The sequence below is a fragment of the Castanea sativa genome, chromosome 2 (genome assembly GCF_040712315.1).
Source record: "Castanea sativa cultivar Marrone di Chiusa Pesio chromosome 2, ASM4071231v1".
Classification (NCBI taxonomy): Eukaryota; Viridiplantae; Streptophyta; class Magnoliopsida; order Fagales; family Fagaceae; genus Castanea; species Castanea sativa.
This window is the reverse complement of record NC_134014.1, coordinates 42,022,929-42,091,306: the sequence shown is the minus strand read 5'-3', so window position 1 is coordinate 42,091,306 and position 68,378 is coordinate 42,022,929. Positions and strand designations below refer to the sequence as shown.

The 68,378-nt window shown below is 40.3% G+C and overlaps 1 protein-coding gene and 1 pseudogene across 1 annotated transcript; both read right to left on the bottom strand.

Annotated features, from left to right (window-relative positions):
• Positions 1–22,397: 22,397 nt before the first annotated feature.
• LOC142625359 (putative esterase KAI2) lies at positions 22,398–52,989 on the bottom strand (annotated as a pseudogene).
• Positions 52,633–54,239, bottom strand: LOC142624701 (karrikin insensitive 2 receptor CA). Its single transcript, XM_075798412.1, has 2 exons — positions 53,624–54,239; positions 52,633–53,474 (listed from the first exon to the last, which is right to left on the bottom strand). Exons 1-2 carry the CDS (start codon positions 53,989–53,991, stop codon positions 53,030–53,032), a joined length of 813 nt encoding a protein of 270 aa, XP_075654527.1. The 5' UTR covers positions 53,992–54,239; the 3' UTR covers positions 52,633–53,029.
• Between the last annotated feature and the right edge of the window lie 14,139 nt (positions 54,240–68,378).

Here is a 68,378-nt window from a genome sequence, read left to right as displayed (position 1 = left end):
CCAGCCAGGGTCTTTCACACTAATATAGAAGTTTAAATAACTCAGGAAGTCAAGAAACTGCTAGCAGTAGGGTTCATCAAGCCAATTCAGCATCCCAAATGGCTTTCCAACATAATACCCATGAAGAAAAAGAATGGCCACATTCGGTGTTGTGTGGACTTTTGCAATCTGAACAAGGCATGTCCAAAAGATAAGTTTTCCCTACCTAATATAGATCTCCTTGTAGATTCAGTCGCAGGAAACTCTATGTTTTCATTTATGGATAGATACAATGGGTATAACCAAATCTCCATGGTTGCCAAAGATGTAGAAAAGATAGCATTTAGGACACCAATCGAAAACTGTTATTACACTGTGATGCCTTTTGGCCTTAAAAGTGCAGGGGCCACATACCAGCGAACCATGACAGCTATCTTCCATGATATGATGCATAAGGAAATGGAAGACTATATGGATGATATTGTGGTAAAGTCAAAGACCAGGGCAGGACACTTCCAGATACCTGAATAAGTTTTTGAAGGGTGCAAGAAATACAAGCTATGCATGAACCCCATGAAGTGTGCCTTCGGGGTATTTGCGGGAAAATTCCTTGGGTTCCTAATACATCACAGAGGCATAAATGTAGATCCAGCCAAAGCCACAGCGATCCCAACAATAAAAAGGCCTACAACGGTTAGAAAGTTCAAAAGTTTCCTAGGGAGGGTCTCCTACATCAGGAGGTTTGTGCCGAGACTAGCTTCGGTCACAAATGGTTTATCTAAACTGTTGAAAAATGGGGCTAATTTCACTTAGGGAACTGAACATCAGGAAGCCTTTCAGAGGATTCAGCAGATCATGAATCATCTTCCCACCCTACAGGCACCAGTACGTGGGCGGCCCATGTTGTTGTATTTAGCATCAAACTTTCAGACTATAGGAGCCCTGCTTGCACAAGAAAAGGATGATGGGAATGAACAACCCATTTATTATGTGAGCAGGACACTTAAGGATACCGAGACTAGGTACCCTAAGATAGAAAGAGCATGTCTAGTGGTTATCTACGCATCTTAAAGGTTAAAGTGATACTTCTCAGCCCACCAGATTCTCTTGGTAACCAAGTCACATCCCATAAAAGTACTTCTTCATCAGCCTTTCCTAATGGGAAGGATAGCACTGTGGATGGTATTGCTCTTTCAATATGACATCGGCTTCAAAACCCCCAAGGTTGTTAAAAGCCAAGCCATAGTAGATTTGTTAGCCCAGTTCAAAGGGAAAGAAGAATGTTTACTGAGCAAAGAGATCTCCGGGGAGATAGCAATGGCAGAGCTCCCAAGAAAGAAGTGGACAATGAGGTTTGATGGGTCAACAACGAAAACTTCAAACGATTTAGGAATTGTGCTAAGTTGCGAAGATAGGGATACCATGCCATTATCTTTCAAGCTTGGATTTTCCTGCTCAAATAATGTTGTTAGTACGAGGCTTACTTGACTAGGTTGGCCATAACACTTAGCATGGGGATAAAACATATAAGGGTTTTAGAAGACTCCAATCTTGTGGTCTCTCAGGTAAAGGGTGACTTTGCGCTAAGAGAGCAAAGTTTGGTAGCCTACAGAACTTGGGCGCAAAAGCTGGAGCAAGAATTCCAGACCTTTAGTGTGGAGTACGCCCAAAGGAGTGAGAATAGGTTCGCTGATGCACTAGCCACCCTAGGATCCCAAGTACCATTCAAAGGAAGAGGTACTTTGATAAAAGTAAGTAAGCTGGAACATTTCATCATAGGCACCCTCAAAAAGATGTTCCCTAAAGAACCAAAGCAACAAGATTGGAGAAATGAGGTAAAATGAAAGATGAAAAAGTCAGGACATGGAGGAAGTATCAAGGAGCTAAAGGATTACACTTTGATAGAAGGAGAGCTGTATAGGAGGCTGCCCGGAGGGATCCTATCTAGATGTATCAACGAGAAAGAAGGAAAGCTAAAATTGGAAGAATTACACAGCCAGATTTGTGAGATTGCAGAAAAAATCAGCCTATACAGAAGGATGCAGCGCATGGGGTACTATTGGTCAAGTATGAGCAAAGAGGCTGCAACTGTACAAGAGGAATGTTAAAAGTGTCGACTTTCAGTAGACAAGGAAGAAAGTTATGCTGTATTTGTTACAGAAGACTAGAGGACCCCACTCATGGAATACTTGGCTCAATGGACCTTACCAACTAACAAGACATTGGCCCGCCAGCTCAAGAAACTCGCAGTCAGATACTTTTTGCAAAATGGAATCTTGTTCAAAAAGGGGTACAGTGGGGATCCCCTAAGATGCCCAGGACCTAGGGAAGCCAAAGAAGTAGTCAGGAAAGTTCATTTCAATGACTGTGGAAGTCACCAAGGGAGCTATTGCAGTTCGAATACTATTGGCTAACAATGAAAAAGGACTCTAGGGAGCTAGTTATGACGTGTCATGCATGCCTAGTACTTGGAGATGCAGTCCATACTCATCCAAATGTGTTGCAAGATATGACAATACCATGACCTTTCCACACTTGGGGGCTTGATCTTATAGGGCCTATAAACCCTCCTTCTAATGGCTATATATGGATCTTGACAGCCATTGAGTATTTTACAAAATAGGTAGAGACAATCCCTTTGAAAAAGGCCACTAAAGTAGCCGTGGCAAACTTCATTTAAGAACACATCATTACAAGGTTTGAGATCCCCAAGAGACTAATCAGTGACAATGGGACCCCGTTCATAAACAAAGATATGAAGAACCTGACTGAGACATATTACATCAAACATGGAAGGCCTACACCGTACTACCCACAAGGAAATAGTCAGGCTGAGGCTACTAACAAGGTGATATTGAAAATCCTCAAAAAAATGAAACATAAGTATGGGAGAAAATGCAGTGACCACTTGGCAGATGTACTCTGGGCATGTAGGAGCTCTATGAAAATAGCCACAGGATTTTCACCATTTTTCCTAATTTATGGGACAAAAGCCATCAGCCCAGTAGAGCTAGTTGTCCCTACGCCAATAGTAGTGCTTAAAGAAAACTAGGAAGGCACAGAGGACATAAATAGTGAAAGAAGGTTGGCGGATTTGAAGGGGTTAGAAGAAGAAAGAGAAGTGGCCAAAAGAAGAAGCCAGAGGTACCAGTAGAGGATGGCTAAGGCATATGCACAGATAGTACACCCAAGAGCCTTCACAGAGGGGCAGCTGGTGTTAAGAAGGGCAAAGCATGTAAGAAAGAATGTCCTAAGACCCTCTGAATTTGCCCCGAAATGGGAAGGAGCCTACATCATCAGGAAAGTCCATGGTAGCAGATATTATTACCTCATAAAGGAAGATGGGACGGCCTTGACAGATTCTATAAATGGGAAGTGGCTGAAGCAGTACTACGCATGAAAAGAGAGAGATTTTAGCACACCGAGACCTTTTTTTTTCCAACTCTCCAATTTGCTAAGTGTTTCATCGTTCTCTAATTTTTTTATGTCATGAATTTTGTTTAAGTCCCCTTTTGTTTAGGAACCCATGGTAGAAGGACATTCTGTGATCCTTACTATCTTTGTCAATCCTTTTGTTTTCCTTAGACGGTAATTATGTTGTGTTTCAATGAAATCTATTTTTCTTATTTTTTTTCTTTAAGCTATAGCTGTACAATTGCGAAGCATTACGTAACCTGAATATGGGCAGATTTGTGGGGAGTACCTTAGCCAGTGAAAAAAAAAAAAAAACCCTTAGCACATGACCCAAGACTCATACCACAATTAGTTCAAGTATATGACCAAGGACCACGGGTAGAAGTAAGCACCCAAGATACCTAGCCCGGTACTTGACCAAAAGAGTCTGCCTCGTTCATGACCAAGGACTTCAAGATAAAAAAAAAAAAAAAAAAAAAATCCAATGTACCCAGTTCAGTACCTACGCAGCAACACAACCACCAGGGTACCTAGTCCAGGACCTATTGCAAAACTTGCAGGGACCATGGCCCAGGACTCAATTCAAAAGAAAAAAGAGAGAAGCAACAAAATAAGAAGAACAGATCCACATGCTATTAAAAATTAGAAGTAGCCTTAAAAAAAAAGATCCACATTACCATAAAAAGAAAAAGAGGGAAAAGTCAGAAGAAGTGTTCAAAAGGGAGAGATAGAACTTCTACAACCCGAATTGTCTAAAAAGGAAACTTATACATTTGAATTGTCTTAAAAAAAGGGTACAAAGCTAAGGTATAAGGCCGGCTAGCAAAAAGATTTCTGGGGAGATGGCGGGAATAGTTGAGGAAGAAAGAACCCACTGTCTTTTAACTTTTAAGTCCAGCAACGCCTTGTGAACATGAGCTAAAGCCTCCTCAGTAGCAGCAATTTCAGTATCAAGATTCTTGGAGGCCTGTCTCTGGAATAGCAGGAGGGCCAAGGAATGCAGATGCTCTAGCAAGAAGGATAGATTGAATTTGGCTTCTATGAGATCTTGCACCACTCCCCTCCACTCCAAAATCTTCTTCTCGGATAAGGAGTTAAGAGAGAATACCTCAAGAAGATCAGCACAACACATAACAACTCTATCAGGATGTTGCCCAGAAAAACACATCCCCTAAACCCACTAGTGAAGTCCCCATAGGTTTTGAATAGCCCTTCCAGCAATGGCAGGCCCTTAACGGGCATAAATAATCTCAGGAAATTACCAAAGGGAGGCCCAAAACTGTGAAAATGGCTCGTAGGGAGGCTGTTGACCTCCAAGGAATCAAAACGGGACAAGAAAGCAAGGAGCCCTGGGCTAGGATCTAAGATAGTCACCCTTGGAGCCTCCTCCATTGTTGCGTCTCCGCTCTTAGGAATTGAAGAACCTTCGACCCTCTGGATGGTTTGAGGGATCCCTGCCTGAGCTTCAACGACTTGGGCACTGGGAGTAGTTTCCCTAACTACCTCAGTAACTATGGGCTCAAGATCCTTATCACCTGTGACAAAGTCAAAAAGGGGAAGGAAGAAAAAAATTGGGAGAGTTTAAGAAAGATAAAGAACTAGTATCAGCTTCCTATAGCTGAATCTCCTCCTTTTGCTCCTTTGACTTCCTGGAGGACTCTGTGAAGGAGCACACAACACGATGAAGAAAAGGTGAGGAAACTTTGGCAAAACAGCTAAAGGAAGGGAAGGATACCAGGGGCTTCACCATAGAAAAAAAGGGCAGGGGAGAAGTACGAAAGAAAGGGAGGAAGGAGGAAATATAATGATAATGAGCAATTCGCACCTTCAAAACTTTCTAACTCTAAAGAAAGGGCAGCCTCAAGAACAAATTGGGCTCTGGTTTGACCTAAAAAAAAAGAGGAAGAAGGAAAAGAAAACAAGGACTCTCAGGACGAAAGGATAAGAGAGATTAGAATAAGTATTAATAAAAGATGGATAAAGCTCACTTGCTTGTATGGATGAAGACACACCTACCAAGGACTTTTTGCCTAAAGCAAGCTCGGTTATGGGCTCAAGAGGCACAGTTTTCATAGGACTGGGAGTCTGCATGGGCTTGGGATCTTAGTGAACAGAGGGCTGAAAAGCTTCGGGGTCCTAAATAGCCAGGGGAGCAGAAGGCAGAGTAGGCCAGGCATCTTTCACTGCCTGCTCGACTTCCTTGGTCACGTTCACTAGGAGGCTCCTCTTCCATGCCTAAGGGAACAACAGATTGAGCTGTCATCACTTTTTTCACCTGAGTCCCACCAATTATGGGAGGAGGTACCTCAACCTGCAAAAGAAGATGAAGAGTATGTGGCAAAATGTCACAAAATGCATACGTACATAGCACTGGAAAAGAATGAAAACAAGCAGTAAAAGGCACAAATGGAAGGAGGTCGTACCACATCATCCCCAGATGATTGACTCTTGCCTTTCTTAGGGTGTGACTTGCGTTTGGCCTGCAAGAAAGAAATGACCACTCATCAGTTAAAAAAAAAGAAAGGGGGAGTCACAACAAGAACAATTGACTAGTACAAAGAAAAGAGAAGAAGGAAAGAAGCCTTGCCCTTCTCTCTCTCTCTCTCTCTCTCTCTCTCTCTCTCTCTACAGATTCTCCAATGGTCTTTTGTCTACTACCGGTACGCCTAAAGGGTCCTAAGGGATACTGGGGTATGAAATCAAAGGGCCCCGAAGAAACCTGGGTTGAGGAACTCACAGGAACCTGAGAGAGAGAAGACTCTACCTTAATCTTCACTTAGATCTTTGGGATTAAGGGGTGGCCAACTTCCTTGCTAACTATAGAGGGGTCCACTCTCTCGGGGTCCTCAGAAATGACTAACTATTTCTGGGATTTGGCAGTCTTTCTCTTCTTAGTCTTAGGGCCAGCCTTAGTACCCTCTTCACTTTCTTCAAGCTTAGCTCTTCTGACAGCTTCATGCTTCATCTTTTTCTCTTTACCTTTGCCTATAAGAATGGCAGCACTAATTGCCTCTACTACCCCTCTCTTGATTGGCACACCAGAGGAGGTACCAACAATGAGGTCACACTCTTACCAAGCCTCAAGAAAATCATGTGCATAACATACCCAACTGCCCCTAGAAGCATGCCACTCCACAAATCTTATCTTGCTACTTATGGCAATAGACGCAATACTAGTAGTAGGGAGAGACAGGCATTTGTTAGAGGCAAGAGTAGAGAGAATACTAGGATCGGGAATCCTCCCAATCTTACCAGAACCAACGTAATCCGAGAAGGACTTCTGAACTCTTCTCTAGTAACCAGCAAAGCCACTGGAAGCAAAAACTTCTCTCTGGAAGTTTGGCACCACAAACTGGGAGCTCCTCCACGACCAATAAGAAAAGGCCTGAAGCCTCAAGAATGGATCCAGAGAAGGGAGAGAATGTACTATATCTTTAAACACCATTGGGATGTCCTGATCAAAACCAAATTGCTGGAGTACTCGGTGTGTCGAGTAGTGGGTATACCTGGGACCACTTGATGAGAGCACTGGAAGCTATGAGGGAATGATGCAAGTCAAGTATGCCAAACTACTTTCATCCCCATGACGCAGATCAAAGGTATTCCTTAGAGAGTTAAGAAAAGAGGCCAGCACGGAATCATAGGCGAACCCAGGGTTGAACTCCCGGGGAGAACGCCAACTCAAGTGCCCTGCTTGATCAAAAAACTCAACCAAATTGAGGCTGCCACCCTTCAAGTTGCCCCAACGAAAAATTTTGGGGTGGTTATTAGTAGAACTACCACACAGACCCTTGATCACATCTGGGGATCCTTGGAACTTATCTTTTACAAATTTCAAACTCCTACACTTCGCCAAAATAACAGAAGAGCGGTCCCACATGAATACCTGGAGAATGACACAATGAAGGGACGAAGTAATGGCATAGCAAGAATCGCCCTCAACTTCATCTCCATGAAGCAAATCTAATTGAGAGTAAACATGGCCTAAGAACATAGGGGCTAAAGGATACTGAGCACCTCAGGCCAGTCTAATTGCTGCTGAGGTCTAAAATATATATATATATATATATATATATATATATATATATATATATATATATATATAATAAGAAAACATGATAAAAGGCCCAAGGAAATGGTACATTGGGCCAATCCATGGGAAAAAAATGAAAAGGAAGAGAAAGATTAGGGCTACAAAAGAAAGAGGGATGATGGACCTAAGGCCCAAAAAAAGGGTAAGGAGTCCATAGGAAAAATGGAGAGGGGAAAGAAAAGAATTCAGCCCACCAAGACCAGAGAAAGAAAAGGAGTTAAGGAAGGACGTCGAGGGGCTGCTTGGGACCTCTGGATGTACAGCACGGCTAAAGGAGGATTAAGACAATTCAAAATGTACCAGGAACAAGATACAGATAGGCCTTTTCTCGAAACAACTTGCAATACAGCACAAGGCCTGAGGATTTGGAAAGCAACGGCTCAGGGGTAGGAAGTCGGTGCCTCGGGGAACCTGTGATAAGAGATCCACGAAAGGAAATGGTTGGGGAAACCTTTGGTTTCACAGAAGAAGACTCCACTTACTGGGAAAAATGATAAAAAGAATGGGCGGCTAAAAGGGGGTAAGCCTGAAAAGAGAAGATAGACTAAAAAGGGGACTTGGAAGGCAAAGACATCTTAAAATAGAAGGTCAGTAAGACACTTTCAAGGAAAAAAAACATCAAAAGAAGGGAGCTATGGAAAATAAGGAAATGAGCAGTTGTTAGAAGAGTTGAGACAAACAGGGGGCTCTAGTACCCAGGGGGTCAAAGGGGGAAGAATCAATGGTACCCCGAAACCCTAATGTGACACTATAAAAGGGGGGTGGAAGCAGCCAACGTTGGGGGCATTGAACAAGGAAAAGAATAGATAGAATCATTAAGAAGAAGCTTTGTAAAACTCAAAGAAAACAGGAAAATACCTCCCGGTATCCTAAGAACAGCCACTATAACACATGCTTGGATTCAAAAGGGATTCAAATTTTGCAAGTTTTAAAGACCTAAAAGAGTCATCTAAGTCTGTAATTTTTGAGCTTATTTGAACCTTGCATTAAGTCTTGGTGAGCTCATCGTAATCCATAACTAAGAAAATTAATGAAATATTTCCCCATTGATTTGAGGATCCCGAGCAATTATTTCATTTTTTCCCTTATTACATTTGTCTGCCCTGTTGTTTTCTTGTTGATCAATACGTATATTCTCAATTGCTAGTGTATGTGTATTACATGAGTCTCGCCCTGTGCACCACTTGGTCTTTAAACAGCCCATTTAGTTGTGGTAGACCAAGCCCAATCCCTTCAAACTACAATTAGGGAGTCTGGGGTCCTTGTTAAACTTGGGCCTAGGCACTGTTCGAAAAAGGACTCTCACAATTGCTAAAGGAAAGAAAATAGACTTAACCCTATACCCGGGGAACTCACTAAATAAAACTAACTAAGCCAAAGTGCCAAGAACTCGGCTCCTCTAACTGCTTTGTCTTTCTCTCGAGAAAGGTTCATGACCCACTTGCCCTTTTTGGCCAATTTCCTACTAGGAGAAGCAGTACGCCCTCCAAAGCGACTGAATAATTTGTCTTCCACTGCGAGATCCTAGCTGGAAAGACTGATGTCGAAAGGATTCTCATCACCAAACACCGAGAGAAGGAAGTTGTTGACCACATCCTCCAAGGTGCTAGTAAGCTCACCAACGGAAAAGAGGAAGGTGTAAAGAGAAAGGCACCAACGGTGTAACAAGTGTCTAAGGCTCTTGGCGTCTCTAAAACCTTCAAGGTTCCTGAAAATTACTATTGATTTCAGGATCCTGGCGCACTCTAGAAAACTAACAAATTCACCATCCGAAAGTTCCCTGTCCACCCAAATGGGCCAATCGGTGATCTTCCCTAGAAAGAAGTCAAAGAAAATGGGAACCGCCACTCGAGATCCTCGCCTAATCTGGATATCTAAAATCTCTTTTGGATCTGAAACCTGGGTGGAACTGGCAAAACCCGACTGGCCGGAGAACACCCAAGTGTGTAGGGAAGGCGGGGCCTCACCATGAGACACCTGAGGAAAAAACAGGTTGGGGGTGTACCAGGGGTCTTGTAAAGGGAAAGTTGGGCGCTCCGTGACCTCCTGCGTCTCACCCAATGTAGACTCAGAGGAGCTTTCACCCTCAAAAGGACTAGGAGTACGCTCCCTCCTTTTTCGTGAGGAAGAAGAAGCCATAGAATGGCAAATGCACTAGGAAATAAGGAAGTCAAAAGAATGAAGAACACAGAAGAAGAAATAGAGAAACAGAATAATTGGAAGGAAGAAGATAAGCTTCGAAATAGAGTTCTTTAGGAAGTGACAAGAAAGTTTGAAATGACTACAATAATGGCACAAAGAGCAGTTGGAGAAGACGATGTATAGAAAGGCATGCCAGTTGCCAATATTTAATATTTAAGAAAGAGGGAGTTATTAGCAGTTATTAATGAGGGTTACAGGGAACGTGAAAAGTGAATGGGGAAGTTTTCACTCAAACACTCAACTGCCACGTTTCGTGCGAAAGGGGGAGTTACAAAAAAAAGCATAACACATGAAGAAAACTAGGATACTTGAGGATAGCGAGAAAAGCAGGACCCTAAAGGAAGAAGAAAAGAGACCCTGAGGTTAATTAAAATAGTAGAAGAGGGGCTCCTACAGAAATTAAGGATCTGGTTTACTCATGCGTGGGCTGCAAGCAACCCACGAGCTCGAGGGGCTAAATGTTGAGGTCTAAAAAGTCATGAAGTTGTATCAAGGCCCAAAATGACACAGAAGATTGAACTCTATAAAAAATACTTGAGCCCGCAATAAAGGAAAAGGATGATAGGCCCAAAAATCCATTAAGGTTTTAAAGAGGAACCCAAACCCGTAAATGGATGAGCTTTGGAACCCATGAAACGAAGGGAAGAAGAAAAGCCCAGCCCTCCAAAGTCAAAAAATCGCTAGGGAGCCTAGTGGTGAGAACTGGGCCAGGATACCTGGGGACTGCCAGGAGCTTGGGATCATTGGGACGTGCAGCAAACCCAGAGTTGGATTAAGATAATTCAAAGGGGATGCCAAGAATCACAAGGAATGAGAACAAATATGTCTCTATCAGCCACCCAATGATGTAGAAAGGAATTAGAAAGCTTGAAGAACTAGCAATTCATGAACAAGGGGTTGGTATCTCGAGGAACTCAGAAAAAAGAACCATGAAGGGAAGTGGTTGGGAAAATTACAACCTGGCAAGAAGGAATCAGCTCACCTGGGAAAAATGACAAGGGGAAAGGCAGCCAAAAGGTGAGTTTGAAAAAGGTGGGAACTAGAAGCCTTGAAAGGAGAAAAACCCAAGGTCAGCTTTTCAAGACATACTGGGACGAAAAGGTAGCAAGAGACTTTTGAGAAAGAAACACCAAAAGAAGAAAATTATGAGAAATAAGGAAAGGACCAGCCACCAATGTTGCTGGCACAACATTGGTTCTGGTACCTAGGGATATAAAAGGGGGGAATCAGTGGTACCCCGGAAACCCTAAGGTGACACTATAAAAGGGGGAAGAAGCTAACAGTGAGGGATCATTTAGCAACAGTGAATTAGAGTAGAATCATTGAGAAAACTCTGTTAGAATTCAAAGAAAGTAAGAAAAGAGAGGGAAATATTTTCCGGTATCCTCAAACAGCCACTAGAAAACGCACTTGGATTCAAAAGAATTCAAACTTTGCAAGTCGTAAAGGCCTGAAGAGCCATCTAAGTCTATGATTTTTGAACTTATTTGGACATTATGATACATCCTAGTGAGCATGATGTATTACTCAATTGAAAATTTAATGAAATATTGCACAGCATCTTGAGGACCTCTAGCGTTTACTTTGTGTCTTTCTTTACCACATTGCCCCTTCATTGTTTCTTGTTGTTCAATGCATATATTTCCTGTTTGTTAGCATGTATATGTTGTAGGATTCCTGCTATGTGCACTACTTGGTTCGTAATCAGCCTATTTAGCTGCGGTGAACCAAGCTCAGTCTCTTAAAACAACAACTAAAAAGCCCAGGGTCTTTACTTTTACTTGGGCCTGGATACCGTCCAAAAAAGACCCACACACAAGCATATATATTATACAACAAAATAAGTATTATATATGATGATGCCGAAGAAAACACCAGTAAGCTGCGAACACTCTCCAGATCGAAGCAACACCTGCGAAGAGAAAATAGAAGACCGAACAGAGAGCACCGGTGTGGTGCCGGCCAAAAACCCTCCGACGATCAAGTTAGAGTCTTTTAAACAACCTTAGAGTGCCAGAGTTGAGATAACTGTGCGTACCTTTAGGTCATGAGGGTTTTGAGGGTATATATAGTGGTATGGATCCGAAATAAGCGCCTTAGTGAGGAAGTACTTTCCTTCTAGGAGAGTAGTTTATGGATTTTGCATATCATATAGAGCCATTTTCCTTATAGAAATCTTCTTGACTAAGGTCGAACATGTAGCACAAGAACTTTCCTTATATTCACGTATGTAGAGGTCAAGACAGGTCAAAAATGAAGGTTGGATTACTTCTTCAGCTTTTACCTGCTAAGGTCGTCAGCCCACGTGTGCCTCCTACACTGTCGTCAGCCTACATATGTCTCCGAAAAGGCCATCAGCTAAGGACCTTCACTATCAAAGTCGTCAGCCTTTACTCCGTCAGCTTGATACTTCAGCCTAACTCCGCCACGTAAAGGGTGTGGCCTCGAGCGTCAAAAGAAGGCGTCCTAATGATAATGGCTGACGGGTTCTATATTCCCTTCAACTTTCTTAATGTACTGACAACTTGTAAAAAACATCACTATCAACTGCCCCCCACTCCATTACCCCGTCAGCTGTGGGTGACGGGTCATGGAGTTGTCGTTATTGGGGAAATGGTTCTTGCATGGTAATTCGCGCCATCTTCATTAAATGGTGGGACACATGGCTTAGACTGATTGGCTCCGTGTCTGGACGAGCGTGTCACTTCGTCTTTCGCTCCTCCTCTCTCCTATATATATTTCATTTTTTCACCTTTTTTTCACTTTTCACATCCTGTTCATTCCGAGAGAAAGAGAACGTCACTGCTGATTTCATCGCGCCGTCAACCAGATTGTCGTCAACTTCTCAAAGCCGTCCTTTTACTTGTAAATTCCCTTCACTTTACCTTTTTATTTTTCTAGTAATGCCCTTTAGTGAAGTCGTCTGCCTAGGATCTTAGCATAAAAACCCATCGCTTGTAGGTAGTCAGATGTCTAGAGAGACGACGAGTGATCAATCGTCGATCCGCGACGGAGCGGGTTATGACGAGGTTTTCCAATCAGGCCGTGAGCCCGCGGAGGGCCTATCCTGGTCGTCAGAAAGGGAAACATCAACTCCTTCTGACGGGGAAGTAGAGAGTTCTAGAGAAAGTGAGGTGAGCGAGGACGGTGGAGAAGTGAGGATAGTTGACGGAGACCAGAGGATCAACGAAAAAGGCAGTACCAGTGACGAGGGTCAGAGTGACGACGAGGAAGCCTTAGAGAGTACCTCGGGGGCTTCTAGCGATGATCGTCCCTTCGTACTACCTCCAGAATGGTCCGTCAACAAGTTCCTTCCAACGATGTCGGAAAATGTTTTTAAAAGTTTGCGATCCCATTACCAAATACCAGACGACATTCCCATTCGCCTTCTTGAGGAAGGTGAGAGGTGTTATTCGGGATGAACCACGGACGTAGGCATGTATGATGCCATGTTTTCCGCCGGACTAAGGCTGCCACTGACGGCGTTGCATCGTCAGCTGGCTATTTTTCTAAGGATATCCGTTAGCCAGATTGCCCCTAACGCTTGGCAAACCTTTATTGGTGCCGAGATCCTGTAGGGTCATCTGAGTGGTGGGAATCCTCAGTTAACCCTGGATGAGTTCTTTTGGTGCTACCGTCCGCAACACATCTCGTCCAAGGGGGTGTATCATTTTACAGTGAGGGAAAAAGAGTTGAAATTGGTGTCAGACATGCCCGATTCCAATAGGAAGTGGAAGGGCAGATATTTCTTTGTAGAAGGGATGAACTGGGTATGCCGTCAGGAGGAATGGGAGTCAATGCCCAACGGTTTTGATAACACATAGGCACATGTTAGAAATTCAAGTTAACCCCGTCAGCCTTCTCGCTTCGTCTACCTATTTGGTATTCTAACCCGTCATCTTTTATTGCAGCTAACAATCGTCCACACATTACCGCGGAGCAAGAGGATTTTATTCCTCGAGTGACGGCCATCCCTTTGGACGAGAGAAAGTGTCGGGACTTGATCACATTAGATACTCTTCATTTATATTGTGGTAGTCCCGAACCGACGGAGGAAGCTTGCAAATTAAACGCTTATTCCCGTCGACGTGAGTATCTTTCAACTTCTTGTCTTAATCCTGACGCCGTCTCTTTCTAACCTTTATTTTTGCAGAAATGGAGTCAGCTAAGCAACGGGCTCGAGCTGCCGCTGCGGTTAAGAGAAAAGAGCAAGAGAAGGCTAGGGGCGAGTTGACCCCACCGTCTGCCCCAAAGCCTGTCGGGAAGGCCGTTGCCAAGAGGAAACCTGACGGCAGGGATGACCGTCCAGGGTTGCCCCAACTCCTGGGGACAAGTCTTCAAAGAGGCTATCACCTCCCAGGTCCATCCACAGGGCAGGTAAGGGGCCAATGATCTCGTCAGGCCCCATTACCCAAGGATCTGTACGCCACCTGTTGACACACAAAGACTATGCTGTAGAGGTGACGGAGTCCATCTTGAAAGATGAAGAAATGGACCGTTGTGCTGAGCAGGCTACTGACGAGATAGGGGCGTCAGGCCTTTTCGACCTTACTAGGGTACGCCTCACTCTCTACTTTGGTGCCCGACCAATCTTAACATCCTGACGTTGTTTTATCTTTTTCCATGTAGGCTATGGTTCACATGAAGGCTTTGTCAGACAGGTGCTCTGCCAAGGAAGGGGTGATTGCTCGTCTGCATGAGCGCATCAAGTATCTGGCTGACGGTCAAGCGCAATACAAGGATGCGAACCGTATCTTGGGCACGGAGCTGAAGGATTTCAAGGAGAAACTGGCGGAGGAAAGCCGTCGACGGAAACTGGAAGAAGAGGCTAAGCTGACAACGGAGAAAGAGCTGAAGTCCATCCTAGTCCAGGTGGAAACGGCTAGGAATGACGCGGTGACGGAGTTTAAGGACTCGTCATCTTTCATTGACGCTTGTGCTGCCTACTACGGGGATGGGTTTGAGGATTGCTTGAAGCAAGTGAAATCCATTTATCCTGACTTGGATTTATCAAAGGTTTCCATGGACGAGTCTATCCTGTCAACACCCACAGGAGACATCGTCAATGAGGAAGGTGACGATGCTAATCAGAGGGATGATAGCGTTGTCCTTGCTCAGCCAGCCGCAGACCAGCCCGTCAGCTTGACTCCAGCAAATCCTTCTGGCAACGACCTATGTGCCGTCAGCCCTTCTATTCCTTGCGTCCAGCCCTTGGTCGTTGACGATGATGGAAGGTCTCAAGATCCCCCAACTGCATAAACCCTAGCACGTTTCGCCCCTTCTTTTTCTCCCTTTTTTTTTTTTTTTTTAAGGAAAAGTGTAGACGAACTGTAATACTTGACACCCATTTTTCTGGGCTTTTGTAAAGACATTGTTTGTGTCGATCTTAATATTTTGCCTTATGTTTAAAGCATGTTTCTCTCTTTTTATGTTAAAATCACTTGCTCGTAATGATTCCGTCGCCTGTAGATGACGGTGTTGGTTTAATTATTTTAAAGTGAAAAAACGACGTCAACCTGTCCATTCTTATCTTTAAAATTTTAACCTTGTGCTTATCAATCCTTTACGGCGCCAGCATCCTTTTAACTCGGACTTTGAGCTGCTTCATCAAACCGTCAGCTTCATGAGCGATGGTATTGACTATTGTATGCCATATATCCGTCACATTTTGATGCCGTGAGCTTTTCGTTTAATTAACAACCTATTTTAGGATGTTTGCTATATACCCGTCACTTTGTACATGGCGGCGTCAACTTCACCTTTTGATATAGGTAAGTGACGGTTCTGACATGGGTAAGTGACGGGTTAAGTATAACGCTCCATAAAGAGGTCAAATCAGCACTTTGTTACCCGTGCACTTTATGTATTGAGTAATTTGGTGGGAAGAGCAATAAAGTTGTCCAGTCTTTGTACTTAGATATAAGGTCGTCAACTTTTGTGGACTTGGCTATGGAGCTGTCCACTTTTTGGACTTAGCCTTGGGGCCGTCCACTCTTGTGGACTTAGTTGTGAGGTCATCCAATTTGTGAGGTCGTCCACTTTGTGGACTTGGCCATAAGGTCGTCCAATTTGTGGACTTAGTTGTAGGTCGTCCACTTTGTGGACTTATCCATGGGGCCGTCCACTTTGTGGACTTGGAAGTAGGCCGTCCACTTTGTGGACTTGGCCATAAGGCCGTCCACTTTGTGGATTTAGCCATAAGATCGTCCATTCTTGTAGACTTAGTGGTCGGTCGTCCACTTTGTGGACTTGTCCATGGGGCCGTCCACTTTGTGGACTTAGCCATAAGGTCGTCCATTCTTGTGGACTTAATGGTACTTTGAAAACATAACAAGCTTACTAGTCGTTTCTGAATAAACCTCCTCTTATTATGACGAATGCATAAGTAAAACTTTTTCCGAAAAAGAAAAGATAAACTTTTAGCCCCTGGGGCTTAAATTATATTGTAGACAAGAATAAACTAGGACAAACAATTGAAAAACATAAACTGGTAATGAGGAGTAGTGTTCTGCTTTGCCATCTTTTACTGGTAGTACTTTCTGAGATGCTCGGCATTCCATGGGTGTCGTAGCTTCTGCCCGTCAAGTGTTTCCAAGTGATAGGTGCCCTTTCTTAGCCATGATATAATCTTGTAGGGTCCTTCCCAGTTCGAGCCAAGCTTTCCTTGTGCGGGATCTCTGGCGGCGCCTATTACTTTCCTTAAAACGAGGTCTCCGACCTTGAAGTCTCGGTGCTTGACTCGGGAGTTGTAGTGCTTGGCCACGAGGTCCTGGTACCGTGCGAGTCTCTGCTCAGCCATCGCCCTTACCTCGTCAATTAGATCCAGTTGTAAATGAAGCTCTTAATCATTTCTTCCCTCATCGTGATTGTCCACCCTATAACTCATGAGTCCTATCTCGGCTGGAATGACCGCTTCACTTCCGTATGTCAGCTGGAAAGGGGTTTCTCCTGTAGGGGTTCGTACTGTCATTCTGTATGCCCATAACACGTTGGGTAGTATCTCAGGCCATATGCCCTTTGCCCCCTCGAGCCGAGTCTTGATGATTCGAAGCAAGGATCGGTTGGTGACTTCAACTTGTCCATTTGCTTGAGGATGGGCTGGGGAGGAATAATGGTTCTTAATTCCTAACTCTGAACAGAAGGCTCGGAAGGAGTCATTGTCAAATTGTTTACCGTTGTCCGAAATTAAGACTCTTGGAATTCCGTACCTACAAACAATGTTTTTCCATACAAAGCTCCTTATATTCTTTTCAATGATTGTGGCTAAGGCTTCAGCTTCAACCCACTTGGTGAAGTAATCGATGCCGACGACGAGGAACTTTAGCTGCGTTACTGCCATTGGGAATGGTCCTATGATATCCAACCCCCACTTGGCGAATGGCCATGGGGCGGTTTTGGGGGTTAATTCTTCCGCTGGCTGTCGAATGATATTATTGAACCTTTAGCACTTGTCGCAAGCTCTCACATAAACTTGGGCGTCATTTTGCATTGTCGGCCAGTAGTATCCGGCCCGAATCAACTTATGTACCAATGACCGTGATCTAGAGTGGTTGCCGCATATCCCCTCATGTACTTCTCTCATAACATAGCTTGCTTCTTCGGGGCCTACACATCTTAAGTACGGTCGAGAAAAGCCCCTCTTGTAGAGGACGTCCTTTATCAAGACAAACCGTGCTGACTGGACCTTCAGCTTCCTTGCGGCCTCCTTCCCCTCAGGCAGCGTGCCATCTTTTAAGTTGGAGATCAAGGGGGTGGTCCAATTTTTTTCAGAGTCAATTTCCTGTATGTTGACAATGTTTATTAATGGTGAGGGTTGAGTAAAAGAAAGTACCTTGTCAATGGTGATCATAGACTCCGCAGATGCGGCTTTGGAAAGATGGTCGGCATGTTCGTTTTCTCCTCTTGGAATTTGGACTATTTTGTCTTGCGACCCATCTATTCTCTTTTTCACTTGCTCCCAGTACTTCTTCATTTTTTCGCCCTTGCACTCGTATTCTCCGTTTACTTGGCTTGTAATGACCTGGGAGTCGCAATGAACAACTACGTTCGTGGCCTCTACAACTTGGGCAAGGTCTAAACCTGCTATCAGGGCTTCATACTCAGCTTCATTGTTAGTTGTAGGAAAATCGAGGCGAATCATACATTTGAGCTCGTCGCCTTCCAAAGATTTGAGTACGACCCCTACCCCTCCAGCCTTCTTGTTGGACGACCCGTCAGTGAAAATGCTCCATTGGGGATTTTTTCCCTCTTCGCCTTCCGCGCTGGTGAACTCTGCAATGAAGTCAGCAACCGTTTGTCCCTTGATGGTGATGCGGGGTCGATATTGTATGTCAAATTCGCTTAATTCTATCGACCACAATGCCATTCGTCCGGCAGCCACAGGGCTGCCCATTGCTCGTCACAAAGGCTTGTCAGTTAGGACGACTATCGTATGGGCTTGGAAATATGGCTTGAGTTTACGGGCCACCGTGACCAAAGCGAAGGCAAGTTTTTCCATGGGGGAATATCTTTCTTCTGCACCATGCAATGCCTTGCTTGCGTAGTACACGGGCCGTTGAACCTTGTCTTCTTCTCTGATTAAGGCCACACTGACAGCTGCCGGGGAAACGGCTAGATAGAGGAACAGTTCTTCTCCTGGTTGTGAGGGGCTTAGTAACGGCGGCGAAGAGAGATAGACCTTCAGATCTTCGAACGCTTGTTAACATTCGGCCGTCCATTCAAAGGATTTTTTCAATGTTCGGAAGAAAGGTAGACATCTATCTGCCACCTTCGACACAAATCTACTAAGCACGGTGACCCTGCCATTGAGGCTTTGTACTTCCTTCATATTTTTAGAAGGGCCATCCCCATAATGGCCTGAATCTTGTCTGGGTTGGCCTCGATACCTCTTTGGGATACCATGTACCCTAAGAACTTTCCCGCCATCACTCCAAAGGCACACTTGCTTAGATTGAGCTTCATGTTGTAGGAGCGAAGAGTATCAAATGTTTCCTTGAGATCCCCCAACTGAGCTTCTTCCCTCTGACTTTTGACCAGCATGTCGTCGACATATACTTGGACATTTCTTCCAATCTGTCGTGCAAACATCTTGTTCATGAGCCTCTGATAGGTCACGCAAGCGTTTTTCAGGCCAAAGGGCATGACCTTGTAGCAAAAAAGGCCTTGGCTCGTTACGAACGAAATCTTCTCTTAATCAGCTTCATCCATTCGGATTTGGTTATACCCAAAAAATGCAACCATGAAGCTTAGCAGCTGATGTTTGGCCGTAAAATCCACTAGGATGTCAACCCGCGGGAGGGGGTAGCTATCCTTGGGGCATGCTTTGTTTAAGTCCGTGAAGTCGACGCACATCCTCCATTTCCCGTTGTTCTTTTTTACCATCACGACGTTTGCCAACCAATCAGGGTAGTACACTTCCCTAATAAATCCCGCCTCTTGCAATTTGTGGACTTCTTCTGCTACTGCTTGATCTCTTTCTTGGGCAAAGGTTCTTTTCTTCTGTCGGACGGGCGGGAAAGATGGCGACACGTTCAACCTGTGGACCATGACTGACGGGTCAATTCCTGGCATGTCTTCGTGGCTCCATGCGAACACGTCCCTGTTTCCTTTCAAGAAGGTCGCGAGTTTTTGACGTATCGCCGGGTCGACTAGGGTGTCGATTTTGGTCGTTCGCTCCAGGTGGGCTTCGTCGAGAAGTACGTCTTCGAGTCTCTTGACGGGCTCTATCGCCACCCGACGTTCCTCTATGTTCATGGCCTGAATGTGATTGTCCATCTCCATCATGGCCACGTAACATTCGCGTGCGGATTCCTGATTTCCTCTCAATTCTCCAATTCCATGATCAGTAGGGATTTTTATCATCAAATGGTATGTCGAGGTTACGGCCTTCCATGAGTTGAGGGTTGGACGTCCTATAATGGCATTGTAAGCCGACAAGCAATCGACTACCAGGAATGTTACATTCCGGGTGACCTGCTGTGGGTATTCTCCAATGGTTACTGCCAAAGTGACAACGCCAAGCGAAAGTACCCTCGCTCCTCCAAGGCCAACGAGTGGGGCGTTGGTTGGAACTAGTCGTTCTCTTCCAATTCCCATCTGTTGGAAAGCGGGATAGTAAAGGATGTCTGCTGAACTACCATTGTCTACGAGGACTCGGTGTATGTTATAGTCTCCTGCCTGTATGGTGACGACCAAAGCGTCGTCATGGGGATGATAAAGGCGCCGGGCGTCTCCTTCTGAAAATTCAATGGAGGGATTGTCAATCCGCGACCTTTCAAGTGCGAGACTTGTCATCTGGACGTTTTGAACCGTTCTGAGGTATGTCTTTCGGGCTTTCTTGGATGACCCGACGGTCATGGTTCCTCCTACAATCATCCTTATATGTCCTACAGGTTGCTTGAGGCGATCATTGTCTCACCGAGGGGCTTGATTTTGTGGTGGGTCCGCCCTCTCCTTGTTGACGAACCTCTGCAGCCTTCCTCGCCTAATAAGAGCCTCTATTTACTGTTTCAAGTCGTAGCAATCGGCGGTGTCATGGCCATGATCTTGATGAAAACGGCAGTATTTGTCCCTTGGTCTCCTGTTGGGATCTCCCTTCAGTTTGCCAGGAAAGGCCAAAGTTTCTTCATCTTTAATCTGCATTAGTACCTGGTCGATGGGCGCGTTTAGGGGAGTGAAGTTCGTGAATCTTCCTGTAGGCGGCTTGGGTCGTTGATCATCCCGCCGTTCTCTTGTTCTAGCCATTTTTCGTCCCCTGTCCGGTTGTGCATCTTCTTGCCTCTCCCTTTTTCTGGGCTTGTCCTCTCGAGCCAGTAACGCGTCTTTTGCGTTCATATACTTCGTCGCCCTGTAAAACACATCAGATATAGTCTTCGGGTCATTCTTGTACAAAGAAAACAAGAACTTACCCTTTCGTAGCCCGTTTGTGAATGCTACCACAAGTATCTTGTCATCGGCCTCGTCTATCGAGAGGGATTCCTTGTTGAACCGGTCTATGTATGATCTTAAGGTCTCGTCTTCCCGCTGCCTGATGTTCAACAGACATGCAGTAGATTTCTTATGCCGGTGACTCCTAATAAAGTGTGATACAAATTGTGCGCCTAATTCCTTAAAAGTGCTGATGGAGTTAGGTGCCAGCCTACTGTACCAGTCCCTTGCAGGTCCTTTCAACGTGGTGAGGAAAGCCCTACACATGATTTCGTCTGGCACGCCCTGAAGATGCATTAGGGTCCTGAAAGATTCCAAGTGATCCAAAGGGTCCTTGGATCCGTCATAGTTCTCGATGTGTGGCATGCGAAACTTTGGAGGAAGAGGGTATGAATTCATGAGCGCTATGAAGGGCGAATCTGTTCTATGGACTAGGTCGTCCAGGTCGCTAGAAATTCGTCCCCTCAGGGCGCTCATCATCACGTTCATACATTCCCTCATTTGCTGCATCTCAGCTGCAATATGAGGCTGTAAGGTGTCCGAGACGGACGGCGGGTTGGTCTCCTACCGCTTCGGTCTAGTCGGGGCATTGCTACCCTCAGGCCCTACCGCGTTCCTCCCTTCCAGACTAGCGCCTTCCTAGTCTTCCTCTGGTGCACTTTGGTGTGCGTTCCTTTGTCGTAGTTGCTCTTCTAAATCATGATTCTGCTTGGTGAGGCGTTCAACTGCCGCCGCGAGCGTTTGGACTTGCCTTTCTAGTGCTGTGGCGTGCGGTTCTTCGCCTTGATTGTTGGTTGTTGCCATTGATTTAGTGAGTACCATGCAACTTTTTCTCTTAGGAATAGAGCAAAGGCTAAATAGTCTTCTATATACTCTCGTTCCCACAGACGGCGCCAACTGATGATGCCGAAGAAAACACTAGTAAGCTGCGAACACTCTCCAGATCGAAGCAATACCTGCGAAGAGAAAATAGAAGACCGAACAGAGAGCACCGGTGTGGTGCCGGCCAAAAACCCTCCGACAATCAAGTTAGAGTCTTTTAAACAATCCTAGAGTGCCAGAGTTGAGATAACTGTGCGTACCTTTGGGTCATGAGGGTTTTGGGGTATATATAGTGGTATGGATCCGAAATAAGCGCCTTGGTGAGGAAATACTTTCCTTCTAGGAGAGTAGTTTATGGATTTTGCATATCATATAGAGCCCTTTTCCTTATAGGAATCTTCTTGACTAAGGTCGAACGTGTAGCGCAAGAACTTTCCTTATATTCACGTATGTAGAGGTCAAGACAGGTTAAGAATGAAGGTTGGATTACTTCTTCAGCTTTTACCTGCTAAGGTCGTCAGTCCACGTGTGCCTCCTACATTGTCGTCAGCTTACGTATGTCTCTGAAAAGGCCGTCAGCTAAGGACCTTCACTATCAAAGTCGTCAGCCTTTACTCCGTCAGCTTGATACTTCAGCCTAACGCCGCCATGTAAGGGGTGTGGCCTCGAGTGTCAAAAGAAGGCATCCTAATGACAATGGCTGACGGGTTCTATATTCCCTTCAGTCTTCTTAATGTACTGACAACTTGTAAAAAACATTACTATCAATATATAGATCATAATATACACAATAATAATTTTAAATAAAATCGTAAAATAGTCCACGCAGGACATCACGTAGAACTCTAGAGAAATTGTCCTAGTAAATCTTGAGAATCTCAAAATGAAAACTGTTTGTCCAAGTTCTTAATTAAAAAATAATTACAAAATACATGCAAAGAAACAAAAATAATTACATTCATCATGTTTTCGAGCCTCCAATACAATAACGAATATGCTTAAGAAGTACAGAAATCAACTGTGGCAAATGACCTTCTAAGGATGTGACTTCCATGATTGACTCAGCACCAAGATTCTGAAACAAATATTCTGACATTGGGATTGGCACAGCAACATCCTTAATACTTTGTATTATGTGACAAGGCGTAGTGACGAGACCTAGAATATGTCTCGAGTCACTCAAAAATATTGTATGAGCCAAACTCAAAGCTATGTCTAGTCTCATATTAAAGAGTGTTCGAGTGAATTTCTTGCACTGCAATAGAATCCATGTCACCACCCACAATTAATGGAGCGAACCCAGAGCAACATGCTTTGTAATTTGATTGTACTGCTTCAAATATTTGGTCTAGATCTTCAAGCTCGAACCCTCCACAATAATCCACATCATTTAATAACCTTTAAAAAAAATCAATGTGTTACAAGTCCACCATATCATAAAAAAGGATAAATTTTAAGAAAATAGTATTGTCTGTCACAAGCATATATAATAACAAGCTTGTAGGGTCGTACATACATGTTTTTATTTATATCAATTTTATAATCTCTCCTGAATATGGTGAATTCATATATTGCTATCTATGGATACAAGCCAAAATCAAACCACGTAAATTGTTGGTATATTAAAGAGAGGCAAAAAACAGATTTTTCTTTCTCGCCAAGAAAATCAAAACTAAGGATCTGTTTGGATACCGATTATTTTGCTGAAACTGAAAACTTATTACTGAAAGTATTGTAGATAAAGGTAAAAGTTAGTTGAAATAGTACAGTGGAGCCTATGAATAATGCCAAAAAGTACAGTAGGGCTCATGAATAGTAGCAAAAATAAGCTGAGTAGTGAAATAATTTATAATTTTAATCCACATCCAAATGCACACTAAGTTTAATTAGGATTTGGAGACAAATTCTCAAAATTCTCCATAGTGACCAAATTTTCTTAACAATCTTCCAAATCAAGTCAAATTAGAAATTTCACCTTAATCCAAAATGTAAGAATTAGAAATTGAGCCAAAATCCACAACAATTTTTCACCTTGGCGAAATTTGCAAAGCACCATAATTTATCAAATTCCTCCCTTGACCTAGCAACCAAATACAAATTCTTAACAAATCTTCACCTTGACAAGACTTCCCTCAAACCATAAATGTGTAAAGTGTCGAGAGACTCAAAAACAAATTAGAGCCTAAAAAAAAAAATCAAAATCACCCAAACTACCTCCAAATCTACCAATAGATGCCAAATGCACTCAAAGAAGATGCTGAAACAAAATTAGTGTCCAATCAAAAGAATAAAATGCATATCACCCAAAGCTATCTTCAAATATGCCCATAGGAGCTAAATGCACCTGAAGTGGGTGTCATAAGTCTATTTATTGATCTTCTACAAGTCATTCTTTGACATCTTCCCCCCTAATGCTAAAATCCATGAACCAATCAACAAAATCTCCAAAGAAGATAAATCCAGACACCTATGTACTAAACCTTGGCTTTGAACAACAAATCGAAATATTTAAGTAATGAACCTTAACTGTGATACCAGTTTATTATGACAATGAAAGTTTTGATACCAATTTTCTTTATGGGAAAAGGCTTTCAATAACACTTCCAAACAAGATTGAGTGCGAAAGTTATTATAAAGTTAAGAAAGATCTCTATAACAAATAATAGAATAATAGAAATGAAGAAAACTTGAAAGAAAAAAATAGATAACCCACACAAAATAGAACATCATAGATTTACGTGGTTCTGCTTTTGTTATCCTACATCTATTGATAGCAAGGATGAATTTATTATATCAAAGAGAGTTCAAAAAGTGTTTACACTAAAAGGAGGCATCATAAATAACAAAATCTCTCTAGGGTTCTTTTAAATTCATCCAAAGTCACTCCTAATGTGGGAGGACCCTTGGACCAAAGCCAACAAACCTTTGATACTATTGCTTATTTATAATACCTATCCCATAATGAACAAGGAATACATTTGTTTGTAGGTAAGGAATACTTTTCTTTTTGGACAATAAATACATTTCTTTAGTGGACAAGGAATACACTTTTATTCCACATAGAGAAACCTAAATCAAGTCAAATTAGGAATTTAAGATAACTTCTAACAAAACTAGAGATAGACATAAAAGAAGGTTAAATCAAGATTTTAATTGCCAAAAATCTTGTATCTCAACTGGTTGATATCTCCTTTTGTTTATAATAGATACATTCATGATTTGATTCCCCATTCCTCTAATTATCAAATTATAAGAAAAATCAAGGTTTACTTTTTTATCGGAAAAAATTTAAAGAGAGAACAAGCACGATATCAATCTGAGACTTTAGTTGTTGTGATTGCAACTTATAGTGGACATATAATTTAGTGAAAAAGGAAATCAAAATTAGAATAACAAATATAAATAAATGAAAATGAAATACTTTGACTTTACATCAAATATTGGCAATTTTGCATAGTATGATCATTATTTTTGTATATAATTAGTATTCCCTCCCTCCTAACTTGTTAACCTCTATTTCATTTTGGACTGACCCAAAATATAGTCTTCTTTGAAATTTCAATAAACATATATATTTCCTACCCTATCATTACTTTATTTATAATGTCAATTACTCCTTTCACTACAACTTAAATTAAGAAGGGTAGTTTGAAAACTTGTTGCTTTCTATTTAAAAGACAATACTTTAAATGATGTTTCTTTAAAATGTTGAATTTCTTAAACATGACTAAAAAAATGGGATTCATAGAGTAATATTAATGATTGAAAAGTTAATTGGTTTGCTATCAACGACTAGTACTAATAATGATTAAACAGATTCTCTACCTTCAACCAACTACTACGTAGCTTTCTAAAAAAAAAAACTATGTAGCTCAAATTTAAAGAAAAATCATTATGAAGTGAACACTATGATTTGAAATTCTATAGATTTTATATAATAATAAAAAAAACCCACTATGTTAAAATAATTAATGAGGTTGATTAGGTTATTAATTAATATAATTTATAGGTTATTTTTATAATGAAGTAGACGTCATAAATTGAAAATAATATTTTTTATATAAAAAAAACTACTATGTTGAAATAATTAATTGTAAGGACACAATTCAAGTTCCCAAACCACGACTAGGAGGAAAATGGGCTTGAAAGGCCTTTCTTCACAATGAATTTGTAGAGGATGGGTTTATAATTTAGATTTCAAGGATGGCTTTAGACAATCACAAAAAGAACGGGCTTTGGGCCCAATGGAACAAAACAAAGAATCGTTTGCAAAGAGTAAGATTGAGAATTCCTCCTCGGACTGATTCCGAGGATAATTTCTAATAGTATTTCTCAAGTGTGGATACAAATATTGATTATCATACACTTTTTCTTTCTCAAAAAGCCTCTCCTTTCTTCGTATGCTTTCCCTCCTATTTATACTCCTCCTCTTCTCTTCATCATCTTCCACTTTATGGCCGTGACCCTCATTTTTGGATACTTGTCCCATCCATTCTTCCCTAAAGCCCGCTGGGATTTGGGACCAAGTTCCAAGCTCTATACTCAGGTCCCATCCTTCCATCTATATTGTCAGCGTATCAATTACAGGGTCTTTAATATATGGGCGGTGGTAGCAGCTTTACTTTAGACATTCCACCGCTCTTTCTACTGTCCTCCACGTATACTGTATATCCTCGGCTTAACATTCCGAGGACAAATCTACTCCTCGGACGGTAAGGGACACTTAAATACTCCACGATTATTTTGATGTTTTCGGATTTGGGTTTCTAGCCCAGAAGACCTTGTTGGGCCGTCCATTATAAATTACTGGGCCCAATACCCCTACATTAATCATGAGGTTAATTTGGTTATTATTAATTAATATTATATTATTAAAATTGCAGTAATTTCATTGCATTTCTAAATTAACCTACCACCTAACAAATATATATATATATATATATATAGACTAAATAAGGTAATCCACCTAACAAATATATTAAAAGGACTATGTTATGAAATTGTTATGTGTCTCTAAAAGGATTCAAACACCAAAACAAAAAATAAATTCATTAACGTTTTTATTGAAAACATCAATGAGCTAAAGTTGTGTTACATGCACATTCCATGTGCTTTATTTGTAGAGAAATTTTGACACTAACACTTGTCTAACAATAGGGACTTCCACTTACGGCAATGAACACTCATCAGTCACCGCTATCAATTGCAAACGGTACCACAAATATAATAAAAACGAATGTATCCTAGTCTGCATGATACTATTACTATAGAGGAGCGAGCTAGTATCATCCTCTCAGTGCAAATGAGAGAAAATAAATAATTTTGTTTGCATGTAATTCCATATACAGCCATTAAAATTTGAACAAGTATAGAGCATTATCTCTTCATGGATTCTCAAAAAAAAAAAAAAAAACTTTCATTCTCTCTATATGATTGACTGATTGTAAGCTTGTTTGAACAAAACAAAACACAAAATAGTGGCCAGTTGGATTGTGTCCCTGGTTTTCCCCTCATTTTTATGAGGTGGGTTTTTCCACGTAAAACGTGAATGCCTTTGCAAGTTCTAAGTTTTTTTTTATTACACATTTATTTTTAACCCTTAAATCGTGAAATGGTTGTATTATAGCTAGGCATAGCAAATTAGCAATACCAACTCTGTGGGTTCAGAGGACTGTGGAGTCTCAGCCGAGAACAAGAAGGGTAAGCGAACTCCGAGAACTTCACCTATTCAAGGAGAGTAAGAGAATCAGGATAATTGATATCCCTTAAGGATGGTGGAAGGAAATTTCCTGAAAGATATACTCCCACCTCCGCATTCATTGCCTTACACCAACCTTATCAACTGCATTAATGTAAAAATGATCTCTGAATAATAACTTCACAGTTAGCAACACCTTCTACTACCTACAGAAGGGTCTTGATGGGACAAATATCCTAAAAATCCTAAGACGTACAAGTGGAGAGTTGTGATGCATAGCGAAAGACTATAAAAGGAAGGGGAACCCCCATAAAAGGAGGATGAACAATTTCTAAGTAACAAGAAAACAGTGAGTAGAATTCAGAATTACCTTGTAAAGAATCAGAACTAAAATTTATATACTAGAATTTTTTTTTTTGAGGAACTATATACAAGAAGTTGATTCTCAGATTTGCCCAAGGAGAATTTTATCCTTAATTGATGTCCCATTTGCACTTATCTACTACTTAAGATTCTTCAGTCCTAGACTTGGACTTAACTTTGTATTGCGCTTGAATTACCCACCTTCATAAAAATTATATTATTTGGGCTTGATTTGAGAGACAAGGTATTACTGATGTAAGTAAGTTTGGACCTTTATTTTTTGAGTCCTTACACCAATTATTTCGGAGTTGATGATAATAAACAAATTATTTGTATTCATTTTTATTTGTTTATTTTATATATATATATATATATATATATATTTATTCGCATGTCATGGATGAAATGATAACGTGTGACCTGTGTTATATAAATAATCTATCCTTTTTTTTCCTTCCTTACAATTAACGGGAAGGAAGTGGGAAGAGGATTTGACTTGAGCACAAAATTGAACAGTCATTGAACCATAAGTTTATGGACTATAATAAATAACTCTTTACAGTTACGCATGCGCATTATTGTAATTTCTTATTTTTTTTAATTAATAGTTACGCTACAATGAATAATATTTTTGTCTTGAAATATACTACTAGTGAATCAAAATATTACTACAGTAAGTTTTTTTTTTTTTTTTTGCCGCTAAAAAAGGCAGGACAACCTATCTATTTAAAATTTGAATCTTAAATATTTTATTTTGAAATACTAAAAAATATCTTATAAACTATAAGGCTTTTAGCATAAGATTAACTAGTCGCTAACCCGTGCGATGCACAGAAAAATTATTGGCTCTGAAAAAAAATCCAACAATGAGTAAATAGACATTCTGAAGAAAAAAAAATTAATTGGAATTAATCTAAACAAATAATTAATCAACCAAAAATATAGCTTTTAATAAGAAACAAAAAATCACATGAACCTATATAAAAAACATTTAAAATGAAGAATTAAGATCAACCTACTGAGATGCAAATGCAAAAAACTCCAAGACTTAAAACTTCAAAATTTATAAAATCCTCAAATTCTACTTCAGAACCAATCCAAATTCAATAAATTTATATTAAAATACCAAATAAAAATGTATCGTTCCCTAGGCTAGAAGATATAGGTTGCATCTTTAATTTTTCTCCAAAAAAATAGAGATTATTTATTTGCCATGTACAATAAAAAAAATAATTAGTAGAAATTTCAACCCAAAAACCAAACCCACAATTATCAACGTGAATCTAACATACCAAATAAAATTTATCGTTCCTTAGGCTGGAAGACATAGGTTATATCTTTTATTTTTCTCCAAAAAAATAGAAATGTTTTATCTGCCATATACAATATAAAAAAATAACTAGTAGAAATTTCAACCCAAAAACCAAACCCGCAATTATCAATGTTAGTCTTTTTTTTTTTTTTTTTTTTGAGTATCAACGTTTGAGTTTGAGTTTAAGTTGGACTTGTTAGAGAGATAGAACTTCACTCCTTGTTAAGTTTTGATTAAACAAAAATAATTTTATTTTGAAAAAAAATGATAATGATGAGTTTGAGTTTGAGTTTAAGTTGGATTTGTAAAAGAGACAGAGTTTCACTCCTTGTTAAGTTTTGACTAAACAAAAATAATTTTATTTAAAAAAAATGATAATGATGAGTTTGAGTTTAAGTTGGACTTATTAAAGAGATAGAGTTTCATTCCTAGCTAGTTAAGTTTAAACTAAACAATAATTTTATTTAAATAAAATAATAATTTTGTTTAAATATTGTGCTGATGTGGAAATTTGTAAGATTCTCAGAAGCTTCGGCTATAATAATAACTAGTCGTTAACCCATGCTATGCACATGAACCTACTTATTTGTGAGGTAGACTAAAATAATTTTATAAAATTTTCAATTGATTAAAAAATTACATCATTACATAATTTGCTCTTGTATGACTTCAATTTGTGTTACAATTTGATGAATAAGTCATTACTTGAACATGCAATGGCTTACAAAAAATTTGTCAAACAATTTCAGATACTGCAAAAAATAACTTAAATATTCAGATAATAAAACTTTTGAAAGACTAAAAAATATTAAAGAGTTAAATGATTTACGGTTTAGAAATTATTGAAAAAAACAAAATACATGTGACTAAAAAATAGAAAAATATAAGAAAAAGATTGGGTTACATTCAAAAGAATAATTCATGGCTATAAGTTTGCACTCTATCGTAAAATATCACGTTAGTGAAGTAGAGATATAATAATAATAATAATAATAATAATAATAATAATAATAATAATATTTGAGTTTGAGTTTGAGTTTAAGTTGGACTTGTTAGAGAGATAGAGTTTCACTTCTTATAAAGTTTAGATTAAACAAAAATAATTTTGTTAAAAAAATGATGAGTTTGAGTTTAAGTTAGACTTGTTAGAGAGATAGAGTTTCACTACTTGTTAAGTTTTGACTAAACAAAAATAATTTTTTTTAAATAAATTGATAATTTTATTTTAATATTGTGCTGACGTGAAAAATTTTGAGAGCTTCAGAGGCTTTGGTTTAATATATAATAATAATAATAATAATAATAATAATAATAATAACTTAAAAAATAATTTTATTTAAAAAATAATAATTTTATTTAAATATTATGCTAACGTGGAAAATTGTGAGAGTCTTAAAGGTTTCAGTTATATATATATAACCAAACCCACGATTATCAATGTGAGTCTAACATACCAAATAAAATTTATCGTTCCCTAGGCTGGAAGACATAGGTTACATCTTTTATTTTTCTCCAAAAAAATAGAGATGTTTTATCTGCTATATACAATATAAAAAAATAATTAGTAGAAATTTCAACCCAAAAGCCAAACCCACGATTAGGGGTGTCAATTCGGGTTAGCGTGTCGGGTTCGTGTCGTGTCGAGGTAGGGGTATTCGACTAAATGGCTCAACCCTAATCAGACTCATTTAATAATCGTGTCATGATCCTTTAACCCTAACCCGACCTGTTAATAAGGCGGGTTGACTTGACCCAACCCATTTGACACGCTTAATAAATGAGTCGTGTTGAGTTGATATGAATGTAATACAACCCATTTCAACCTAGCCTTTGAGAATGCGCTCACGCACGTGCTCAGAGGCTCTTCTATTTTTTGGGTAAAGGTTAATTTAAAGCATTTATTATAATTTGGAATTATTACATTTTTCAATCACAAAAAAATCTAGGGATGTGATGAATAAATTATTTCATCCAAAATGCAAAACACTCATCACACTACTATGTATTTCTGTGATTGAAAAATGTAGTAATTCCAAATTATAATATGGATGCTAATTATTAACACCTTTACACCAAAAAAAAAAAAACCAAACATATCGAACCACTCATAAAGAAAAACGTAAACCAAAAGAAAATAATTATTTGTTCTACCAAAAAAGATAATAATAATAATTATTATTATTTACAAAGGTAATAGTTTATCCCAAAAATACCACCAAAGTAATAAGTATTTAGAAGGTAAGAACTACGAACAACCTCAACCAAACATAAAGAAAAAAGAAAATAAAGTACCGAATATATAAACTAACTATATTGCATTACAAAAGATAAAATTGAATGGTACACAAATATTTTTGTTTATTGTTGAGTAATGGTACACGAATAAGAAGTGAGACCTGCACCTTCAAAGTTCAAACCACTCGCTAGTACTCACTGCCCGGTACTGCAAGTTTTCTTTAGTCTCAATGTCACTGTTGCTACTCAAACTACTGCCGCTGGTCAATCCCTTTGTCTCCTAATCCTACTTGGAACACCACAACGATGTGGTGATTTGGTGTCGCACGCAGGCCATTGGTAAAGCTGAGATACTTCATATTCATTTCTGAATGGGTTTTAAATTTGGGTATCCTATATCTAATTCTGCTGTGAATGTAGCACTTTCAAAAAACCAAAAGCAATCCTGATCAAGAAAAAATAGAAATTATCAAAGAGAGGATACACAGTACGTGTAAATAATAGTGTAAAATTTAAATATTACTTAAATTTATTGAAAATACACACCTCTTGTCCTGAGCAATACTCCTCTTCACGCTTCAAAGTTTTCCACAATTGTCAAAATCGAAAATGAATTTAACATGGAAGTTGGATAATAAGCATTGTGTTTTAGGTTAACTGCTTTGTTGTGGTTGATTTATCAGATTGTCCTTTACGTGAATAAAGTAATTTGAAAACCAACAGGAAAGTGATCCTATTTTATAGGTAATATTTTAGTGGGAGTTAGATATGTATTTTTACCAAATTATCCTTTAGTTCAGTCTCTACTTAAACCTAGGGGTGTAGGGGTATTTTAGAACAAAAAAAAAATTGTATTTTTACCAAACTATCTTTTAGTTCAGTCTCTACTTAAACCTAGGGGTGTAGGGATATTTTGAAAAAAAAAAAAAAAAAAAACTGGTCCAAACAGATGCAGCTGCTTAAATAATAGTATAGATATTTAGCTTTGTTTTTGGATAAACGTGGGGTGTTTAACTTATTTTTCTACTTTAAAAAAATAAATGTATAATTGCTTTGAAGAAGTGGGTTAGTGGAGGAGTGTTCCTATTTTGTAAGCAATATTTTAGTGCAAGTTAGACATACATTTTACCAAACTATTCTTTAGTTCTGTCTCTACTTAAACTTAGAAACATAGGGGCATTTTAGAACAAAAAAAAAAATTTGGTCCAAACAGGGGCAGCCGCTTAAATAGTAGTTGTGGGGAGTAAAAGGACCCGAGCAGGTATTTGGGCCTTTGGGCTCTGATAAGAAGGGCCAATTCATTCTTGACTAAAGGCCTTTAGGACTGAAAGTCGGCCCACGAGCCGAGGGTCCAAGGATGCATCCGAAGAAGAATCTCTCCTCGGACAAACCCGGGATGACTTGGAGATTCGCTAGAAAGATCAAGGCAGAGTTCCGGAAAGACTATTGGTTAAGAGGGGGATCCCTGTACCCTCTAGATGCACCGGTGTTAGAGAAATATCTTAGAAAAAGGCTGCCACCTCCACATTAAAGATCCTGCACCCACCTCCCTGGCCGCATTAATGGGGAAGTGACCCCTAAACAGTAAAACTGAACCTTCTGGTTACTATTTAAACGCTTGAAGAAGGTGGTGTCAAATGGGGGAGGATAAGATTTGTGCAACACGTGGATAAAGCACCAAGAGAAGAAGTATTTAAGAAGAGTAGAGGGCAAAGAAATGGGAATCAGTGATCAAAAATAGGGACTAAGAATTGTAACCTTCAAAGAAGAAAGAGAAATAATACAGAAATTGTCCTCGGCTTTCGTCCGAGGAAGTTCCTTTGCCATAATCATTTACTATTCGCAAGTATTTTTACACTTTAGCTTGTTTATTAAGTTTTCAGTATCCCTAGACTAGATTTCAAATTCATACTCTACAAATTTCATTGTTTATGGCTCATTGGGCCTGAACTCACAGTTGTCTTTGGGTCCAAGTGCAATTGTGCACTTACAGTAGTATAGATATAACATTCATCTAGAAATATATTGTTTTACATCCTAAAAGAAGTGCATACACTTCAAGTCTTCTACCCACATTCAAAATAATATAATTCAACAAAAATATAACATTTATCTAGAAATAAGTTCTTTACACTCCAAAAGAAGTGAATACACTTAAACCTAAATTCAAAATAATATAGTTTAACAAAAATAAAATAACATAGTTCAACAAAAACAAGTGGGTCATATCATGCAATCAAGAAAAACACAAGGCACATGGGTTCAAAGTTTATTGTACAAAAACATTATGCAGAAAAAATAAACACATTAGAGAGAGAGAGAGAGAGAGAGAGAGAGAGAGAGAGAGAGAGAGTTGATGCTTTGAGTTTGAGAATTGGTCATGAGAAGAGTAGTACGGCTGGATTTTTTTATAAAAAAATTAGATATTTATAAGAAGGTTTAGAGATTTAGGGTTTGTAGGGTTTAGAGATCTAGGGTTTGTAAAGTTTCAATTTTCAATTATATCCCTTGTAAATTTTTATAATTACTCATTTTTCTTTTTAAATTTAAAATATATGTTGAATATAAAATGTATTTGATAAATCTAAAATAAGATGAATATTTATTTGTTATAAGAGTTAAACAGGTTGTATTAAATGAGTCATGTCAAGTTGACACAAATAAATTGGTGTGTCAAACGTGTCTATTGCGGGTTACGTGGGTTGATCCGTTATGACATGTTTCTTATCGTGTCACTTTCGGGTCGACCCATTTATGACCAAAACCCATTAAGGCCCAACCCTAACCCAAAAAAACCCGTGTTGGGTTCTTGTCGTGTTCACAGGTTGGGTCGAACATTGACACCCCTACCCACAATTATCAACATTAGTTTTTTTTTTTTTTTTTTGAGTATCAACGTTTGAGCTTGAGTTTAAGTTGGACTTGCTAAAGAGATAGAGTTTCACTCATTTTTAAGTTTTGATTAAATAAAAATAATTTTATTTTGAAAAAAAAATGATAATGATGAGTTTGAGTTTGAATTTAAGTTGGACTTGTTAGAGAGATAGAGTTTCACTCCTTATTAAATTTTAATTAAACAAAAATAATTTCATTTTGAAAAAAAATAATAATGATGAGTTTGAGTTTAAGTTTAAGTTGGACTTATTAAAGAAATAGAGTTTCATTCCTAGCTAGTTAAGTTTAAATTAAAAAAATAATTTTATTCAAATATTGTGCTGATGTGAAAATTTGTAAGAGTCTCAGAGGCTTTGGTTATAATAATAATAATAACTAAAATAATAATTTTATTTAAATATTGTGCTGACGTGAAAAATTGTGAGAGTGTCAGAGACTTCGGTTATATATATATATATATATATATATATATATATATATATATATATATATATATATATATATATATAATTACTACTAAGTGAAAAAAAAAGATCAAATATGTATTTATTTATAATTTTTTTTTGAGATAGAATTTCAACCTATAATATTCGCAGTCCACTTACTTTTTATTATATATCAGACCAATACACCAATGATTTTTAATGTACCTAGATCTCTTATTCGACAAGAAGAGAATTAAAACCCACAATTTATATATAACTACGATGCATGTGCGTACCTTGGGGTGGGGAAGAGCATGACAATCTTGGAGAATAGATCAGGTCGCATGACAGAGGTGATGAGTGCCTGAGGGCTGAGACTGAATGGCCAACAAAGATGCAGGAATCAACTTGTAGCTCTTCTAAAATTGCAAGCAAATCATAAGCAAAACCCTCAAGCGTGGAGTACCTTTCAAAATCAAATAAATCAGGGTTTGTAGTACCCGCCCCCATATTATCGTAGAGGATGACACGGTATTCATCAAGGAGATGAGGCACAAGGTACTTCCACACTGACTGATCTGTGCCAAACCCATGGCCTAGTACTATTATTTGCTTCCCTAAACCTATAACCCTCACTTTGTGAGCTTCTCCCACAAAATGATACAGCAAGCTACACTTGCAAATCAAATATTTTAATTACTCCTGTCTGTGTTAAAAATACTTAGGGGGTGTTTGGGAAAGTAATTTAAGTTATGTTGTTTAGGTGTTTTTGATATACGTGTGGGTGAACAAATGTGTGAAAATGTTTGTAATGTTGTTTAAAATGTGTGGAAATGTATTTAAACATACTTGTCAAACACCCCCTTAGTATTCTTAAAAGAAAAAACAGTAACTTAATTCCACATTAAAAAATGAGTGAGTTAAAGGGATTTAAGGTTTATGTTGTGTCTCCAAGAGTTAGACCATTTTGGATATACACAACTATTAGTTTCTTTAAGACCTTCTTCTCTCTGTATAAAAAAAAAAAGACCTTTTCCCCTCTCCTTGTGTGTATGTTAAAAATACTTAGTATTTAAAAAAAAAAAAACAAAAACTTTAATTACTCCACACTTAAATGAGAATTATATTTCTTGCCATTTCTTTTTTCGAAAATTAAATTTAATCTCTTTACTTTTATTTAAGATTTGATTTTTTTAAGTTAATCTCTAATTTTATCAAAACTAGCATGTAACTCCATGCAAACGCATGGATACATTCAAAATTAAACAAAATTTCTATTATAAAAATATAAATAATTGGTCAATTTTTTTTTAAAAGCATGTAACACATGTTGTAGGGGTATTGGGCCCAGTAATTTATGAAGGATGGCCCAACGAAGTCTTTTGGGCTGGAAACCCAAATCCGAAGACATCAAAATGATTGTGGAGTATCTAAATGTCCAAATACGTCCGAGGAGTAGATTTGTCCTCGGATTATTAGGCCGAGGACATAGGAAGAGAAGTTTAGTGTCCCCGGGTTATATTATAAAGAATCCTACGATTATGGGAATACACAGTACACGAGGAAGACAATAGAAAGAGCGGTGGAATGTCTAAAGTAAAGCTGCTACCACCGCCCATACATTAAAAGCTCGTAATTGATACGGCGGATCGTATAGATGGAAGGATGGGACCTGAGCATGGAGCTTGGAACTTGGTCCCTAATCCCAGCGGGCTTTAGGGAAGAATGAATGGGACAAGTATCCGGAATGAGGATTGCAACCAAAAAGTGGAAGATGATGAAGAGAAGGAAATGAGTATAAATAGAAGGGAAGACATATGAGAAAAGGAGAGGACTTTTGGAGTAGAAGAGAGAGAGCCAATAGTAGATGATAATTAACCTTTGTATCCAAACTCAAAGAAATACTATTATAAACTATCCTCGGATTTCGTCCGAGGAGGAATTCGCTGTCTTACTTTTGCAAACAACTCTTTAATTTGTCCCATTGGGCCCAAAGCCCATCCTTTCCCTGATTGTTTAAACCATCCTTGAAATCTAGATTACAAACCCATCCTCTACAAATTTATTGTAAAGAAAGGCCTTTCAAGCCCATCTCCCACCAGTCAAAGTTTGGGAATTTGAATTGTGTCCTTACAATTGGCGCCGTCTGTGGGAATTTAGTCTTTAAGGAAGTTTAGGACATAATGGTAGGATCAGGACCACAACACAGCGCGGAGTCCGTGGGCTCCCAGCGTGAGGATCACTCCTTGCATCCTGAACACGGAGAGAACCGAGAAGGAAGTGTACATACTACACACACCATCAGAAGTGAAAGTCATTCGCAAGGAGGAAGCAGAGTTCCTTATGAAAGAAATGCCAGGGCCATGCAGAAGGAGATTGACGGCCTAAAGAGGAGATTGCGTCACGAAAGGCGAAGGAGAACTCCTCCGGTCTCTGACCCCTCTTCGGAGGGATCCGAGGATGACAATTACGGGCAGAGATCCAGAACTCCCCCAGGTGAATATTTCTCTTTCGAAGAAGACAATCTGCATGGGAGGCGTGGCGAGACTACCCCCCAGGGGCTTAGGAAATGACGCAATGGGAAGAGCGTTACACCAAATCTCCAGTCACCCTTCACGCGCGGATTGGAAAAGGGAGGTTACCTCGGCGCTTCACACAACCGGCCTTCACTCTTTACAATGGTCGGACGGATCCCGTGGAGCACGTAAGCCATTTCGGCCGCAGAATGGCAAAGGCATTCCAGGAATGAAACTTTATTATGCAAGATTTTTCCTTCTAGCCTGGGACCCGTGGCCATGAGATGGTTTGACGGCTTAAGGGCAGGCTCCATTGATTCTTTCAAAGAGCTAACTAGAGCATTTGGTTCTCGCTTTATCACGTGCAGTAGAGTTCCTTGTCCATTAGATTCTTTACTATCCATGGTTATGAGGGAGGGGGAAACCCTGAAAACGTATTCTGACAGGTATTGGGAAATGTTCAACGAAATTGACGGAGACTTTGATGATGTAGCAATAAGGACCTTCAAGGTCGGCCTACCAACAGAGCATGACTTGAGGAAGTCCTTAACAAAGAAACCTGTCAGAAGCGTACGTCGACTGATGGATCGCATCGACGAGTACAAAAGGGTTGAGGAAGATCAGCAGCAGGGAAAAAGCAAGGCGAAGGTTATCCCACAAGAAATGAGGGATTTCGGCTCCGGACGAGATACAACAACAATAGGCCCGCGCGGGATTTTTCCGGGCAGTGGCCGGTCACATACCCCCACAAGTGGTCAACACCGTCTTCGTGGAGCCGGTGCAACGGCTGTTGGAGAAAAATAAGGCATGAGCCTTTTTTCAAATGGCCAAATAAAATGGCAGGGGACCCTTTGAGACGCAACCAAAATCTCCATTGCCATTATCACCAGGAGAGGGGTCATACCACCGAGGATTGTCGCACTTTGTGGAATCATTTGGAACAATTGGTTAAGGAGGGAAAGATGAAGCAGTTCCTGTACCAACCCAATGGGCGGGGAAACCAATCAGGAGTGGCAAACCACGACGACCCTTCGTCGAGACCTCCTCTAGGTACTATCAATGTCATTTTTGCAGCACCTGGAAGGACTGGCTCGGCTCCTTTCGGGGTAATGTCGATAGCTCAAACATTAGCCGAAGAGTCACGGGATCAGCCGAAGAGGATTAAGGCAAGTACCCTGCCAGTCCTAAGTTTCTCTGAAGAGGACAAGATGGGGACCATCCAGCCTTATGATGATGCCTTAGTGGTAACCCTCAGAATATGGAACTATGATGTAAATAGGGTAATGGTTGATCAAGGCAGTGGCGCGGATATCATGTACCCTGACCTATTTAGAGGCTTGAATTTAAGGGTTGAAGATCTGATGGCATATGACTCACCCTTGATAAGCTTCGAAGGGAGAGTGCGTTCCGAAGGGACAAATTAGTGCGCTCTCTGCAATCGAGTCGGTGGTAGACGTAGATTTCATCGTACTCGATGCTTATTCTCCCTATACGGCTATTGTAGCAAGGCCTTGGCCGCATGCGTTAGTCAAAGTCAAATTTCAACCTTGCATGTCAAAGTCAAATTTCATTCGGGGACCAGGTGGTGGAGTTACTTGGGAGTCAATCGCTGGCTCGAGCGGTGTGTCACGGTGCGTCGACCGGAACCGGACTCCTCAGCCTCGGCTAACGGAGAAGCATAGCAATCAAAGTCTCTTGCCGCAGCCGACGTAGATGAAGCGGTATGCGAAGAATTGGAGAAAATTCTTATAGACAATGACCCTGAGAAGTTCTTCCAGGTTGGAGTTCAATTGCCACAGGAAGAGAAGACGGAGCTGATTTTATTTTTAAGGAAAAATATGGATGTATTTGCTTGGAACGCGTATGAGGCCCCTGGGGTTGACCCAAGCTTCATATGTCATCATTTAAACATCAGTCCAACTGTAGTACCGAGGAGGCAACCACCTCGGAGATCCTCCAAAGAACATTCCGAAGCCGTAAAAGAGGAAGTGCTCAAACTCAAGAAGGCATGTGCTATCAAAGAAGTGTTTTATCCTGAATGGTTAGCCCATACGATGGTGGTGAAAAAGAAGAATGGGAAGTGGAGAGTTTGTGTAGACTTCACAGATTTAAACAAAGCTTGCCCGAAGGACTCATTCCCAATGCCTTGGATTGATCAATTGGTTGACGCTACTGTTGGACATCCTCGGATGAGTTTTCTTGATGCTTTCCAAGGTTATCACCAGATACCTTTAGCCGTTGAGGACCAAGAGAAGACTGCATTCGTCACTCCTACAGGAAATTATCATTATAAGGTAATGCCCTTTGGTTTGAAAAACGCAGGGGCTACCTACCAAAGGATGATGACGAGAATGTTTGAGGCACAGCTAGGTAAAACTATTGAGGTATACGTGGATGATATGGTGGTAAAGAGTAAAGAAGTTTCTGCACATCTGGAAGATCTGAGCAACACTTTTCAGATGCTAAGAGAGTATAAATTGCGGCTCAACGCCTCTAAATGCTCTTTTGGTGTGGGATCGGGCAAGTTTCTAGGATATATGGTGACTCACCAGGGAATTGAAGTGAATCCTGCTCAGGTTAAGGCAATAAACAGCTTACACCCACCTCGGAATCCTAAAGAAGTGCAAAGGCTAATAGGTATGACTGCTGCTCTCAACCGATTTATATCTCGGTCCGCGGACAGATGCAGAACTTTCTTTCAATTATTGAATAAATGGAAGGGTTTTGAATGGACCGAGGAGTGCGCGGTGGCTTTTCAACAGCTAAAAGAATATCTCTCGCGACCGCCAGTTATGTCTCGACTAGAAGTTGATGAAATTCTGTTTGCATATATTGCAGTGGCTAACCATGCAGTTAGTTTGGTTCTTATCTGAGATGACAATAACATCCAGAGACCGGTTTATTATGTAAGCAAATCTCTGCATGAGGCCGAGCTAAGTTATTTGCCACTGGAGAAAGCTATCTTGGCGGTGGTACATGCTACACGAAGACTTCCCCATTACTTCCAGTCTCATACGGTTGTTGTTCTTACACAACTCCCTCTTAAATCAATTCTGCGAAGTGCAGATTATATGGGAAGAATTGCCAAATGGGGAACTGTCCTAGGAGCTTTCGATATCAAGTATATGCCTCGCACCTCTATAAAGGGATAGGTTATCGCGGACCTTGTGGCGGAATTTGCTGAGCCTTCGTTAGAAGACTATGAAGAAGGCATGGGTAAAAAGTCAGTAGGCATGATTTCGTGTGAAGGGCCTCCATTATGGAAAGTCCATGTTGATGGAGCAGCAAATCAGAGGGGATCGGGTATAGGACTAGTTTTGATATCCCTAGAGGGAATTACTTTTGAGAAATCTTTGAGATTAGGATTCTTGGCCACCAACAACGAAGCAGAATATGAGGCCGTCCTCGCAGGGATGAGCATGATTCATAAAATGGGAGGAAAGATGGTGCAAATGTTCTCGGATTCACTATTTGTGATAGGCCAAGTAGAAGGGAAGCTAGAAGCAAGGAATTCCAGAATGCGAGAATACCTAACCTAGGTCAGGTATATGCAATCTAAATTTGAGTCTTTTTTACTATTGCATGTATCCAGATGTGGCAATACCCATGCCGACTCATTAGCCACGCTCGCAACGTCCTCGGCACAAAGTCTACCACGAGTTATCCACTCAAATTCTTCAAATTAGGACAGGGCCTAGTTGGATGGATCAAATAGTAACATTTCTCAGAAATGACATCCTGCCTGGAGAGAAAGCTGAAGCAGATAAAGTTCGCAGGAAAGCCACTCGTTTCTGGCTATCCGAGGACCAGAAATTGTACAAACGTTCCTTTTCGGGACCATATTTGTTATGCATGCACCCCGAGGCAACGGAGCTACTTTTGGAAGAGTTACACGAAGGGATTTGCGGAAGTCACACAGGGGGAAGGTCTTTAGCTCACAGAGCCCTTACTCAGGGCTATTGGTGGCCAAATATGCAGAGAGAGGCGCAAGATTATGCAAAGAAGTGTGACCAATGTCAAAGGTTCGCTCCAAATATACATCAACCAGGGGGAGTCCTGAATCCTCTATCTAGTCCATGGCCTTTCGCTCAATGGGGCTTGGACATTGTTGGACCCTTCCCCAAAGCAACAGGAAACAGACGGTGGCTCCTCGTGGGAACAGATTATTTCACCAAATGGGTTGAAGCCGAGCCATTATCAAATATCAGAGACATGGAAGCAAAAAAGTTTGTATGGAAGAATATCGTTACCAGGTTCGGCATCCCTCATACTCTCATTTCAGATAATGGTTTACAATTTGATAGCAAAGCCTTTCGGAAATACTGCTGTGATCTGGGCATCACGAATAGATATTCCACTCCGGCTTATCCCCAAGGAAATGGGCAAGCCGAGGCTGTCAACAAAGTAATAGTGAGCGGACTCAAAAAGAGGTTGGGTGACGCCAAGGGGAGGTGGGTGGAAGAACTGCCACATGTCTTGTGGACGTATCGAACTACACCACGAAGATCCACAGGTGAAACACCCTTCGCCATGACTTATGGAGCCGAGGCAGTAATACCCTTAGAAACTGGGTTCCCAACCCTGAAGAAAAGCTCCTTCATTCCAGATAGCAATGATGACCTATTAATGAGGAACTTAGACTTAGTTGAAGAACGACGAGAAAACGTCATGGTTCAACTAGCTTATTATCAACATAAGCTCAAGCAGGGGTATGATTCTCATGTGAAACTTCGACCTCTTGGACCTGGTGACTTAGTATTAAGGAAAGTTTTGGGCACGACGAAGAATCCTGCGTGGGGAAAATTGGGGCCCAACTGGGAAGGACCTTATCGTATTACTTCGGTCGCAGGAATAGGGGCCTACAATCTGGAAGATTTGGACGAACGTGTTGTACAACGTCCCTGGAATGTAAATAATCTACGAAGGTACTATTACTAAATAAGGCACTTCGGCCGTTTTTTGTTGTAAACTGCATTACGTTCATTATCTTCGTTCGTCTAAATTGATATTCTTTACCAAAGTGTTAAACAGAACCTAAGTTACGTCTGGTCCTCGGATCATCTACTTGGGGAAAATTAACCTTTCAATGTGTTCGTCTAAGTATCAAGCTGAAACTTGGTATGCCTGGATCCTTGGACCACATACCTCGTCTAAATTGATATTCTTTACTAAGCGTTAAACAAAACCTAAGTTACGTCTGGTCCTCGGATCATCTACTTGGGGAAAATTAACCTTTCAATGTGTTCGTCTAAGTATCAAGCTGAAACTTGGTATGCCTGGATCCTCGGACCACATACCTCGTCTAAATTGATATTCTTTACTAAGTGTTAAACAGAACCTAAGTTACGTCTGGTCTTCGGATCATCTACTTGGGGAAAATTAACCTTTCAATGTGTTCGTCTAAGTATCAAGCTGAAACTTGGTATGCCTGGATCCTCGGACCACATACCTCGTCTAAATTGATATTCTTTACTAAGTGTTAAACAGAACCTAAGTTACGTACGGTCCTCGGATCATCTACTTGGGGAAAATTAACCTTTCAATGTGTTCGTCTAAGTATCAAGCTGAAACTTGGTATGCCTGGATCCTCGGACCACATACCTCGTCTAAATTGATATTCTTTACTAAGTGTTAAACAGAACCTAAGTTACGTCTGGTCCTCGGATCATCTACTTGGGGAAAATTAACCTTTCAATGTGTTCGTCTAAGTATCAAGCTGAAACTTGGTATGCCTGGATCCTCGGACCACATACCTCGTCTAAATTGATATTCTTTACTAAGTGTTAAACAGAACCTAAGTTACGTCTGGTCCTCGGATCATCTACTTGGGGAAAATTAACCTTTCAACGTGTTCGTCTAAGTATCAAGCTGAAACTTGGTATGCCTGGATCCTCGGACCACATACCTCGTCTAAATTGATATTCTTTACTAAGTGTTAAACAGAACCTAAGTTACGTCTGGTCCTCGGATCATCTACTTGGGGAAAATTAACCTTTCAATGTGTTCGTCTAAGTATCAAGCTGAAACTTGGTATGCCTGGATCCTCGGACCACATACCTCGTCTAAATTGATATTCTTTACTAAGTGTTAAATAGAACCTAAGTTACGTCTGGTCCTCGGATCATCTACTTGGGGAAAATTAACCTTTCAATGTGTTCGTCTAAGTATCAAGCTGAAACTTGGTATGCCTGGATCCTCGAACCACATACCTCGTCTAAATTGATATTCTTTACCAAGTGTTAAACAAAACCTAATTTAGGCCTGGTCCTCGGATCATTTACTTGGGAAGAATTAACATTTCTTTTCTTTTTTGTCAAAACATCAAATCTTTGCATACCTAAGTTAAAAGACCATATGCCTTATTTTTACATAGTTCAACTAGAGATCCAAAATGAAGAATCAATTACTTAAATGCATCACTTAATGCAGTTCCCGGCATAATTAAACCTTCCTGGAGTATCAATTTCAATTCAGGTTATTGCTATTAACTTTGGTAAAGAGCAAAAAGATGGTACTTTTTGAACAATATGATCAAAATAAAGCAAAAAAGTAAGAATCATCTAAACAAGGAAAACAACATTCATGCTTATATTAGATTCCAATAGTACTTTTGCGATTACACTTAGATATTACACTTAGAGATAAAATAAAATAAAAATAAAGAAAGGAAAGACAACAAGCAGTCACTATTTCAGCTTAATCTTCAGAGGGCCTTTGGGGTCTTGAGGAGATGGAAGCTGAACCGAGGACTCAACGACAATTCCTTTGCCTTTAGGATCATCTATCAAAGTTATTGGATTAGCTTGGTCACCCAACTCATCCTTTGAAGATTCCTGAAGGTCACTTGAGGGCTGTACGTCTTCAAGTGCCTTTTCTTGTGCTGGATCAACTTGTTTAGGAGCATCTTCAGGAAGAGTTGAGTCTTCAGCCAAGTCACCCCCCTTATCCTCAGATGATCCCTGGGCAGCTTCTTGGGCAGCTTCAGGAATGGTAGAAGCTCGAATTGCAGGAGGATAGTAGACACTCTCTGCTTTCCAAAGAGTGGAAGAGGCATCAACCCCAGCTTGGGAAAGTGCCTCATTCCACACTTGGAGGCAGTAATGCCTACATACCTCGGGAACCTGAGCCTTGAAAGTTTCGGTGACCTCCTTCACACCTATATCATAACCGTCTTGTTCGGCTTGGTCCCTTGAGATCTCGGCCTCTTCTTTTGCTTTCTTGGCCTTTTTCTTCTCCTCAAGGGCTTCCTCTTTGCCCTTTATGGCCTCCTCTTTGGCCATCTCAGACTCGTTCAGATCTTTCTTGAGATCCTCTACGAGCCTTCGTGCTGCTAAGAGGTTATCGTCGGCTTGACGGAGCATTAGGCGCTGATCCTTGGCCTGTTTAGTCGTTGTTTTCAGATCAGCCTCTAAGCCTGCCTTATCACTCTCTGCCTTAGCCAACTTTGCTGTGACCTCCTGCAGTTTCTTCTTGTGAAGGTCCGAGATCTTTTGGGCGGCTTCATGCCTGGATTCCTCGGCCCTCAGAGATTTGTAGGAGCTGATGGCAATCTCTTCTGCCCTATGGGCAGATTGAACGGCCTATGAGCAAAACATATAAAACTTAGACATATATATATATATATATGTAATAAAAATAATAGCCAAGGTTTTAGAGGAAAAAACTCACCATTGCAAGCTCCTTCTTCAAAGTCATGAAAACGGTGTGGTCCCTTTTCTTTCTAAGCTCAACCATGTCCTCGGGGAGTAACATCGCCTGCTCCAATGCATCTGCGACGCATGCAGCTGTCCCTTCATCGGAATTTCTAATGGACGCGTCCACGGTGATGGCCTCGTCGTCCATGGACATGTCAGGAAGCCATATAGGGGCATGCACGGCCACCTGTTGTTCGGTTCTTCTTTCCGACCTAGTCTGCATGGTGCGGGCCTGCTTTCCACCCTTTTTCTTTTGAGATCAGCTATGTTGGTGCGTTGAGTTTGGGAGGATGGGGGAGGAGGAGGAAGCCTAGTTTCAGGGCCTTTGTCAGCACCCTTTTCTTGAGTCCAAGGGCGTACCTCTTTAGGAGGTTCTTGGACTCTAGGGCCCTTGTCAGCGCCCTCGAGTAAATCTTTTAGGCTGGGCTTAATCTTACGTTGAATGCCCATGTTGTCAGGTTCTTGAGTAGTAGCCTTTGAGATTTGTGTAGAGGTGCCGAGGATGGGAGTTGAATCTTCAGGAGAGTAGGGTTGATTAAAAACCTCAAACTCGTCCTCGGAATCTGATACCTCAAGTATTTCTTCTTCTTCTTCCTTTACGGTAGGGTAGGAAGACGCAGCTTCACCAGAGGTTGATTGTGTGGAGAAAGGGACTGTGGGAATCCCAACTGGAACGAATTATGGTGGTTGGATTGGTTGGGTGACCAAAGTGCCTTGAGGAATGATAGTCCCCTCCGGTAGCAAGAAACCTTCAACGGCAACGCTAATCCGAGGAAGACGAGGATCGTGGGCTTTGATCACGCATTTCGGCGCCTGAAAGGCTTTGGATATCGGAGTGTAGCCGAGGATCAGATGAGCCGCTCGGAGTTGGCCGTCAGTATGCATGAAAACCTCAGCTTGTAGGATCCTATCCAACCGTCCGAAATCAACAAGATTAGGATGACGATCCGCGGCGTGTGGATCTGTAGAGTTATCCAAGTAAAAGAGGGTAAGAATAAGTAAAAAGACAAAGGATAATAGTATGTAAAAGAAACTTCACCTGGAGTCCCTTCCCTTGTCGGGCAGGGGAGGCCGTCGTGCCAATTCCCTGATACGATCAGGAAGTCGTTTTTTAGGCCCTTATTTGATTCAGGCAGGCATTGAATTAGCCTAACTTCTGGGTATCTAGATTTTAGGTAATATTCGTCTTTTTTGCTTAGGTAATGGAGGTTATAAACCCAGTTCACGTCATGGTAAGTGAGCCTGAGGTTCATCTTCTCATTTAAGGCATCTATAGAACCTAGGATCCTAAAGACATTTGGGGCGCACTGGGTGGGAGCTAATCTAAAAGCCCTAAAATAATCCCTAGTCACGGTTCCCATGGGGATTTTCATTCCCCCTTCGATGAACGCAATCATCGGGATTACAACTTCCCCCGTTTTCCTTTTTGTATAATATTCTTCCTCGTTGCAGTACCTAATAGATACATCCGAAGGGATTTTGTACTTAACCTTAAACTGCTCTATCTTTTCGTTTGAATCCACCAGGGACGTAAATCTACCCATCTTTGAAAAAAGGGGGTGTGAAGAAAACTAACAAAGAACTACGCCGAGGATGAAAGATACAGAGAAAAAGAGAAGATGAGAAGGAAAAGAAACAAAAGAAACAAAAAGCTAATAAGGAGGGAAAAGAGTATTGAAGAACTTACTTTTGAAAAAGAAGAAAGCACGGTCACCTCGGACAGGGTACTTGATAGAAAGAGAAAGTATGGGAAGATGGAAAGTGTGGCAGGTACGTTATGAGGTTACTGTAGTGTGAAGCATTTTGAAGAAAGTTAGTATTTATATATCAAAAGGTGTTTTGAAGCGGGCGAATTCCCGCCTCAACACAGGAATCGCTCTCGACCGTTGGATATGTGTCACATCATTGAAACGTGCGAGAAATAGAGGCGCCAACAATTAATTCGGGGGCGTTTCGCATACCGAAGCATCGGGAACACGCGATGGGTAATTCAGAAGTTATTTACGTCAGCAATATTGCCAAGATTCTGCAAGTTAAAAAGGTCTTTTAAGTCGAGATTCTATTTTTCTCCCGAGGTTAAAAAATAAAGAATCTCGAGGGGCTATTGTAGGGGTATTGGGCCCAGTAATTTATGAAGGATGGCCCAACGAAGTCTTTTGGGCTGGAAACCCAAATCTGAAGACATCAAAATGATTGTGGAGTATCTAAATGTCCAAATACGTCCGAGGAGTAGATTTGTCCTCGGATTATTAGGCCGAGGACATAGGAAGAGAAGTTTAGTGTCCCCGGGTTATATTATAAAGAATCCTACGATTATGGAAATACACAGTACACGTGGAAGACAATAGAAAGAGCGGTGGAATGTCTAAAGTAAAGCTGCTACCACCGCCCATACATTAAAAGCTCTGTAATTGATACGCTGACTGTATAGATGGAAGGATGGGACCTGAGCATGGAGCTTGGAACTTGGTCCCTAATCCCAGCGGGCTTTAGGGAAGAATGGATGGGACAAGTATCCGGAATGAGGATTGCAACCAAAAAGTGGAAGATGATGAAGAGAAGGAAATGAGTATAAATAGAAGAGAAGACATATGAGAAAAGGAGAGGACTTTTGGAGTAGAAGAGAGAGAGCCAATAGTAGATGATAATCAACCTTTGTATCCAAACTCAAAGAAATACTATTATAAACTATCCTCAGATTTCGTCCGAGGAGGAATTCGCTGTCTTACTTTTGCAAACAACTCTTTAATTTGTCCCATTGGGCCCAAAGCCCATCCTTTCCCTGATTGTCTAAACCATCCTTGAAATCTAGATTACAAACCCATCCTCTACAAATTTATTGTAAAGAAAGGCCTTTCAAGCCCATCTCCCACCAGTCAGAGTTTGGGAATTTGAATTGTGTCCTTACACATGTATTCATGCATACATATAGATACATTTAAAATTAAACACAATTTTTATCATAAAATATATATAATTAGTCAAATTATTTTTTTAAGTAAACATAATTAGTCACATATTAAAATTCTTACCTAAAATTAATATTACTTATGATAATTTTTTTTCTAATTTTTAATAAGATAGAACATGTGGTGATTTTTGTTATGTGGTGATTTTTATTTTATTTATTTTTTAAGATACATTTGGTAATTTTTATTGAGTATATGTGATTTTTGTTTTTAATTTTATAGTTCATTAATATTAGATTCTTAATATTTTTCACACATTAACTCACTTAACACAAAGATTAAAACTTAAGTAGACATATGGCACAAGATTAAGTGGATGATTATGGTGTAATTCCCGCATAAATTTAGACACATGACGCAAAATTGGATTATAATTTCATATTCTAATTCAATTTTCTCTAAACTTTACCTATTAATATATATATATATATATATATATAGATGACTTATAAATTTGATTTTTTTTAGTTATATGATTATGTTTTTTATGGTTAATTATATTATACTCCTCATTTTCTATACTAAATTTAACTAATTTTGCACAAAAATTTAAAAATTTAGATTAGATAGGACACGTAGGGCAAAATTAAACTGTAATTGAAATTCAATTTTTACAATAAATTAATTCACTTGGCACAAAATTCTAAAATTTAGATTAGATAAGACACATGGCGCAAATTTAGACTCTAATTAAATTCTAATTTGACATTTAATTGAATTTCTCTCTGCTTTACCTTTTATTATATATATAGATAATTTAAATTAGTCCCACCATTCAAATCTATTAGCAAATGATGCCATTAAAATTTTTTCTAATTTCATTCTTAAAAAAAAAACACTCATCAAACAAACAAAACAATTAAATGACATATACATTACGATTTTTAATTAAAAAAAAAGTTTAAACGACATCGTTCAAGATCAGATTAACTCATTATTATAAAGTGAGGAATTGCATTTGATAATTGACATAAACATGAAGAGACTAAGTTTTTTTTTAGAGAGAATTTTAACCTATGACGTTCGCTCTAGAAACTAAGTTCAATATTAATGTTCTTGAAAATCAAAGAAAAAATAGAAATTCTAATTTTCACATTTTATAAATGTGAACCTATAATACTTTTATATATATATATATATATATATATATATATATATATATATATATATATAAAGAAAGTATAATACTTAAAGTTATAAGAGTATTCACATTGAAGGTGTCAAAATAACTTAAAAGTTATTTCGACAGGTCAAACACCAAAAAAGGCCTTTATCAATGTTGTTAAACTTAAAAACTTTTAGCAAGTTGCTATAATAAGTTGCTACTAGTAACAACTTACTACAGCAAGTTGCTACATTATTTTCTATAAATTTATTTATTTCTTTCTCTCTATGTGTGTAGTGATCTCTCCACTCTCACTTCTCTTTTTTCTCTTCTCTTTCCCTTCTCTCTTCTCTCCCTCCTTTTCCCAACAAACAACCCACATGCATTCTCAACACAACAAGTCTCATCGCCACTCTCTCCTTCCCACCCATCACCATCTCAAAACCTTCCTTGTGGGCACTGGAGATGAACTTGTCGGAGCTCTCAAGGATCCTGTCATGGATGAGGAAGTGGGCCTCTTGGGACGACGAGAACGTCAGTATTCTCCCGTCGGAATCACAGGTTTGTGATTTGTGGTAGTTGTGGGTTGGATAGTTTTTGTTTTTAGCGGAGGTGATGTGGTATGGATCACTCACCGGATCATTGAGTTGATTCGGTAGCTATGTGGGTTGATTCGGTGGCTATAGGTTGATAGGTGTGGTTGTGACTGTTAGTTGGGACTGTTGTTTGTTGTGTTGATTGATTATTTTATTATGTTTTTTTATATTATTTTAATATATTATGTTGTGGGGTGCAGCAGTTTGGTAAAGTAGCATTGCCATGTGACGTGTCGTGCCATATGTCGAGGAGGCAAGGGCAATTCCGAGGAGATCCCATCCTCGGATGGGAGGCCACGTCAGCGGTATGCCACCAGAGGAGGACATACTGTAGAGAAATAGGCTAGGAGTGAGGGTTGGCCTTAACATGCTGAGGAGATGGTGGCTGCCACCCCATTTAATGTATTCCATCAAACTTTTTGGTCGCATTTATGTGGAGAAGACTCTTGAACAGTGCTACCTTGATTGCCGCATCTCACAAGGGTCCTGGGAAGGTGCCTAATGAGACTAACACTTGAGTGGTGGCCTGCATGATCAACAAATGGAAGACCTAGATCATCTAAAAGAGTCTATATAGGACAAAAGGTCCCCCAGAGAGGGTGGATCGAAAAAATAGCAGAGAAAAACACTGTAGTGTAAAGAACTGAAACTGTAAACAAGTCCCATAGTGATATATTCAAGAACCAATCTCCTCGGACTTGGCCAAGAAGAATTTTCTTCTACAATATTATGGTTGCCTTCTGTTTTTCCTTACTTCCTTGTTATTTTTGGCCCATAGTGAATGTTATCTAACTCATAGAAACCTAATTTTATAGCCCACTTTTTACAAATTTATTGTATTGGGCTATTTGGGCCTGAGTCTTCTAGTTATTTGGGCTCAGGAACTAAATCCAATCCCTACATATGTGTTAAATAAAATCTTCAATATTGAGTGTATTTAAAAATAAGTTATTAAAATAATTTATTAAGTTGTTAAAAGTTATATTTTTAAACATCTTTGTAATGAATGCTCAAGGCTTAAGGAGTAATCCTTTTTTTTTATATAAAAAAAAAAAACGAATTTCTTTAAAACGTGTTGGTACTGGTGATTTATGACAACCAGCAAAATAGTGTTGTGATAAGTTTGAAGCATATATGATTACCTAGCCAGCGAAATGGCGTTGTCATAGCACTGTGCTTACCCCAGTCCTTTTCTTTTCTTTTTTTGAAAGAAAACATTTTATATTGAGACAAGTAAAATCTTAGTGGAACTTTGAAATCCCAATTCCCAAATGCAAACCTACCAAACAAAATTTACTATCTGTAAATATTCCTTTTGCATTATTCTAGGAAGTAGAGCTTTAACGGTAAAAGCTCTTATAGCAATGTTAAGTGTATATTTGATCCATGTATTTAAATATATATTTTTAATTTTAAATAATGTTGTATATTTTTTTATTCATACGTATTTTTAAAAAATACAAATAATTCTACTAAATAACCTCTAAGTGTTAAGAAAATTATGGTAAATAATACTTTAGAGTTATGGGTTTATAAGATGGGGAAGTATTACATTTATAATATTTGCACAAAAAATTATAGGTAATAAGTTGTTATTGTTTTTAATTTGAATCTACAATTTAAATTACTTTTTTACCCACCCATAACAACTAATAACAATTTATCACTTATAATATGTTGTGAAAATGTTATAGACATAGTATTTCTCTTATAACATGTGTTAGTAGTGCTAGAAAAGTGCTTTTAGTAGAAATTGCCAAATGTTTGGAAATTTCAATAATGAGGTTTTAGAGGAATTAATTTTAGCAAGATTATAAAAAATGCATTAGCGAATTTGTGAAAAAAAGGCTAATGGAACATATTTTTACAAGTGCCATAATGAATTTAAAGAAGGTTGACCTAAGTAAATTTGAGCTCCATTAGAGTAAGCAATCAAAAGCAATTCACACTAACTCCAAGTCAAACTTGGATTGGGATTCTAGTCTGCGCAAGTTTTATTATTTCAACATAACTTTTGACTCATATGTTATATTGTGATGATTCAAGTTGGGTAGGAAAGATGACTCAAAGGGATACAATTCTTTAGTTCATGAAAAGTCCAAATTATAAAGTTTAATGGATCGAAAAAGTCAATTAAGTGGATCATGAAAATTTGGAATTTTTTTTCCAAACCAGAATTCTACTTATAATAGGATTTTTTGGTCCTCCTTAAAAGGCTCTTTACATCAAATTCAAGGGAGAGCAACCTTAGAACAAAATTATGTTTCTCTTAGATTTTTTTTTTCCCAATTTTTAGAGTTTTCTTTGGTGTAATAACTTGCTAAAAACCTTGCTAAGGCAAGGAATGAAATCTAACCTTCAATTGGTATGTTCTTAACAATACTTTGATAATTTTAGTGCTTAAATTATTGTGTTTTTGATTGATTCATCTATCTAGTTCAGTTATAAAATAAAAATGAATAGAACTACAAATAAATGTGTTATTTGTGGATCCCTAAACCTTAGTGTTTTAAGAAATTGTTGTTTTCCTCAAATTAATTTTTCTTTACCAACCAAATTTTAAAATCTCCTCAAATAATTTATATTATTTTAATTGTATATTATCTCTTGGATTGCTAATCCCTTCTGTATGGATTCAATCTTAGACTTACTGAGTCATATTACTTTGTGACAATCCTGCCTGCATTTGGGAGCGTTAAAGTTGAATCAAAAAGATTTATGAAGACAATCTAAAAACTCTTGTAATGAAACATGGGAGCCACCAACACCCCTTACATTAAAGTCAATTTTGATGCAGCAGTGAGGGAAGACAACGCATGTGCAATAATAGCTGGGACCAGTGGTCCAGTGACAACGACCGCGATTTTGTTATCACTGAGGACTGAACTGTGTGAGGTAACATACTATTAGTAGCAGAAGAAAAGGCATGAGTTAGTAGTGTTGGCTTCCATCAGTAAATCAAAGGATTGGGTTTCTAGCAGGAGTATGTTATCTCTGAAGGAGATGCTCTCTCTCCCTCTTCAAAGATCCACAATATCCACCCCCACTGGTCAGTTGAACCTGTAATTAGTGAAACTCGAAGAATTTTACAGTAATTGTTTATAGCCTTCGCGTTTCGTATCTCATATAGGTAGATTGGCAGTCTTTAATTTTATGGCCCATAATGATAAGAAGGGCTTGTTTTGTGTTAAAAAAAAGGGACAATAAGATCTCATCTCCACTGTTCCTATTCAATTCTTTTTTCTTTGTTTTTTTGGTTTCCAAGCTTGATGTGGATTTTTTGTTTCTCTCTCTTTGGCATTAATGAAATACTTATTCATAAGACAAAAAATTACAAAACTATTCACAAAATAAACACAAGGCAATTACATATTTTAAAGGCATACTATTAAGAATAATATTTTTAATTAATAATTAAAGCACATGCCAAAGGATAAAAGAGGCAATCCAAAGCGTACGGATTTCTAACTATACGCCAAAGATCAAATCTGGGAGACGAGCTCCCATAAAGAAGAGAAAGTACGAAAATAAATAATAATAATAACAAATTAAAAAAAAAAAGTTTCTAGAACAAGAATACTGCAATAAGATTAGCTGGCCAGAGTCATTATTAGTTTATTACTGAGCTCTGTGAAGTGATGACTGATGGGACTCTCGCACGATTGGGTACCAGTGCGAACAAGCGTTGGGTCACCACTGAGCCACGATAGTGATTGAAGATCACACGAACTTTGCACACCCCCATTTCACCAAAAAAACACAAACACATAAACTATCATAATAATTCATACAGCAATATCGAAACGAATGTGCCTGAGAAGCACCGGAATCACGACGTCCGGCGAGCTCAACTGGGGAAGATGACCGTCCGATGACATGACTTCGACGATTGACTCGCCACCAAGGTTCTGATGCAAGTATTCCGACACCACGACCGGTACGGCCAAGTCCTTCATGCTCTGTATTATGTGGCAAGGCACGGTCACCAAGCCTAGTATTTGTCTCATATCGCATTGGAATATAGTTTGGCCTACGCTCAAGGCTATGTCTGGTCTCATGTTGAACAGGGTCCGGCTGAATTCTTGGACCGCCACTGAATCCATGTCTCCGCCCACGGCTAGTGGTGCGAACCCAGAACACCATGCCTTGTAATTTGACCTCATCGCTTCGAATAACTGGTCCAGATCTTCTTGCTCAAATCCTCCGTAGTAATCCACATCATTCAAGTACCTTCTCAACCCAAAAAAAAAAATCCAAATAACCAAGTGATTGACTTGTTTAAACCACAATTTAATTGAAAAGAAAAGTAGTTTAATTTATTATTAGCTACGAGCTTAATTATTAGCCTAGCCTCATCGCAAGAGTTTCTACGTTCGTACCTCGGAGAGGCGGAGATCATGACGAGCTTAGAGAAGAGATCGGGGCGAGAGATGGAAGCGATGGCACCGATCATGGCCGAGACTGAATGACCCACAAAGATGCAGGACTCAATTTGCAGCTCTTCTAGAATGGCAAGCAAGTCATAGGCGTGTCCCTCGAGAGTTGAGTAGCGTTCGAAATCGAAGTACTCGGGGTTGGTAGTACCTGCACCCATGTTGTCGTACAAAACAACTCGGTAGTTGTCAACGAGGTGAGGAATAAGGTGCTTCCACACAGACTGGTCGGTACCAAAGCCATGAGCTAGGACAAGGTTTTGAACTCCGGTTCCTAGAACCTTCACGTTGTGAGCTTCTTCAACGATCCCCATTTTTTTTTTCTTTTATCTCTTGGATTTTTCTATATTCCTGCCTTGTTTATTGGGTTTCTCTACAGTTTTATAGTGTGAAAGCGTGACTTGGATCGAGGGAGAGATGATTAGCGCCACATATAGGCAAATATAGGCAATGATAGGATAAAGTGGACCAAAAAAAGTTAAATTTTCTGGTGTGGCTAGAGCATATGTTTTGCTTTGTTAACAAGTCACTGATCTGATCTCATCGAGTGGCTATTGTCTTCGCTGACCAAAAGGAAGGAATAGATATTTTAACTCTCTCTGAAGTGAAACTAGACAAATGTACTGTGTGTTGGCGTTGATTGATTGGTTGTTTGTACCCACATTTTTCATTAATGAGGTTTTGTAAACAACCTTGCACCACATGACAAAGTACTCTGGCGGCCTGGCCAGTGACGGAGATCGATTTTCTTTTATAGAAAGAGACAAGCAGGTCCCTTATTCGAGTCCTGTCATTGTCTTTAATCTATATATTTTTTTCCCTTTTTATTTATTTATTTTGGGCTGAATGATGATAGTAACATTAATCTGCTATTAATAGTTAATACATTTAAAATGTATAATTACCCAATTTCTTTTAGTGCATATGTCAACGAAGAAAGTTGAATAGATCCAAGGCCAAATTAAGTCCACTTGTGTAAAAAAATTTAAAAAGTCTCAAGCCCCCAAAATTTTATATATATATATATATATATATATATATATATATATATATATGTGTGTGTGTGTGTGTGTGTGTGTCTCAAAAATTTTAAGTGATAATTAAATTTATTTTAAGAAAAAAAATCTAGGAGGGTTTTGCAAGTCTCCCCCCACTTTGACTCGAAGAAAGCCCCAAAATAGAAGCCAATAAAAAAATCTCACTCAATTAAAACTATAAACTATTTCATAAAAAAGAAATGGTATGAGTGTTGTAGGGGTATTGGGCCCAGCAATTTGTGAAGGGCGGTCCAACGAAGTCTTTTGCAAATTTAGAAAGCCACAATGCGAAAACGTCAAAATGATCGTAAGGTATTTAAATGTCCAAACGTCAGAAGAGTAGATTTGTCTCGGAATATTAAGTCGAGGACACGCGGTATACGTGGAGGACGATAAAAGAGCGGTGGAATGTCTAAAGTAAAAGTGCTGCCATGTATCGATAAATTACATAATTAATCTGTAATTTGGTGATAGAGGGAAGGATGGGGCCACTGAGCATAGAGCTTGGAACTTGGTCCCTAATCGGCGGGTTTTAGGGAAGAATGGATGAGACAAGTATCAGAAATCGGGATTGCAACCATAAAGTGGAAGATATAAATAGAAGGGAAGGGATACGAAGGAGAGAGAGGCTTTTTGAGAGAGAAAAAGTGTATGATAATCCATATTTGTATCCAAACTTGAGAAATACTCCAAACTTGAGAAATACTATTAGAAACTATCCTCGGAAACAGTCCGAGGAGGAATTCTCAGTCTTACTCTTTGCAAACGATTCTTTGTTTTCTTCCATTGGGCCCAAAGCCCGTTCTTTTGGTAATTGTCTAAACCATCCTTGAAATCTAGATTACAAACCCATCCTCTACAAATTCATTGTGAAGAAAGGCCTTTCAAGCCCATTTCCTCCCAGTCGTGGTTTGGGAATTTGAATTGTGTCCTTACAATTGGCGCCGTCTGTGGGAATTTAGTTTTTAAGGAAGTTTAGGACATCATGGTAGGATCAGAACCACCATGCAGTGCAGAGTCCGTGGGCTCCCAGCGTGAGGATCACTCCTTACATCCTGATCATGGAGAGAACCGAGAAGGAAGTGTACATACTACACACACCATCAGAAGTGCTAGTCATTCGCAAGGAGGAAGCAGAGTTCCTTATGAGAGGAAATGCCGGGGCCATGCGAAGGAGATTGACGGCCTAAAGAGGAGGCTTGCGTCACGAAAGGAGAAGGGGAACTCCTCACGGTCTCGACCCCTCTTCGGAAGGATCCGAGGGATGACAATTACGGGCGAGGAGATCCGAGAACTCCCCCGGGTGAATATGTCTCCTCAGGGAGGACGATCTGCATGGGAGGCGTGGCGAGAGGCTACCCCACAGGGGCTTGGGAAATGACGCGATGGGCAAGCGTTACACCAAATCTCCGGAGTCCTTACTTCGCTCGCGGATTGGAAGAAGGGAGGTTGCCTCGGCGCTTCACACAACGCCCGGCCTTCACTCTTTACAATGGTCGGACGGATCTGTGGAGCACGTAAGCCATTTCGGTCGGAGAATGGCGGTGCATTCCGGGAATGAAACTTTGTTATGCAAGATTTTTCCTTCTAGCCTAGGGCCGTGGCCATGAGATGGTTTGACGGCCTAAGGGCGAGCTCTATTGATTCTTTCAAAGAGCTTACTAGAGCATTCGGTTCTCGCTTTATCACGTGCGGTAGAGTTCCTCGTCCATTGGATTCTTTACTATCCATGGCCATGAGGGAAGGAAACCACGAAAACGTATTCGGACGGATATTGGGAAATGTTCAACGAAATTGACGGAGACTTTGACGATGTAGCAATAAGGACCTTCGGAGGTCGGCCTACCAACGGAGCATGACTTGAGGAAATCCTTAACGAAGAAGCACTGTCGAAGCGTACGTCGGCGATGGATCGCATCGACGAGTACAAAAGGGTTGAGGAAGATCGGCGGCGGGGAAAAGGCAAGGCGAAGGTTATCCCACGAAAGGAGGGATTTCGGGTCGGACGGATACAACAACAATAGGCACAACGCGGGATTTTTCCGGGCGAGTGGTCAGTACCCCCACAAGTGGTCGGCACCGTCTTCGGGGAGCCGGTGCGGCGAGCGGTGGAGAAAATAAGGCATGAGCCTTTTTTCAAATGGCGGAAATAAAATGGCGGGGGACCACTTTGAGACGCGACTAAAATCTCCATTGCCATTATCACCGGGAGAGAGGTCATACCACGAGGGATTGTCGCACTTTGTGGAATCATTTGGAACAATTGGTTAAGGAGGGAAAGCTGAAGCGAGTTTACGGTACCAACCCGACGGGCGAGGAAACCAATCGGGAGTGGCAAACCATGACGGTCCTTCATCCAAACCTCCTCACAGGTACTATCAATGTCATTTTTGCGGCCACCAGTAGGGAGCTCGGCTCCTTTCGGGGTAATGTCGGTAGCTCGAACATTGGCCGAAGAGTCACGGGATCGGCGAAGAGTCACGGGATCGGCGAAGAGGATTAAGGCAAATATCTGCCGGATCTAAGTTTCTGCGAAGAGGACAAGATGGGGACCATCCGGCCTCGTGATGATGATGCCTTAGTGGTAACTCTCGGAATAGGGAACTATGATGTAAAAAAGGTAATGGTTGATCGAGGCGAGTGGCGCGGATATCACGTACCACGACCTATTTAGAGGCTTGCGATTAAGAGTTGAAGATCTTATGCCATATGACTCACCTTGATAAGCTTCGAAGGGAGAGTTGTCGTTAGAAAGGACAAATTAGGCTACTGTGCAATCGGGTCGGAGGTGGTAGACGTAGACTTCATCGTGGTCGATGCTTATTCTCCTATACGGCTATTGTGGCAAGACCTTGGCTGCATGCATTAGGGGGCTGTTTCCTGACCTTGCATGTCAAAGTCAAATTTCATTCGGGAGACCGGGTGGTGGAGTTACTTGGGAGTCGGTACGTGGCTCGGCCGGTGTGTTACGAACAGTGCTGCGTCGACCGAACCGAGACTCCTCGGCCTCGGCTAACGGAGAGGCATAGCAATCAAAGTCTCTTCCCACGGCGGGGGTAGATGAAGCGGTATGTGAAGAATTGGAGAAAATTCTCATAGACAATGATCACGAGAAGTTCTTCCGGGTCGGAGTTCAATTGCCGCGGGAAGAGAGGCGGGCTGATTTTATTTTTAAAGAAAAATATGGATGTATTTGCTTGGAACGCGTATGAGGCCCACAGGGTTGATCCGAACTTCATATGTCATCATTTAAAGGTCGATCCAAGTTTGTAGTGCCGAGGAGGCAACCACCTCGGAGGTCCTCGAAGAACATTCCGAGCGAAGTAAAAGAGGAAGTGCTCGAACTCGGGGAGGCGGGGGGCTATCAAAGAAGTGTTTTATCTGAATGGTTAGCCCGTACGGTGGTGGTGAAAAAGAAGAATGGGAAGTGGAGAGTTTGTGTAGACTTCACGATTTAAACAAAGCTTGCCGAAGGACTCATTCCCGATGCCTCGGATTGACCGGTTAGTTGACGCTGCGGTGGACATCCTCGGATGAGTTTTCTCGATGCTTTCAAGGTTACCACCGGATACCCTTAGCGCGTTGAGGACCAGAAGGCTTGCATTCGTCACTCTATAGGAAATTATCATTATAAGGTAATGCCCTTTGGTTTGAAAAACGCGGGGGCTACCTACCAAAGGATGATGACGAGAATGTTTGAGGCCCGGCTAGGAAAAACTATTGAGGTATACGTGGATGATATGGTGGTAAAGAGTAAAGAAGTTTACGCACATACGGAGGATGCGAGCAACACTTTTCGAGAGGCTAAGAGAGTATAAATTGCGGCTCGATGCCTCAAATGCTCTTTTGGTGTGGGATCGGGCAAGTTTCTAGGATATATGGTGACTCACGGGGGATTGAAGTGAATCTTTGCTCGGGTTAAGGCAATAAACGGCTTACACCCACCTCGGAATCCTAAAGAAGTGCAAAGACTAACGGGTATGGCACTGCTCTCAATGATTTATATCTCGGTCCGCGGACGGATGCGGACCTTTCTTTAAATTATTGAATAAATGGAAGGGTTTTGAATGGACCGAGTGCGCGGTGGCTTTCCGGCGGCTAAAAGAATATCTCTCGCGACGCCGGTTATGTCTCGACCGGAAGTTGATGAACTTCTGTTTGCATATATTGCGGTGGCTAACCATGCGATTAGTTTGGTTCTTATCCGAGATGACAATAACATCCGGAGGAAAGGTTTATTATGTAAGCAAATCTCTGCATGAGGCCGAGGCGAGTTATTTACCCTTTGGAGAAAGCCATCTTGGCGGTGGTACATGCTACACGAAGGCTTCCCCCGTACTTCCGGTCTCGTACGGTTGTTGTTCTTACACGGCTCCCTCTTAAATCAGTGCCGAAGTGCGGATTATATGGGAAGAATTGCCAAATGGGGAGCTGTCCTAGGAGCTTTCAATATCAAGTATATGCCTCGCACACCTGTATAAAGGGACGAGTCATCGCGGACCTTGTGGCGGAATTCTTGCGAGCCTTCGTTAGAAGACTATCAAGAAGGCATGGGTAAAAAATCAGTGGGCATGATTTCGTGTGAAGGACCTCCATTATGGAAAGTCCATGTTGATGGAGCAGCAAATCAGAGGGGATCGGGTATAGGGCTAGTCTTGATATCTCCAGAGGGAATTACTTTTGAAAAATCTTTGAGACTAGGATTCTCGGCCACAACGAAGCGAGTATGAGGCCGTCCTCGCGAGGATGAACATGGTTCATAAAATGGGAGGAAAGACGGTGCAAATGTTCTCGGATTCCTTTGTTGGTGGTAGGCGAGTGGAAGGGAAACTAGAAGCAAGGGATTCGAATGCGAGAATACCTAACCCATGTATCGGGTATATGCGGTCTAAATTTGAGTCTTTTTACTATTTCATGTATCCGGATGTGGCAATACCCGTGCCAGGACTCATTGGCCACGCTCGCAACGTCCTCGGCACAAAGTCTACCACGAATTATCCTTGTTGAAGATGCAGGAAACCCACTGGGACGGACGGTAACTCCACTCAAATGCTCCAAATTCGGACTGGGCCTAGTTGGATGGATCAAATAGTAACATTTCTCAGAAATGACATCCTGCCTGGAGAAAAGGCTGAAGCAGATAAAGTTCGCAGGAAAGCCACTCATTTTTGGTTATCCGAAGACCAGAAATCGTACAAACGTTCATTTTTCGGACCATATTTGTTATGTATACACCCCGAGGCAACGGAGCTACTTTTGGAAGAGTTACACGAAGGGATTTGTGGAAGTCACACAGGGGGAAGGTCTTTAGCTCACAGAGCCCTTACTCAGGGCTATTGGTGGCCAAATATGCAGAGAGAAGCGCAAGATTGTGCAAAGAAGTGCGACCAATGTCAAAGGTTCGCTCCAAATATACATCAACCAGGGGGAGTCCTGAATCCTCTATCTAGCCCATGGCCTTTTGCTCAATGGGGCTTGGACATTGTTGGACCCTTCCCAAAGCAACGGGAAACGGACGGTGGCTTCGTGGGAGCAGATTATTTCACCAAATGGGTTGAAGAACGAGCCATTATCAAATATCGAGACATGGAGGCAAAAAAGTTTGTATGGAAGAATATCGTTACCGGGTTCGGCATCCACTGCATTACTCTCATTTCGGATAACGGTTTACAATTTGATAGCAAGGCCTTTCGGAAATGCTTTGTGATGCTGGGCATTACGAATAGATATTCCAGCTCGGCTTATCCCCGAGGAAATGGGCGGCCGGGGGCTGTCAACAAAGTAATAGTGAGCGGACTCAAAAAGAGGTTGGGTGACGCCAAGGGGAGGTGGGTAGAAGAGCGCCACATGTCTTGTGGACGTATCGAACTACACCACGAAGATCCACGGGTGAGACACCTTTCGCCATGACTTATGGAGCGAGGCGGTAATACCATTAGAAACTAAGTTCCCAACCCTGAAGAAAAGCTCCTTCATTTCAGATAGCAATGATGATCTATTAATGAGAAACTTAGACTTAGTTGAGGAACGACGAGAAAACGCCATGGTTCAATTAGCTTATTATCAACATAAACTCGAAACGGGGATATGATTCTCATGTGAAACTTCGACCTCTTGGACACAGTGACTTAGTGTTAAGGAAAGTTTTGGGTACGATGAAGAATCCTGCGTGGGGAAAATTGGGGCCCAACTGGGAAGGACCTTATCGTATTACTTCGGTCGCAGGAATAGGGGCCTACAATCTGGAAGATTTGGACGAACGTGTTGTACAACGTCCCTGGAATGTAAATAATCTACGAAGGTACTATTACTAAATAAAAGGCACTTCGGCCGTTTTTTATTGTAAACTACATTATATTCATTATCTTCGTTCGTCTAAATATCAAGCTGAAGCATGGTATGCCTGGATCCTCGGACCACATACCTCGTCTAAATTGATATTCTTTACTAAGTGTTAAACAGAACCTAAGTTACATCTGGTCCTCGGATCATCTACTTTGGGAAAATTAACATTTTAAATTCATTCGTCTAAGTATCAAGCTGAAACTTGGTATGCCTGGATCCTCGGACCACATACCTCGTCTAAATTGATATTCTTTACTAAGTGTTAAACAGAACCTAAGTTACGTCTGGTCCTCGGATCATCTACTTTGGAAAAATTAACACTTTAAATTCATTCGTCTAAGTATCAAGCTGAAGCTTGGTATGTCTGGATCCTCGGACCACATACCTCGTCTAAATTGATATTCTTTACTAAGTGTTAAACAGAACCTAAGTTATGTCTGGTCCTCGGATCATCTACTTTGGGAAAATTAACACTTTAAATTCATTCGTCTAAGTATCAAGCTGAAGCTTGGTATGCCTGGATCCTCGGACCACATACCTCGTCTAAATTGATATTCTTTACTAAGTGTTAAACAGAACCTAAGTTACGTCTGATCCTCGGATCATCTACTTTGGGAAAATTAACATTTTAAATTTATTTATCTAAGTATCAAGCTGAAACGAGGTATGCCTGGATCCTCGGATCACATACCTCGTCTAAATGATATTCTTTACTAAATGTTAAACAGAACCTAAGTTACGTCTGGTCCTCGGATCATCTACTTTGGGAAAATTAACATTTTAAATTCATTCGTCTAAGTATCAAGCTGAAACGAGGTATGCCTGGATCCTCGGACCACATACCTCGTCTAAATTGATATTCTTTACTAAGTGTTAAACAGAACCTAAGTTACGTCTGATCCTCGGATCATCTACTTTGGGAAATTTAACATTTTAAATTTATTTATCTAAGTATCAAGCTGAAGCTTGGTATGCCTGGATCCTCGGATCATTTACTTGGGAAAAATTAATACTTCTTTTCTTTTTTGTCAAAAAACATCAGATCTTTGCATGTCTAAGTCAAAAGACCATATGCCTTATTTTTACATAGTTCAACTAGAGATCCAAAATGAAGAATCAAATACTTAAATGCATCACTTAATGCAGTTCCCGGCATAATTAAACCTTCCTGGAGTATCAATTTCAATTCAAGTTGTTGCTAATAACTTTGGTAAAGGACAAAGAGATGGTATTTATGGAATGATATGATCAAAACAAAGCAAAAAAGTAAGAATCATCTAAACAAGTAAAACAACATTCGTGCTTATATTAAATTCCAAATAAGTACTTTTTCAATCACACTTAGAAATTACACTTAGAGATAAAATAAAAAAAAATAAAAAAAGAGAAAGGCGACGAAGCATTCATTGTTTCGGCTTGATCTTGAGAGGGGCCTTTGGGGTCTTTAGGAGATGGAAGGCGGGCGAGGACTCAACGGCAATTCCTTTGCCTTTGGGATCATCTATCAAAGCTATTGGATTAGCTTGATCACCCAAACTCATCCTTCAAAGATTCCTGAAGGTCAACTTGAGGTACATGCGTCTTCAAGCGCCTTTTCTTGTACTGAATCAACTTGCTTAGGAGCATCTTCAGGAAGAGTTGAATCTTCAACCAAATCACCCCCTTTATCCTCAGATGATCCCTGGGTAGCTTCTTGGGCAGCTTCAGGAATGGAAGAAGCGCAAATTGCGGGAGGATAGTAGACACTCTCTGCTTTCCAAAGAGTGGAAGAGGCATCAACCCCAGCTTGGGAAAGTGCCTCATTCCACACCTGGAGGCAGTAATGCCTACATACCTCGGGAACCTAAGCCTTGAAGGTTTCAGTGACCTCCTTCACGCCTATATCATAACCGTCTTGTTCGACTTGGTCCCTTGAGATCTCGGCCTCTTCTTTTGCTTTCTCAGCCTTTTTCTTCTCCTCAATGGCTTCCTCTTTGCCCTTGATGGCTTCCTCTTTAGCCTTCTCAGACTCGTTCAGATCTTTCTTGAGATCCTCTACGAGCCTTCGTCTTTGCGGGAGGTTATTGTCGGCTTCACGGGCTTTAGGCGCTGATCCTCGGCTTGATTAGACGTTGTCTTCGGATCGGCCTCCCAAGCTTTGCCTTATCACTCTCTGCCTTTGCCAACTTTGTTGTGACCTCCTGCAGTTTCTTCTTGTGAAGGTCCGAGATCTTTTGGGCGGTTTCACGCCTGGCTTCCTCGGCCCTCAGAGATTTGTAGGAGTTGATGGCAATCTCCTCTGCCCTATGGGCAGATTGAACGGCCTACGAACAAAGCATATAAAACTTAGAAATATATATAAGAAATAAAAGCAAAAGCATATCCTCAGGGAGTAACAGCGCCTGCTCCAATGCATCTGCGACGCATGCAGCTGTCCCTTCATCGGAATTTCTAATGGTCGCATCCACGGTAATGACCTCATCGTCCATAGACATGTCTGGAAGCCATACAGGGGCGCGCACGGCCACCTGCTGGTCGGTTCTTCTTTCCGACCTAGTCTGCATAGTGCGGGCCTGCTTTCCACCCTTTTCCACCTCGGGCTCCTTGGAAACAGAACCCTTTCCTACCTCCACCACTTCCTTTCCTTTCGGCTGATCCCTTTTTCTTTTGAGATCAGCTATGTTGGTGCGTTGAGTTTGGGAGGATGGGGGAGGAGGAGGAAGCCTAGCTTCAGGGCCTTTGTCAGCACCCTTTTCTTGAGTCCGAGGGTGCACCTCTTTTGGAGGTTCTTGGACTCCAGGGCCCTTTTCAGCGCCCTCAAGGACATCCTTTAGGCTGGGCTTTATCTTTCGTTGAATGCCCATATTGTCAAGTTCTTCAGTAGTAGCCTTTGAGAGTTGGGTAGAGGTGCCGAGGATGGAAGTTGAATCTTCAGGAGGGTAGGGTTGATTAAAAACCTCAAACTCGTCCTCGGAATCTGATACCTCAACTATTTCTTCTTCTTCTTCCTTTACGGTGGAGTGGGAAGGCCGGCTTCACCAAAGGTTAATTTTGTGGAGAAAGGAGGCGTGGGAATCCCAAGCTGGAACGAATTGTGGTGGTTGGATTGGTTGGGTGACCAAGGTGCCTTGAGGAATGATAGTCCCCCTCGGTAGCAAGAAACCTTCAACGGCAACGCTGATCGAGGGAAGACGAGGATCGTGGGCTATCACGCACTTCGGCGCACTGAAAAGCTTTGGATATCGGAGTGTAGCCGAGGATCGGGTGAGGCTGCTCGGAGTTGGCCATCGGTGTGCACGAAAACCTCGGCTCGTAGGATCCTATCCAACGGTCCGAAGTCAACAAGATTGGGATGACGGTCGCGGCGTGTGGATACGTAGAGTTATCCAAGTAAAAGAGGGTAAGAATAAGTAAAAAGACAAAGGATAATTGTATGTAAAAGAAACTTCACCTGGAGTCCGCTACTTGTCGGACGGGGGAGGCCGTCGTGCCAATTTCTGATATGATCGGGGGAAGTCGTTTTAGGCCTTTATTTGATTCGAGCGGACATTGAATTAGCCTAACCTGGTATCTAGATTTTAGGTAATACTCGTCTTTTTTGCTTAGGTAATGGAGGTTGTAAACCCGGTTCACGTCGTGGTGAGTGAGCCCTTTAGGTTCATCTTCTCATTTAAGGCATCTATGGAACCTAGGATCCTAAAGACATTTGGGGCGCAGGTGGGAGCTAATCTAAAAGCCTAAGATAATCCCTAGTCACGGTTCCCGTAGGATTTTCATTCCCCCTTCGATGAACGCAATCATCGGGATTACAACTTCCCCGTTTTTCTTTTTGTATAATACTCTTCCTCGTTACGGTACCTAATGGATACATCAGAGGGAATTTTGTACTTAACCTTAAGCTGCTCTTATTGTTTCGTTTGAATCCACCGGGGACGCGGAAATCTACCCATTCTTTTTGAAAAAAGGGGGGTGTGAAGAGAAAACTAACTACGCCGAGGATGAAAGATACGGTGAAAAAGAGAAGATGGGAAGGAGAAGAAACAAAAGAAACAAAAGGCGATAAGGAGGGAAAGAGTATTGAAGAACTTACTTTTAAAGAAAGAAGAAAGCACGTCACCTCGGACAGGGTACTTGATAGAAAGAGAGAGTACGGGGAGGTGGAAAGTGTGGCAGGTACGTTATGAGGTTTCTGTAGTGTGAAGAATTTTGAAGAAAATTAATATTTATATGTCAAAAGATGTTTTGAAGCGGGCGAATTCCCGCCTCAACACAGGAATTGCTCTCGACCGTTGGATATGTGTCATATCAATGAAACGTGGGGAACATAGAAGCGCCAATAATTAATTCGGGAGCGTTTCGCATACCGAAGCATCGGGAACACGCGATGGGTAGATCAGAAGTTATTTCCGTCAGTAGTAATCCAGGATTCTGCAGGGTGAAAATGTCTTTTTTAGTCGAGATCCTATTTTCCTCCCGAGGTGAAGAAAAAATAAAGAATCTCGAGGGGCTATTGTAGGGGTATTGGGCCCAGCAATTTGTGAAGGGCGGCCCAACGAAGTCTTTTGGGCTAGAAACCCAAATCCGAAAACATCAAAATGATCATGGAGTATTTAAATGTCCCAAACGTCCGAGGAGTAGATTTGTCCTCGGAATATTAAGCCGAGGACACGCAGTATACGTGGAGGACAATAAAAAGAGCGGTGGAATGTCTAAAGTAAAGGCTGCGCCTAGCCCGTACATTAAGCTAGCTACGTAATTGATACGGCGATAGAGGGAAGGATGAGACCTGAGCATAGAGCTTGGAACTTGGTCCCTAATCCCAGCGGGCTTTAGGGAAGAATGGATGGGACAAGTATCCGAAAATCAGGATTGCAACCATAAAGTGGAAGATATAAATAGAAGGGAAGGGATACGAAGGAGAGAGAGGCTTTTTGAGAGAGAAAAAGTGTATGATAATCCATATTTGTATCCAAACTTGAGAAATACTCCAAACTTGAGAAATACTATTAGAAACTATCCTCGGAAACAGTCCAAGGAGGAATTCTCAGTCTTACTCTTTGCAAACGATTCTTTGTTTTCTTCCATTGGGCCCAAAGCCCGTTCTTTTGGTAATTGTCTAAACCATCCTTGAAATCTAGATTACAAACCCATCCTCTACAAATTCATTGTGAAGAAAGGCCTTTCAAGCCCATTTTCTCTCAGTCGTGGTTTGGGAATTTGAATTGTGTCCTTACAAGTGTGATGAATAATTATTGACAAAAGATTTCTAATAAATTGTAAAAAATATGTTAAAAAACTTAATTATAAAATTTAATTAACAATTTTACATCTTGAAAAATAAGTAGAACAGGTTTTAAAATAGAAAAATGTATATAACATTAAAAGTTGAATAAACAATTTTTTTTGATATTTAAATATTAAAAAATCCCATTAAAATTTTTCACCTTTAGCCTCAAAATGTAGCCAGCCCGGAATATATCTAAAAACTAGAATATTGGAAATTTCCAACACTTAAAGCTTTAATTTCAAATTGTCTAATAACTTCTTAACAAGTTTTGAAACAAAGTTTCAAGAATACTTTTACTTTAATAATTATAAAAATGGCTGTTTTATCTTTCTTGTATCTTTATATAGAAGATAATTAGTATAAAATTCATAACATGGCAATATAAGTATGAAGAAAATTTTACTTGAATGTTTTGATGAAGTCTACCTACTCGTTGTTGTACTTTTTCTTTTTTGATACTTTTATCTAATTAATTCAATTAAAATCTAATAGTTATTAGATCGACAAAAATGAAAGAACTACAATTAAAATCCTTAAACAAACTTCAAATTGAGCATATTAATATATTATTTATAATATATATCATGTTTATCCAATTATGGATTTTCATAATTTGTCAATGAACAAATATTAATATTTGTGATTAATTGAAGAAAATTTATTATAATTGACAATAAATTTGAATACATGTATATTTACTTTACAAATAAACTTTTTTTTTCTCCTCTTTGATAGTGTATGGATCATATCAGTATTTTTTTTTTCAAATATGTTATGATTGAAACTTAATTATGACATTCGTTTTATAATAATAATTTTTTGGCGAAAAACCTATTTTCGTTCCTACATTTTCATGCGATTCTCACTTTGGCCCTTATTTTTTATTTTCACCGCTTTTAGTCCCTAAAATAAATAAAAAAAAACGATCTTGTTTTTGTCCCTACTATTAGTGCCTTAACGGCAAAGTCCTAGGTGGCAGACGGAACATCTTATTAGCTGACGTGGCATTGATGTGACGATTAAAATACTATTAAATAAATATTATTTGGCATTTTTATATGCCACGTCAACATTTCAATTTTTTTAAAGCCATGTCAGAATTAAAAAAAAATAAAGAAACACCTTAAATCTAATTAATTTAAAATTTTAATTTTCTTAATATTCATGTTCTTCAACTTGTTCTTTGTGTTCTTCATAGACCAAACCTAGCAACCAAGAACTCAAACCCATATTAGAAGAGCACAAACAAAAATAAGAAGAAAAAAGTTAAATTAAATACTAACATGAAATTTTCTTCACGTTCTTCCCAAATCCAAGAAGCAACCAGGTCAGCGCCATCGCCTTGTAGCGTTGGTGGAGCTGGGGACTCAGTTGGTCACCATTGAGGCTCCCTCTGCAGACTCAGTGGACCACATGCCATGTGAGGACCCAAAGAGGAACAACCAGTTGATTTGCAAAACTTTGTTCCTCTTGTTCTGAGGTTTTTTGTTTTTTCGAGAGGATGTGGAGTTTTTTGATTTTATGGGTTTTTTGTGTGTTTGTTTCCCAAGAAAATTTTTGGGTTTATGGATTTGCTAGAGATTGAGTTAGTTACTATGTTTATGGGTTTATTTCTTGGATTTATTTTTTGTTGTTTTGGATTTGATGGAGATTGGGTTTGGTTGCTGGATTTGGATTTGGGGTTTACTAGAGATTGGTTTGGTTGCTTCTTGGATTTAGGAAGAACATGAAGAAAATTTCCTATTAGTATTTAGTTTAATTTTTTCTTCTTGTTTTTGTTTGTGTTCTTCTGATATGTTTTTGAGTTCTTGGTTATTGGGTTTGGTTTGTGAAGAACACAAAGAACAAGTTGACGAACATGAATATTAAGAAAATAAAATTTTAAATTAATTAGATTTAAGGTTTTTCTTAAAATTTTTTTTTTAAAATTTCTAACGTGGCTTTAAAAAAAATTAAAATGTTGACGTGGCATATAAAAATGCCAAATAATATTTTTTTAATAATATTTTAATCGCCACATCAGTGTCACGTTAGCTAATAGAGTGTTCCGTCT

Coding starts and splice junctions, on each gene's coding strand:
- LOC142624701 (XM_075798412.1), bottom strand. CDS start 53,991: ATGGGGATCGTTGAAGAAGCTCACAACGTGAAGGTTCTAGGAACCGGA. Junction 53,475..53,623: donor ATGATCTCCGCCTCTCCGAG/GTACGAACGTAG, acceptor TGGGTTGAGAAG/GTACTTGAATGATGTGGATT.